The sequence below is a fragment of the Rhinolophus hipposideros genome (assembly GCF_964194185.1).
Source record: "Rhinolophus hipposideros genome assembly, chromosome: 20".
Taxonomy (NCBI): domain Eukaryota; kingdom Metazoa; phylum Chordata; class Mammalia; order Chiroptera; family Rhinolophidae; genus Rhinolophus; species Rhinolophus hipposideros.
In genome coordinates, this window is record NC_138066.1 from 15,064,378 (window position 1) to 15,135,598 (window position 71,221).

At 49.2% G+C, this 71,221-nt stretch overlaps 2 protein-coding genes across 2 annotated transcripts in view; both read right to left on the minus strand.

The window, feature by feature from the left end:
* Positions 1–13,380: 13,380 nt before the first annotated feature.
* DOC2B (double C2 domain beta) lies at positions 13,381–48,984 on the minus strand. Its single transcript, XM_081029784.1, has 9 exons — positions 48,024–48,984; positions 38,113–38,192; positions 35,029–35,103; positions 32,877–32,986; positions 32,583–32,709; positions 29,678–29,835; positions 17,997–18,078; positions 17,098–17,194; positions 13,381–16,469 (listed from the first exon to the last, which is right to left on the minus strand). Exons 1-9 carry the CDS (start codon positions 48,406–48,408, stop codon positions 16,333–16,335), a joined length of 1,251 nt encoding a protein of 416 aa, XP_080885910.1. The 5' UTR covers positions 48,409–48,984; the 3' UTR covers positions 13,381–16,332.
* Positions 48,985–69,086: 20,102 nt separating this feature from the next.
* RPH3AL (rabphilin 3A like (without C2 domains)) overlaps positions 69,087–71,221 on the minus strand; it is a 147,571-nt gene continuing 145,436 nt past the window's right edge. The window contains exon 8 of the mRNA XM_081029478.1: positions 69,087–69,326. Coding sequence (XP_080885604.1) covers positions 69,211–69,326 — 116 coding nt within the window. The 3' untranslated portion in view covers positions 69,087–69,210. The remainder of the gene's footprint in view (positions 69,327–71,221) is intronic.

Consider the following 71,221-nt stretch of genomic DNA (forward strand, 5'->3'; position numbering starts at 1 on the left):
TCAGTAGTATGGTAAGTGTATATTTAGCTATTTAAGAAACTTAAACTGCTTTACAAAGTTGATTGTACCACTCTATATTTCCACCCGCAGTGTCTGAAAGCTCCTGTTTTTCCACATCTTCTCCAGCACTTGGTATGGCCAGCCTTTTAAAATTTTCCATTCTAATAGGTGTATAGAGGCATCTCATTGTGATTTTAATTTGTATTTTTCTAATGACTAATGATGTTGAGTATCTTTTTATGGGCTTATTGCCATCTGTAGATCTTATTTTGTGATGAGTTTGTTCCAATATTGAGTCTTCTGATTCATGAACAAGGTATCTAATAGTTTAGGCCTCCTTTAATTTCAGCAATTGTTTGTACTGTCCATTGTACAGGTCTTTCACTTTTTTGTCAGATTTATTCCTAAGTTTTTAAAATTTATTTCTTAATCTTTGATGTTTGTGTAAGATGTCTGCTTTTTAAAATTCAATTTTTCATTGCTCATTGCTAGTATGTAAAAAGAAAAGTGATATTTGTGTATTGATCTTGTATCCTGCAACCTCGCTAAACTCTTTCATTAGTTCTAGTAGTGTTTTGTTTCATCAGATTTTTTTTCATAGAAAATCATATTGTCTGTGAATATAAAGTTTTAATTTCTTCTTTTCTTCAGTCTGTTATCTTGTCTGATTGCACTGGCTGGAACCTCCAGTACGATATTGAAGTGGTAAGAGCAGATATCCTTGTATTGTTCCTGATCTTGTGGAGGAAAGCATTCTGTCTGAACATTAAATATAATGTTGGCTGTTAAGTTTTTCATAGATGCCCTTTATCAGGTTGAGGAGTTCACTGGTGTTTTTTTTGTTTGTTTGTTTGTTTGTTTTTATTAGTTTCAGGTGCACAAGACAAAGAACATTTATCTTTTATATCCCTCATATTCTGTGAACCCCCCCTCCCACCATCCACTAACCCTCTGACATCGCACAGAGCCATTACATTTCCACTGTCTCTATTCCTAATGCTGTACTCCGCTTCTTGTAAGTACATACTTCACTGGTGTTTTTAGTTTGCTGAGAGTTTTTGTCAGGAATGGAAGTTGGGTTTGTCAAATGACTTTTCTGCATCTATTGAGATGATCCTACAGGATTTTCATTTTTAGTTAATATAACGAATTACATTGATTACCATTCGAATATTGAACCAATCCTGCATTCCTGAGATAAACTCCAGTTGTTATGTATTATCCTTTAAAATAATTTTAGATTTGATTTACTAAAATTCTGTTTAACTTTATTTATTTAGCATTTATGTTCATGAGCCCATGCCTGAAAGTTCTGAGGTCATGAAATGTTAACACCAAAAGTTTCTCTTCTGTGGCACTAAGGAGAAGATACAACAGTTGGCATTCATCATAGATCTTCAAGAAGGAATGGAAGAACTCTTGAATGGTAAATATGAAGGTAAATATAAAAGACATTTCTCTAAAAATCTTATAAGTGTTAAACGCAAAAATTAGTGGTGAACACACACTGTGATATTTAGATGATGCATTACAGAATTGTACACCTGAAACCTATGTAACTTTATTAATCATTGTCACCCCAATAAACAAAAAAAAAAAAAGCAAAAATTAAAACTGTATTGTGGGTTTAGTAAGATATGCAGGCACATCATATATATGGTAACTATAGCATAAGAGGCAGCCAGGGAGTAGTAAATAGATCTACTTGATTGTAAGTTTCTTAACTATTACTTGAAGTAAGTAATCAATATTAACTTTAAGAAAACCTTGAGAGATTAAAGATATATGTTAATACTTAGGGCAAGCAAATATATAAAAATAATGCAAAGAGGTAGAACTAAAAATCTAGATAAATAAGTAGGATTCTAAAAAATATTTAATCCAAAAGAAGGCAGGAGAGGACAAGAGCATTTGTGTTGCCAGGTCTTCCAAGAGGAGGTTGAAAGTTCTATAAAACCTAATTTTGACAGTTGGGAACTCTTATTTTTTTGATGGCTGGAAACTTTTCTCAGCAGTTCTGATATTTGGAAATGAATCCTCTGAGGAATTCACAGAATTGTTCTGCAGATTATGCCGTATGCTTTGAAACGTTAAAGTCAACATTTAAAAATATGCCAAATAATTTCATCATTAAAAAATCTCTTTGCTGACTAACATATTTCAACTGCCATCTATTGCTGATGAGACAGAATTTGCAGTTTGATTACGGACAAGTAACTGCCTGATACAAATTAATAGTCTTCAGAGGAACACAACAGAATCTAGAGTCTTATCATGTACAATAATCAGGATACAGTTCCAAACTACTCATCTGAGGAAACAGTAAAGCATGACCCATTCTCAAAAGACAGTCGGTGGAGATTGTCCCTGAGATGACCCAGATATGTAAATTAGCAAGCAAAGAGTTTTATTTTCTCCCACAATAGCATACAAGGATTTAAAACCTGTTATTATAACTATGTTAAAGGACGAAAGAAAAATATGTTTATGACAAATGAAAAGAGGAAATTTTAGAGGAGATACTGAAACCATAGTAAAGAACTAATAGGACATTTTGGAACTGAAAAATACAATATCTGAAATGAGAATTCACTGGATGGGTGTAACTAGAATAAGGAAAGTGATAGAGAATCAGTGAACTCGAAGTTAGCTCAATAGATTTCCAAACTGAAGGAGAGAGAAGAATATTCTTTAAAAAATGAGCACAGCCTCATGGGATCTGTGAGATGATATTAAAAAGTCTGGTATACTTGTAAATGTAGTTTCAGAAAGAGGGAAGAGAAAAACTGGGATGGAAAAGAATCTGTGATGGATGACTAAAAATTTCTCACATTTTGTGGAAGACAAATTTACAATTCAAGAAGCCCAGTGAAAATTAAGCAAAATATATACAAAGAAAATGAACACTTTGGCACATTATAATCAAACTGCTGAAAATCAAAGGAAAAGACATTCAAAGCAGCATAAGTGTATATTGATAAGTTATAGACAAGAAGATAAGGGTTTAAATTACTGACTTTTCATTAGAATAACAGAAGCCACAAGACAAATGGAACAGCACTATTAAAGTGCTTAAAGGAAAAAAATGTGAACACAGAATTGTATATCTAGTGGAAACATCATTCAAGAATGAAAGTGAAATGACATTTTCAGATAAAAGTAAAAATTAGTTGTGGGCAGATTTTACAGTAGGGAATGCTGAAGAAAGTTCTTCAGGCTGAGAGGAAATGATACCAGATAGAAATACATATACTTAAGAAGGAGTGAAGAATATTTAAAATGTACTATGGAAGTAAACATTTTCCTTTTAATTTCTTTAAAAGACCATATGACTGTTTAAAGCAAAGATTATGACATTATAGGGTTAATGGTATGTGGGTGTACTAATACACATGACAACTATAGAATAAGTAACTGAAACACTAGAAGGGTTCAACAGAAGCTTTGAGCAGTCAGAAGAAAGGATCAATCAACTTGAAGATCAGACAAATGATCCAGTCTGAGTTGCAGAAAGAAAAAAAAAAATGAAGAAAAATGAATAGTTCTTGAGGGACCTGTGGAAATGTCAAATGTACCAACATAGGTGTTATTGAAATCTCAGGAGAGGAAAAGGGAAAGGAGCAGAAAAATTATTTGAAGAAATAATGGCTCCATGCTTTCCAAATCTGAGGAAAGATATGAATATACATGTCCAAGAAGCTCAATGAATTCCAAGCAAGATAACCTCAGAGATGAATTTGCTGAAACCCAAAGACAATTTGAAACAGCAAGAAAGAACTGATTCATTAGTATAAGGGATCCTCCATAAGATTAACAACTGATTTCTCTTAAGAAACCATAGAGTCCAGGAGGCAGTGGCATGATGTATTTAAAGTTCTGAAAGAAAAAACTGTCAACCAAGAAATCTATCTGGCAAAACTACCCTTCAAGAATGAAGTTAAGATTCCCAGATAAAAACAGGAGTTTATTACCAGTAGACATGACCTACAAGAATAGTTAAAGGGAGATCTTCAGGCTGAAATGCAAGGACTGTAACTCAAAGCCACAGAGAAAAGGTAACTATTTTAGGTAAATGTAGAAAAGAGTGTTAATTGTACTTTAGGTGTGGTTTGTAAATTCTCTTCTATATGATTTAATAGGCAAATGCATAAAACAATAATTACAGATACACGCAAATGGGCATATAGTGTATAAAAATGTAATCTGTAACAAAAACAGTATAAAGGGGGAGGGACAGGTTTTGAGAGCAAATGTTTGTATATTATTGAAACTACATTGGTATTATTTAAAGTAGGTTGTTATAGTTTTAGATGTTAATTGTAACCCTGCAAGTAACCACTGTGAAAATAACTTTGAAATACACAGGAAAGGAAAGAAGGGTATCAAAAAGGTACACTACAAAAAACTAAATATAAAAAAGTAGTAATTGTGGAATTGAGGAGCAAAAAACATGTAAGAGAATACAGCAGAAGTAAATCCTTTATCAGTAATCACATTAAAAGAAAATGGATTAAAGCTCCTATTAAAAGGCAGAGATTAGGGATCAAATATATGGTGATGGAAGGAGAATTGACTCTGGGTGGTGAACACACAATGGGATTTATAGATGATGTAATACAGAATTGTACACCTGAAATCTATGTTAATTTACTAACAATTGTCACCCCAATAAATTTAATTTAAAAAAGGCAGAGATTAGCAGATTGGATTATAATAAAAAAAACAACCCAAACCCCAATTTATATGCTGTCTACAAAATACTCTATTTAAACGTGTATATTTTAATTTAAATTAATTGACGTACAACATTATGTTAGTTTCAGGTGTACAACATAGTGATTAGACATTTATACAACCTACAGTGATCACCCCGCTAAATCTAGTACTCATCTGATACCATACATAGGTATTTTTATAATATATATTAAAATATTATTGACTATATTCCCTATGCTGTACTTTACATCCCTGTGACTATTTTTATAACTGGTAATTTGTACATATTAATCCCTTTCACCTTTTCACCCATGCTTCCTACCCCCTTCCCATCTGGCAACCATCAAAATGTTCTCTGTATCTATGAGTTTGTTTCTGTTTTGTTTGTTTTTATTTCCACGTATAAGTGAAATCATGTGATATTTGTCTTTCTCTGTCTGACTTATTACACCTAGTGTAATACCCTCTAGGTCCATCTGTGTTGTTGCAGATGGCAAAATTTCATTTTTTTTTAATGGATGAGTAATATTCCATTGTAAATAGGTACCACATCTTCTATATCCATTCATCTATTGATGGACACTTAGGTTGCTTCCATATCTTGGCTATTGTAAATAATGCTGCGATGAACATATGGATGCATGTGTCTTATTGAATTAGTGTTTTGGATTTCTTTGAATAAATACCCAGAAATATAATTACTGGGTCCCTATTTGTCTTTTGTTACAGCCTTTGTTTTAGTCTATTTTGTCTGGTATAAGGATTGCTACTCCTGTGGGGTTTTTTTTTCCATTTCCATTTCATGAAATATTTTTTTTCTATCCCTTTACTTTCAGTCGGTGTGTTTTCTGATCTGAAGTGAGTCTCATAGGCAGCATATGTAAGGATCTTGTTTTCTTACCTATTCAGCCACCATATGTCTTTGATTGTATTTAATTTATATTTAAAAGAATTGTTGATAGATATGTAGTTATTGCCATTTTTAAAAAAATTGTATTGGGGAAGGGGAACAGGACTTTATTGGGCAACAGTGTATACTTCCAGGACTTTTTCCAAGTCAAGTTGTCTTTTCAATCTTAGTTGTGGAGGGTGCCATTCAGCTTCAAGTTGCTGTCCTTTCAGTCTTAGTTGTGGAGGGCGCAGCTCAGCTCCAGGTCCAGTTGCCGTTGCTAGTTGCAGGGGGCACAGCCCACCATCCCTTGCGGGAGACGAACCGGCAACCTTGTGGTTGAGAGGACGCGCTCCAACCAACTGAGCCATCCGGGAGCTCAGCGGCAACTCAGCTCAAGGTGCCATGTTCAATTTTAGTTGCAGGGGGCGCTCCCCACCATCCCTTGTGGGAGTCGAGGAATCGAACTGGCAACCTTGTGGTTGAGAGCCCACTGGCCCATGTGGGAATCGAATCAGGAGCCTTCGGAGGCAGGAGCATGGAGCTCTAACTGCCTGAGCCACTGGGCCGACCCATTATTGCCATTTTATTAGTCATGTTTCTGATCTTTTTTTTTCTTCTTAAAGAAGTCCCTTTAACATTTTTTGTAATATTGGTTTGGTGGTGATGAACTCCTTTACTTTTGCTTGTCTGGGATGCTCTTTATCTGTTCTTCAATTCTAAATTATAGCTTTTCAGGGTGGAGTAGTCTTGGTTGTAGGTCCTTGCTTTTCACATCACTTTGAATATTTCCTGCCAATCTTATTTGGCCTGCAAAGTCTTTGTTGAGAGATTATCTGACAGTCCTATGGTAGCTCCCTTGTAGGTAACCAATTTTTTCTTACTGCTTTTTAGATTCTCTCTGTCTTTAACCTTTGGCATTTTAATTATGATGTATCTTGGTGTGAGCCTGTTTGGGTTCATCTTGTTTAGGACTCTGTGCTTCCTGGACGTGTGTATATATTTCTTTCCAGGTTAGTGAAGTTTTCCATCATTATTTTTTCAAATAGATTTTCAATTCCTTGCTCTATGTCTTCTTCTGGTACCCCTATGATGTGAATGTTGGTATGCTTGATGATGTCCCAGAGGCCCCTTAAACTATCCTCATGTTTTTGGATTCTTTTTTCTGTTCTGACTGGGTGTTATTTGCTACCTTCTCTTCCAAATTGTTGATTCAGTCCTCTGCTTCATCTAATCTACTGTTGATTCCTTCTAATGTATTCTTCATTTCAGTTATTGTAGTCTTCATTTCTGACTGGTTCTTTTTTTTAAAAGATTTTATTGGGGAAGGGGAACAGGACTTTATCGGGGAACAGTGTGTACTTCCAGGACTTTTTTTCCAAGTCAAGTTGTTGTCCTTTCAATCTTAGTTGTGGAGGGCGCAGTTCAGCTCCAGGTCCAGTTGCTGTTGCTAGTTGCAGGGGGCACAGCCCACCATCCCTTGCGGGACTCGAAGAATTGAACTGGCAGCCTTGTGGTTGAGAGCCCACTGGCCCATGTGGGAATCGAACCGGCAGCCTTCGGAGTTAGGAGCATGGAGCTCTAACCGCCTGAGCCACTGGGCCGGCCCCCTGACTGGTTCTTTTTTTGTTTCCAGCTCTTTGTTGAAGTTCTTCCTGAGATCACTGAGCATCATTATAACCAATATTTTAACTCTGCATCTGGTAGATTTCTTGTCTATATTTTGTTTAGATCTTTTTCTGGAGTTCTGTTCTTTTATTTGGAACATATTTCTTTGTCTCCCCTTTTTGGCTGCCTCACTGTGTTTGTTTCTATGTATTAGGTAGAGCTGCTATGTCCCCTGGTCTTGGTAGAGTGGCTTTATGTAGTAGGTGTGCTGTGGGATCAAGTGATACACTCTCCCTGGTCACCTGAGCTGGGTGCTGTATGTGTGTCCCTTGTGTAGGTTGTGTGTGCCCTCCTGTTGTAGTTGAGCCTTGATTGCTGTTGGCATGTCAGTGGGAGGGATTGACCCTTAGGCTGATTGGTTGTGAGTACTGGCCCGTGACGACAGTGGAGGAGTTGTGATGCAGGGGCTGACCTGCATCAGGAATTACTTCAATGGGGCTCTGGTGCCTGCCGAGTCTGCCCTTTGGGTGTGTTGTTTCTGGAGGTGGTTGAGTGGTGCTCTGGTGTTGTCTGAGGCTGGCCACTGGGTGTATTTGTACCAGGGCCTCTTGGGAAGTGCTCTGATGTAGGCCAATATTCATAAGAGATACTCATCAGTAGTTTTCTTTTAGTTTCTTTGACTGGATTTGGTATGAGTAATACTGTCCTCATAGAATGAGTTAGAAAGTATCCCCTCCTCTTCAATTTTTTGGAAGAGTTTGAAAAGGAGTGGTGTTAATTCTTTAAATCTTTGGTAAAATTTACCAGTGGAGCAATGTGGTCCTGGGCTTTTCTTTATTGGGAAATTTTTGATTACTGATTCAATCTCCTTACTAGTTTTACAGGTCTATTCATGCATTGCTGGTCAGTATGTATAGTGCTGAAGCCGCTGCAGAAAACAGTTTGGTGGATCTGAAAAAAGTTAAACATAGACTCACTGTATATCCCAGCAGTTCCACTCCTAGTTATATACTCAAAAGAAAACAGGGACTCAGATTCTTATACAGCAATGTTCTTAAAAAGCAGCATGATTTGCAGTAATCAAAAGATGGAAACAACCCAAATGTCCATAAACAAATGGGTCAACAAATGAGATATATCCATACAGTGGAATATTATTCAGCCATAAAAAGGAACAAAGTTCTGATACATGGGACAACATGAAGGGAACTTGAAAATCCTATTCTAAGTGAAGCAAGCCAGAGATAAAAGGACAAATATTATATGATTCCAGTTATATGAGTTACCTGTAATAGGCAAATTCATAGAGACAGAAAATAAAATAGGGGGTACCGGGGCAGGGGTGAGGGGGAGTGGGGAGTTATTGTTTAATGGGTACAGAGTTTCTGTTTGGGATGATAATAAAGTTCTGGTGGTGATGGTTGCACAACATTGTGAATGTACTTAATGCTACTGAATTGTAAACTTAAAAATGGTTAAGATGATACATTTTATGTATATTTTACCACGGTGAAAATATTGAAAATGAAAAGGATTGTAGTTTACACTCAATTTTAATTCTTTTTCCCCTTCACTACCTCGCCATGTTCATAATTAAAAATGGAAATGGCTGCATGCCTTTCTAATCTTCAGATGGTTCATAATGGAATTTATTCATCTTTGTTAACCATTTAGGTCGTTTCCTGATTTTTTTAGGTTTTTGTTGTTGGCTATTCTGTTTTTTTTTTCTCCCCAGTTTTTTATTGGGGAACAGTGTGTTTCTCCAGGGCCCATTGAAGTCTTTGTCCTTCAATCTAGTTGTGGAGGGCGCAGCTCAGCTCCAAGTCCAGTCGCCATTTTCCATCTTTAGTTGCAGGGGGTGCAGCTCACTGGCCCATGTGGGAATTGAACTGGCAACCTTGTTGTTAAGAGCTTGCGCTCTAACCAACTGAGCCATCCGGCCGCCCCTATCCTTTGCTTTCTGAATGGTTGCTGCCCTTGCCTACTGCTCTTTGGCCTCTGTCCCTTCTTTCCCTTGGGTGGTACTTCTCCTTCCTCCTTTCACACGGCTCTGGGACTTTGAAAGACATATTTCTCCCTGTGTGCTTTGCCAACAGCCATGGTTTTACCATGTGACCTCATTCCTGGGCCTTGGACCCAAGGAGGTGAGTCGTAACCTGGAGAGAGCCATTTCTCTCTGGAGAAGCTAAACCAAGAGTCAGAAAATATTCCTAGGTAGCCATGGGGAGCCACGCTGAAAGCCACCCAGACTTGGGGCTGAGGCCACCATTTTGGATCATTTCTGTGCTGACGGATCAGCTGAGAAAGCGAGTGTGCTGAGGCAGGCCGGTGGAGGAGGGTGCAGAGTGAAGAACAGAACCCAGGAGGCGGTGAGAGATCTTGATTTCTCAGCTGTCTGACTCCCACAATGCAGTACATTCACACTGGCTCACACCTGGCCCCTGGGAAGCCATACAAATGCTCCCCAGTTGCACGTCTTTTCCAGATAAGAGATCTGGCCCGGCCGTAGCCAGGGGACGCACAGAAGTGAAATGGGGCTTGTGACAGATGGGAGCCCATTGGGCAAAGATGAGAGCTGCATTCAGTCAAGACTGACAGCAAGGACCCTGAGGGTGAGCCCTGGGAGGTCTTTCCTGGCTAGTTCTGGGAGCTTGGGGGCAAGGGAGACGGAACCTGCAAGGGACCTGGGCGTCTTCTACGAGGCCTGACAACATCATCTGCTTCATTCAGCTGCATAGTGTAGAAATTAGAGTATGGATTCTGGAGCCATAAGGATTGGCTTTAAACCCCAGCTCTACCCCTTACTTATACTTGAGCATGCTCCTCTGTTCCTAATTTTTCCATCTGTAAAGTGGGGATTAAAACAGTATCTCATAATTATGAGGATTAAATGAGTACAACACGTAGAGCAGTCTGCATGTCTTACTGAGAGCTCTCTATAAGTGTTATTGCTTCTAATATTGTAATTCTGGCACTTTCTGGTCCCTGTTATTTTCTTAGTCTTGAAGGACTCCCTTCCCTGCTGAAATGGCATAGGAACTAAATAGCACAGGTCTGCTCCTAAATGGTCCTTTTCTTTTTACTCCCTCTGTTCAGGGCTTGGCGGGTAGACCTATGGAGCTGCTGCCTTATTGTGGTGGAATATTTAAGGGGAGAGTGGAGTCTCTGGAGGAGGCTGCCACACCATCGCCTCTGCCGGGACTGTAGCACCCTGGGCCATTGGAGACTGTTCCAGTGTGAACTTGTGAACAAGAAGTGTCCAGGGCAGGTCTCAGGATCCACAGAGAGCAATGCAGCTCCCAGAAACCATGTATGCCCACGTCCCACCCCTCACTTGTCCCCGTGTCACACAGCCAGGACTTTACAGCCTCAGGATTGAACTCTGAGCCTTCTGTCAGTCTTACCATTAGTGCTCTACCTCCTCTTCACCCACCTTTAGACTCGTTCCATACAGTTTTCCTGGCTGGGAGACGGTCCATTTAACAGTCTCGTAAAAGAGCCTAGCACAATGCCTATTCATGCCCCAATGAATCTTAGCGATCAGGAGTAATACTACTACACTGGCTCCACTGGACAAGTCTGCATTCTTGTCCCCATTGCTGCTGGCCCTGGATGTGGGGACATGCCCCTCATGCTGTGATTTGTCCCTAGACCCCTCTTCAGCCCCTGCCTGGAGCCCTCCCCAGGGAGTGGGCACTGGAGAGATACAGCCATGCTGGGCTGCCACTTCCCCTGGTGCCCTGTGTGCAGTGGACCAGTGTGGCTGGCCTCCCTGACTCCTGCCTGCCTTTTCAGCTCTTCCCGGACCCATTCCTGCCACCCCTTTTCTTCCCTTCCTGCTCAGTTCCCCTCGGCCTTCCTTTTCTCGTTCTTCTCCTTTCTCCCCCGCCTGTTCTTACTCCCTCCCTTTCAGGATATCCCTATTCAGGATAACCTTGTGGTACCTGGAGTCCTTTCTTATCTGTACCCCAGGCGTCTTTGGAGCTAACATGAGTCTTGTGCACACTGGGCTTAGAGCCAACATATCATAATCTCATGCTCTAGACACATGATTTAGCTCCTTTCAAACAATGTCCATGGTGGCAACTTTTAAGCCATTCATTCAACAAATACTTATTAGAAGCATGCTCTATGCTCAGTCGTAGTCTGGGGTTACTGGGGTAAATAAGACAGATGTGGCCCCAACTTTCATGAAGGTTGCTGACGGGAGACAGGAATGTTCAAATACACAGATGGTTTTGTTGATAAGTGCCATGAAGAAAAGAAAGCAGGGTGATGTGGGAGAAAGTGACTGAGGGTGTCAGGGCAGGCCTCACAAAGAGGTGACCGGAGTTGAGACCCAGACGATCAGATTGCATCAGAACACCAGGCAGTGTTCTTTGTCAGAAATAACAGGATCTGACTCTGGTTAACAAGGAATGCACTGGAAGGGTATCAGGTAGTTCAGAGAACGGGCGGGAGGCCTAGAAAATTAGGCCGGTACAGAGGTGGTTGCTAAGGGAGACGGGTGGCCAGAACCTTGATCAAAGTCATGTCTCAGCAGGCTCTGGTTAGGACCCAGCCACCACTGCTCTGGATACTGGACGGAATTTGGACCTTGAACCCTGGACCCACTGGCATGCCACCACAAGAGGGACCTCTGCCCCAGACCACAGGTTTGTTCTCTACTGGGTGGCCTGTTAGAAACGAAGTCAGCTCCCATCTCACGAAGGGTGAAAGCCAGCCTTTAACTATAAAGACTTGATCTGGTCTCTTGTGTCTCCATGCCCTCATCTATTGCTCTTCCCTTGCCTCACTCTGCTCCAGCCACATGGGCCTTCTTTTCTTTTTTTTTTAAAAGATTTTATCAGGGAAGGGGAACAGGATTTTATTGGGGAACAGTGTGTACTTCCAGGACTTTTTCCAGATGAAGTTGCTGTCCTTTCAGTCTTAGTTGTGGAGGGTGCAGCTCAGCTCCAGGTCCAGTTGCCGTTGCTAGTTGCAGGGGGCGCAGCCCACCATCCCCTGCGAGAGTCGAACTGGCAACCTTGTGGTTGAGAGGATGCGCTCCAACCAACTGAGCCATCCAGGAGCTCAGCGGCAGCTCAGCTCAAGGTGTCATGTTCAATCTTAGTTGCAGGGGGCCGCAGCCAACCATCCCTTGCGGGAGTCCAAGTGAACCGGCAACTTTGTGGTTGAGAGCCCATGTGGGAATCGAACCGGCAGCCTTTGGAGTTAGGAGCATGGAGCTCCAACCACCTGAGCACCGGGTCGGCCTCCACATGGGCCTTCTTGCCATTCGTTACACCAAACCTGCCCCACCTACAGGGGCACTGGCTGTCTCCACTTGGAACACTCTTCCCCAAGTATCCTCAGAGCTCCTTCCCTCACCCCCTCCAAGTCTTAGCTAGACGTTATCTTCTCTGGAGGCCCCCCTCATCTCCCTATTTAAGCCCAACCTTCCCGGTTCACATGATTCCTTTATGCCCATCCTTTTTTTCTTGTCATCTTTTAACATATTATTATATTTACTTTTTACTGACTCTCTTGCTGATGAATCTGCCCTAGGTGCCTCGACCAGTGTCTGGTGTTAAATACTCCATAGCTGTTTGTTGAATGGGTGGTTGATAGCATGGAATGCTGATCCTCGTGTAAAAAGTCTTGGGAGGCATGAGTTGAATTCTGGTTCTATCACGTCCAACTGTGTGATTCTGCACAAATATTTTAACCTCTGTGAATCTCAGTTTCCCCATCTGTAATGGGAACCTACCTCAAATGGGTTCTTGGTGAAGAGTAAATGAGAAAATGTTCCGAGTAAGCCCCAGTTGCCATTCTCTCCTTTCCTGTCCACTCATTCCAATCTATTAAAAGGAGTCTCCCAGCCGGCCTGGTGGTTCAGGTGGTTGGAGCACCGTGCTCCTAATGCCAAGCTCGCCGGTTCGATTTCCACATGGGCCAGGGAGCTGCGCTCTCTATAGCTAAGATTGTGAACAGCCCTGGAGCTGGGCTACCGTGTGCCGCTACGCTAGCGACCAACTGCCTCAGCCAGGAGGGAGTGCAAGGCTCATAACACCAGCATGGGCCAGGGAGCTGTGTCCTACACAACTAGACTGAGAAACAACGGCTTGAACTGGAGGGTGTGGGGGAGGTGGAAGAAAGGGAAGAAAAAGAAGTCTCCCAAGCCAATATGATCGCAATGAACGTTTCCATTTACTTTGGATTATATGTCATTATAAATATTAACAAATAAGACTTAAAAAGGACAACTTTGGGTAGGTCAGACGAAAATACAAAAGTTGTGTGTGGGGCTGCAGTTAAGGTTCGATTTCTGCAGCCATCACATGGTAGCAAAACGGTATTAAGCAGTGCACGAGTCTGCATCGACGACAGCTTAGAGTCCATGCATTCATTGGGAGGTTCTCTCGGTTGAGAAGGAACAAAGGCTGGACATGCACGGGCCGGGAGGTGCAGTTCCTCGCTCTCGCCACTAGAGGTCAGGCGGTTACCGCTTCAGGGTTGGAAGACGGGCCCGTTGGGGATTGGCTAGTGGTGGTGGTGGGTGGGGCGGGGACCTGGAAGGGAGGTGGGGTGGAGGTGGATGCAGCGCATCGGACGACGCCCTAATTACTGACACCTGACTTTGAAATGACTCTTCTCAAGGAGCTTTTTCTTTTACAGAGATACAATCTGCAAGGGGTCTAGAACAGTGCCAGGGTTCTGGTGAAGGTCCTGTCGCTTCCTGGGAGCCCTCCTGCGCCCCATCCTCCGCTTGAGCTGCCTGTCAGGAAGCCCTGCCTCCCTGCCATAGTCCCTGTGGTCAGCTGGGACCATCTTTCAGGGAAGTCTACACTTGCACAGCCTGAGGCAGTAGAGGGCCCTGGACTGGGTGCCAGCAGTCCTGGGTTCTTGTCCCCACTGGGTTTCAGTTTCCCTACGTATCTAATAAGGAAGTTGTACTAGGTGACCCACAGCCCCTTCCAGCTTTCCATTCAGCATTTCCATGTCTTCACAGAGAGGCTGTGAGGCTTATCTCTGAACGAGGCCCTCGGAAAGGCAAATTTAAGAACGTACCCAGAGCTCATCCAGAAGCAAGTGTGAAGATTCATTAAGACGACGCACGTAAAACTCTTAACATACACAAAGCCAGAATTCTTAAAGATGGGAAAACCAAGGCTCCATGACCAGCGAAAGTTGCCAGGTACTGTGTGGGGGCTGGAGTCCCAAGTTCCCTGCAAACGGGGAAAGGGCTGATGGGCACTTGGTGGGATTTGAATCATCACCCCAGGCCTCAGATGGTGGTGTGCTTTATGTTTGCAGCAGAAGGTCCAAACCCTGTGCTCTTGCTGCTAGTGTGGGTATGGGTGGGCAGCAGGCAGGGGTGAGCCTTAGGCAGGCGGCTAGCAGGACCTCTCATTGTGAGCCCAGCACCTTACCTTCCCCTGAAGTGTGTTGTCCAGAGCTCTGGGTTGGGGGTGGGGCAGGGGCCATGAAGCCTGATTCACCCCCCTGTGGTAAGGCTGGAAGGCCTTGGGCAGGTCATTTTCCTTATGTGGGCTCTATTTCCCATCAGTGCAGTGATAGGTTGAACACAGAAATTCCTTGGTTATGCATTTGTTCATCCAGCATTCCTGAAGGCCCCTCGGTAGGCAGAAAAATCTGGGGTTTCAGACCTGGGCTCCAACCCTTCAACCCTTCCCTGACTCAGGGTGCTGACAAACCCACCAGGAAGGGTGTTTCCCTTTCCGCTTTCCCCGAAACAAGGCCCTGGACTGCTGCCCAGTATTCCTGAGAGGGACATCAGTGGCCACAGTAGGGTCAGGATGCAGGGGCAACCACCTGGGGTCCTCCCACCACCCAGCTCCGAACCCAGAAGAGCCCAGGAGGGAGGCAGGGGAAGGGAAGAGGAGGGCAAGGAGGACATTTGCTTCCTTTCGTACAAAACAAAGGACCCTTTCTCTCCCCCTGACTACAGCTGATTTGATGCTTAAGTGGGAAGAATGAGAGGCAGGATCCAGCCTCCAGGTTCCTCCGGAGAAGAAAGACATCCAAGGTAAGGGAACTGGGTCTGAGGACTGAACTTGACCCTGCACCAACCTCAGTTTCACCACTGTACTTCCAGTATGCCTTTCACTTCCCCCAAAGCTATGAGCCCAGACTGGCCTGGCAGCCAGGGGTGGGGAGGGAGAAGGGCTGGGGGCCATTGCCTCTGACCCCCAGATAAACCCTAGGTCCCTCACAGCACCCCTGGCCTAATCACCGTTCTCTCCCCTCCAGGCCTATGCAGACCATTCCCACTGCCAGCACTGCCCTTCCCTTTGCCTGCCTAGAAACTCCACTATCCTTTAAGGCCTTGCTAAAGCATCACCTCCTCTGGGAAGCCCTCCCTGCTCCCCCAGCAGAAAGCACTCACTGTTGGGCCAGGCTGGCCTTGGCATTCCTCAGTCCCTGTTGTAATGGTTTGTTTTCAGCTCCCTGACTAGATGGGAACTGCACTAGGGCAGGCCCTGGAGCTCAGTCATCCCCAGGGGCTTGTGAAATCACCGAGTGAAGCATTTGCCAATTGAAACATGTTCACTGGGAACTTCTGGGAACTTCACCAGACTGCTGGCTCTCAGGTCAACTTTTTTCCACCTGCCCAGTCATGCTAGAGATGAATGGATGTAGCCAGAGTCCTGTCCTGCCCACAATCTCCTCCCGCCATGTACCTCTTCCTAATGCTCCTCTCAGGAGTTCTCACTGGCCCTGCGAGGGCACCCCTGTACTCCTGTTCTCTCAGCCTGGGGCCCCCTGTGACCTTCTGCTGACTTTTAGTAGGGTCCTTGTAGGGTCCTTGTCCCTGGACAGCCCCACCCACTTCCCTGGGGTGGGTGCTAAGGCCAAGCTCCTCTCTTCCCACCTCTGGCCTCATCAGGCCCCAGGAGCTGAAAGAAGGCCCGCTCTGTCCTCGCTGTCTCTCGGAGTGGCTGGGTCCTCCATGGCCTCCAAGTGGGGGCTGCAGTGGTTCTGTGTCTGAGCAGGTGTCCTGGATTTCCCCCAACATGGGGGCCAAGGCCCTTGGTGGCAGCTGAGGAAGCCCAGGGCCAGGTCTGGGCTGGGCCAGGTGACACGTAGGGGTGGGTGTGGCAGCAGGTGGGGGCCGGTCAATCGCTGAGCACAGCCCCAGGGAGCTCATTGGTGAGCGTGTGCCAGCGCTCTATCCGCTTGTCCTTGTTCTTCAGGCAGTCAAACCAGTGCTTCAGGCGCTCGCCCTTGGCGTTGATGCCCAGAACCACACCACCTACAGGAGGGGAGTTAAGGGGGCAGGTCCTCCCATGGGCCCATCCGCAGTGCGCCAACCACCCCTTCCTAGATTCCATGCTCTAAGGCCAGAACCTCCATCTTACCCACCGGGCTCTGAAGGTGGACAGTGTTCTGACTGCCATCCCACACTCTTGGTTCCCCAGATCAGGGCCTGGGGATCCTGCTCTTCCTCTACCCAGGACCAGAGCAGTACTGGGGCAGAGTGCAGTGGCATGTGTTAGGGGACAAAGGATGGAGGCAAAAGAGCAAGAAAGGGCCAGGGCAGTTCTACTATGCACAGCCCCCAAGTCTACCAGGGCTTCTGGGCCACAAGGGCTCAGAGTTCAGCCTGAGGCACTGACCATCACCACCTCTCACTTCTGCTCCACAGACTGCTGTGTGACCCTCCAGGCCTCTTTCCCTCTCTGGGCCTGTTTCTTCCTCTGTCATATGGGGTCAGGCTGAATAATGTCTGAAGCCCCTCAGGTGTGGGAGCAGCTGGTCTATGGCCCCAGATTTCCCCAGAGGCCAGGAAGGCAAGGCCGTGGCCTGCTTTAGGGCTACTGCCATTCACTGAAATCAGAATGGGCATGTGGCCAAACGACATTCTTGTCATGTCCTCTTACCAATGAAATCGTTGGATTTCCCAATGTCGTAATCCCAAACAGTGACCTCCAGGGTCTTCTTGGCCAGGTCCCCATGCTTAATCTCGTAACAGAACTCCTGGTGGCCAGAAGGGAACAGTCAGGGCCAATGCCACATGGCCAGGAGGGCTCTGAGGTATGGTGAGGGCATGAACCAAGGGAGGGGTGGGTAAATGGGAGGGTGGTCAGTGCATGGTGGTGGACAATGGTGGTTTCTCATCCACCTTATCCACGTCTGCCTGAGAGCCTGGCTGGGGTCCTCAGGGTCCCTTTCACTCTAACCCACCTGCCCCTTCGTCACTGAAGCCTCTCTCTCAAGATCCCCCGAGAGCCTCCTTCGTGCCAAATCAATTCACATTCGGCAACCTTGGCGTGCATGACCTCTCTTGGGTCTGGCTTTGCTGACCACTCCCTTCTTTGTGGAACCTTCTCTCCCTCTGGTTTCCATGGTGCTCCAACACCTGGTACCACCCTCAATCTCTGGGAGCATCTCTTCAGTCTCCTCTGTTTGTCCTTGCGTCACTCAGGCTCTGCCCAAGGCCTCTGTGCTCCTTGCCCTGATCACGTCCCCCCCAGAGCTTCCCCCATCTCCCTCACCCCTCCCCCTCCTGCTGCTGGGTTCCCCCACTTCCAATTCCACATCCAGTGTGGCCACAATCATCACTTCCATCCATCCTCTGCTCTTTCCAGGCCAGCCTCTCCCCTCCATCTGCACAACCTGGTTCAGATTGGCCTGTGCCTCTCCCTGGCCCCCATGGCTGGGGGCTCTCCTATTAGCCCTTCCCCACCCTCTCTTCTCACCCTCCAAACTCCCACAGTGACCCGTGAAAACCCAGTCCCTCCCAGGCGCCCTGTCTTGTGGCTTCACCAGCCCCTTGTACCTCATTGAACTCTGGGTTCAGGGTCTTCTTCTTTACTGCTGTCTTATGTTTGGATTTCTTGTCCACATCTGGCTTCAGGTATCTGGAATTATAACCGATGGATAGGCAGAGGGTGGGGAGAAGCTGTGGGTACAGATGGAGCTAGCAGGGCTTGGAAGAGCTTTTTGTCCCTGGAGAGATATTCCTGGGTCCCCCCTGTTCATCCTAATCATCATATTCCCCAGCACTACTTTGTGGCAAAGGTGGGCGGTCAGCTACAGAGGGAGAAACAAGCGGTTTCTTCATTACCTGGACAGACTTCCGTTCACATGCCCTTTCCTGCAATTAACCATGGAGCCCCCTCCTTCTCTCTAGGAAAGAGGATATTCCTTGTTTCTGCAAGTCTGATTTTCACAAAGCTCACATTTTTCACCAGAAAAACATTTTTAGCAGAGTTGGTCCCTTGTTAGAGCTTTTTTTTTTTTTTTTTTTTTTTTTTATGGCAGACTTACTGAGCTATAATTCACATACTATAAACTTCATCTTCCTAAAGGGTAAAATACAGCAGTTTTTAGTATATCCCCAGAGTTACGCAGCCATTTCCACTACCTCATTGGAGCCTTGAGGAAGGACAGTGACAATAATGCTTCCCCAACAGAGAGGGAAGCCCGGCTTGGGAGCCAGCCCCTCCACAGGCATTATTAGCTCCTTAGACATTGATGCAGGACAGCTGTCTTTATTGGAGGCTCAGCGAGGTAAAGGGACTTGCCCAAGGTCACACGGCTGCTCAGCACAGGGCTGGTGTTCAGAAGGCAGAACAGGAGGCCCAGACCCTCTCCTTGGCAGAACCCCTCTCATCCTGTCCCTGCATAGATAATTGATTGACAACTGCTCTGCCCCTGCTGAGAGATCTCTAGAGGTGAGGCCCGCATCTGTCTCACCCATCACCAGCTTCCTGGGACCCAGCTCAGTGCCTGGCACTGGGTAGGTCAATACACATCTATTGAAGGAATGACTAAATTCCTAGAAGTGAAATTGCCCATCCAGAGTCACACACGTCAAGCTTCCTGCTTCGTTTTGCCAAACCGCCCTCCAGAAACGCCATACAGTTGATACACAGTGCCCTTGACAAAATTGAGTACCATCATCTTTAAAATCCTTGCTAGGGCTGGCAGCATCATGGCAGAGTGAGAAGACTCCTTTGTTTCTCTCTGTACATTTACAAGTCGGATGACTAGAACAACAAAGGATCCTCATTGGATTGAGTAGGGGAGGTGGGTCAGGGGAAGGATAGGGATGGTGGCTGCAGATGCAGTTTGGCACCCACCACGGCTCCAGCGAGCGTGGCACTGATGTAGAAGTCGCGCTGCAGCCCTCATACTACAGCCTAGAGTGTAAGAGGGGCAGAAACAGTGTTCCCCTGGGAAAAGGCCTCACCTCTCCCTATCATGGCAGACCTCCATAGGAGTGGCTGGGAAGCCTTACAGAGCACAGGGGTGCCAACAGCCATTGCTGGCAGGGGGTAAAACTGCGAGATCATGAACTTGCCTCCTTTGCCCCACCCATCCTAACAGCCCGGTAAAGATAGTAGAGAAGACCCAAACAGCACAGTGGTGCCAACCGCCACTGTTGGCAGGGCCAGAGCTGCGAAACACCAGTGTGCTCTCCCTGCCACACCCATCCCAGCAGAGCCTGGTAGAGGCAGTTGAGATGCCTCCAGAAACACAGTGGGACCAGTGACCATTAGTAAAAAGGAGGCAGTGCTGGGAACGCCCCAAACCGGTTCTCCACACCCACCACAGTGGTGATGCCGCATAACCAAGGTGAGCTGTCACAGAGGGGACACCCACCATCCCAGTGGGTATGTGGCATTTTCCTTAACTGAAGTGACACTACTCTACTGTGATCCCAGAAGCACAAATAGTGCAGGTAAAAGAAAACAAAACTTGTGCTATAACACCATCTACTGGAAAACAAAAGAAAGTACCCTACCTATCAATGTGCTGAATTGAGAGCAAAACAGTATCTAAACAAGAAATGAGTCCACTACCTCAAATGAGCAGGCAGAGAAACAACCCATCAAATACCATGAACAACCAAGGTAGCATGGCAGCACAGGAAAAAAATGAAAAGTTTCCAGAAACCACATTCAAAGTCATGGAAGACTGTGACTTAAATGGCAGAGAATTTAAGATTGCAGTTATGAAGCAGCTTAACAAGATACAAGAGAACTCAGGCCGTTCAATGAGCTCAGGAATAAAATTAATGAACAAAAGGGGTACTTTACCAAAGAGAATGAAACTATAAAAAAGAACCAAATTCTGGAGCTGAAGAACTCAATAAATGAGATGAGGAATGCATTAGACAGCACTGGAAATAGAGCAGGCAAGATGGAAAAGAGAATTAGAGAGCTCAAAGATAGAAACTTAGAAATAACCCATGAGGAGGAGAGAGAACTGAGAGTTAAAAAATAATAATAAAAGAACTCTATGAAAACTATCTGACTCCATTAGAAAGAGCAACATAAGGATAATGGGTATACCAGGAAGCGAAGAGAGGGAGAAGGGAACAGAGAGCCAACTCAAAGAAATAATTGATAAGAACTTTCCAAGCCTATGGAAAGAACTGGACTTTAGAACAGAAGAAAGTAACAGAGCATCTAATTATATCAATAAAAAAAGACCTCCAAGACACATTTTATTTAAACTGTCAAAAATTAATAACAAATAATTCTCAAGGCAGCCAGGGAAGAAAAGACTGTAACCTACAAAAGAAACCCTGTTAGATTATCATCAGATTTTTCAGTAGAAACATCATAAGACAGGAGAGAGTGGAAGGAAATATTCAAAATATCAAAACGAGAGGAACCATCAGCCAAAGATAATATATCCGGAAAAATTATCTTTTAGATATGGAGAAAGAAAGACTTTTCCTGACAAACAAAAGCTGAGAGAATTTACCATAAGACCTGAATTACAAGAAATGTTTAAAGGAGCTCTTCTATCAAAAACAAAAAGACAAAAGTATACAGAACTTTGAGTATGATGACTAACAGACGGGCAGGAAAATGCAACTCTACTTCAGAATACGATATTAAACAATTATAAAGGTTTAAGGGGGAAACGGGGGCATTAGAAATAACTATAACTTCAGTGGCCGATGGCTCAGTTGGTTAGAGAGTGAGCTCTTAATGGCAGGGTTGCTGGTTCGATTCCTGCATGGGATGGTGGGCTGCGCCCCCTGCAACTAAAGATTGAAAACGGCGACTGGACTTGGAGCTGAGCTGTGCCCTCCACAACTAGATTGAAGGACAACGACTTGGAGCTGAAGGGCCCTAGAGAAACACACTGTTCCCCAATTAAACACACACACACACACACACACACACACATACACACAACAACAAACTATAATTACTGCAATTAGGTAACCAGTGTACAACATAAAAAGATAATTTGTGACAGCAAAATCATAAAAGGGAAGGGAGAAAGAGACTGAACATGTATAGATGAATGAAGATAAGAGGCAGTAAGAATAAAAGGGCTATTGCATGTATGAGACATTGTACACAACCCTAATGGTAACTACAAAACAAAAATCCAGAGCTGAGACATGAAACATAAAAGAAAACAGAGACAAAAAAAGTCATAGAAAACTGCCAAATGCAAATAGCAGACAGAATCACAATGAAAAAGAAACAATGGAGACACAGAGAACCCAGAAAACAAAAGATAAGATGGCTGTAGTAAGTCTTCATATATCAATAATTACCCTAAATGTAAATAGACTGAACTCACCAATCAAAAGGTAAAGAGTAGCGGGATGGATTAAAAAACAAAGACCCAGCTATATGTTACCTGCAGGAGACTCATCTCAGCTCCAAAGGTAAACATAAGCTCAAAGTGAAGGGGTGGAAAATGATACTCCAAGCAAATAACATCCAGAGAAAAGTTGGGGTGTAGCAGTAGTTAAATCAGACAAAATAGATTTCAAGATAAAAAAGGTAACAAAAACCAAAAATGGACATTTTATAATGATAAAGGGGACAATTCATTAAGAAGACACACTTGTCAGTATATATTCACCCAACCTGAGAACACCAAAAAATATAAAGCAATTTCTAACAGACCTAATGGTAGAAACTGACAAAAATACAATTATAGTAAGGGACCTGAATACCTCACTTACAGGAATGAATAGATCATCCAGACAGAAAGTCAATAAGGAAATACCAGCATTAAATGACACGAGACCAAATGGACTTAACTGATATTTATAGATCTTCCCATCCTGAAACAACAAAATACTTATTCTTTTCAAGTGCTCATGGAACAATTCTCAAGGATAAACCACATGTTGGGGCACAAAACTAGTCTCAATAAACTTAAGAATGAAATAACATCAACCATATTTTCCAATCACAATACTGTGAAACTGGAAATTAACAAGGAGAAATCTGGAAAAACCATAAATGTGTGGAGATTAAACAACTTGCTACTGAACAACTATTGTATCAAAGAAGAAATAAGAGGTCAAAATACATAGAAACAAATGAAAATGAAAATAAAACATACCAAAATTTTGGGGATGCAACAAAAGTGGTACTAAGAGGGAATTTTATAGATTTATAGGTCTACCTCAAGAAACAAAAATCCTAAATAACCTACCATTACACCTTAAAAAATCAGAAAAAGAAGACTAAATGAAGCCCAAAGTCAGTAGAAGGAAGGAAATAATAAAACCAGAGCGTGAATGAAATAGAGAACAAAAAGACAATAGAAAAAAATCAATGAAACAAAGAGCTGTTTCTTTGAAAAGATAAACAAAATTGACAAACCTCTGGCTAGACTCACTAAGGAGAAAAGACAGAAGACTCAAATAGAAATGAAGAGAAGTTACAACGGACAATACAGAAATACAAAGGATTATACAAGAATACTGTGAAAGGCTATATACTACATTTGATAACCTAGAAGAAACGGACAAATTCTTAGGCTACAACCTTCCCAGATTTAATCATGAAGTAGAAAACCTAAATAGACTGATCACTAGTAAGGAAATTCAAACAGTAATAATAATAATAAAAAACCTCCTCAAAAACAAAAGTCCAGGACGAGATGGCTTCACTGATGAGTTTTACCATTCAAAGAAGATTTAATATCAATCCTTCTCAACCTCTTCCCAAAAATTGAAGAAGAATGCTTTCCAACTCATTTTATGAGGCCAACATTACCCTGATACCAAACCCAGGTAAGGGCAACACAAGAAAAGAAAATTACAGGCCAATATCATTGATGGACTTGGATGAAAAGATCCTAAACAAAATACTAGTAAACTGACTATAATACCTTAAAAGGATCATACTGAAGTAGGATTCATTCCAGCGATGCAAGGATAGTTCAACATCTGCAAATCAGTCAATTTGACATACAACATTAACAAAATAAAATATAAAAATCGTATGATCTTATCAATAGATGCAGAAAAAGCATTTAACAAGATACAACATCCACTTACGATAAAAACACTCAATAAAATGGGTATAGAGGAAAACTACCTCAACATAATAAAGGCCATTCATGTATGATGAACCCTCAACTAGCATCATCCTCAGTGGTGAAAAACTGAAAACGTTTCCTTTAAGGATGCCCACTCTTGCCACTGTTATTCAACATAGTACTGGAAGTCCTAGCCAGAGCAGTTAGGCAAGAAAAAGAAATAAAAGGCATCCAAATTGGGAATGAAGAAGTAGAACTGTCACTATTTGCAGATGACCTGATTTTATAGATGGAAAGCCCTAACAACTCTACAAAAAAACTCTTAAAAGCAATAAATATAGTAAAGTTGCAGGATATAAAATCAATATACAAAAATCTGTTGCATCCCTATATACTAATGACAAAATATTAGAAAGAGAAATGAAGAAAACCCATTTGCAATCACAGCAAAAAGAAGATAATACCTAGGAATAAACTTAACAAAGAAGGTGAAGGACCCGTACACTGAAAACCATAATACATTGAAAGAAACTAAAGACATAAAGAAATAGAAAACTATTCCATGTTCATAGATTGGAAGAATCAACATAGTTAAAATGGCCATAAAGCAATATTTAGATTTAATGCAATCCCTATCAAAAGCCTAATGGAATTTTTCACAGACATAGAACAAAAAATCCGCAAATTTGTATGGAATCACAAAAGGCCCTGAATAGTCAAAGCAATCCTGAGAAAAAAGAATAAAGCTAGAGGTATCACACTCCCTGACTTCAAACTGTACTACAAACTATACTACAAAGCTACAGTAATAAAAACAAAATGGTATTGGCAGAAAAACAGATGCACAGACCAATGGAACACAATTGAGAGCCCCAAAATAAACCCACACATATATGGGTAACTACTTTTTGACAAAGGAGCCAAAAACATTCAATGGAGAAAGGCAAGTCTCTTCATTAAATGGTGTTGGGGAAATTGGAAAGCCACATGCAAAAGAATGGAAACTAGACTGCTATCTGACACCATACACAAAAATTAACTCAAAATGGATTAAAGACTTGAATATAAGACCTGAAGCAATACAATACATAAAAGAAAACATATACACTAAACTTGTGGACTTTGATGTCAGAGTTTTTGTGAACTTGACCCCAAGGACAAGGGAAATAAAAGCAAAACTAATAGGGGCAGCCGGATGGCTTAGTTGGCTAGAGCGTGAGCTGTGAACAATCGGGTTGTCGGTTCGACTCTCATATGGGCCAGTGAGCTGTGCCCTCCACAACTAGATTGAAGACAACAAGCTGCCGCGGAGGAGCGGCCGATGGCTCAGTTGGTTGTTAGAGTGCAGGCTCTTAACAACAGGGTTGCCGGTTCAGTTCCCGCATGGGATGGTGGGCTGTGCCCCCTGCAACTAAAGATTGAAAATGGCAACTGGACTTGGAGCTGAGCTGCGCCCTCTACAACTAGATTGAAGGACAACGACTTGGAGCTGATGGGCCCTTGAAAAACACACTGTTCCCCAATATTTCCTGATAAAAAATTTTTAGAAAGCGCAAAAATAAATAAATGGGACTGTATCAAAGTAAAACGCTTCTGCACAGCGAAATCAACAAAACAAAAAGGCAACCAATGGCATGGAAGAAGATACTTTCAAAATGATACCTCTAATAAGGGGCTAATATCCAAAATACATAAAGAACTCACACAACTCAACAACAACAAAAAAATCAAACAATCCAATTAAAAAATGGCACAAGACCTGAATAGACACTTTTTCCAAGGAAGGCACACAGATACATGAAAAAATGTTCATCACTAGCTAAGGGAAATGCAAATCAAAACCACAATGAGCTACCACCTCACCGCCGTTAGAATGGCTGTTATCTGTAAGACAAAAAGCAATGTTTTGGAGAGGCTGTGGAGAAAAGGGAACGCTTGTACACTGCTGGTGGGAATGTAAATTGGTGCAGCCTCTATGGAGAGCAATATGGAGGTTCCTCAAAAAATTAAGCATAGAGTTACCATTTGAGCCAGCAATCCCTTTTCTGGGTATCTACCCCCAAAATTTGGAAACACTTATTTGTAAAGATGTATGCAACCCTATGTTATTGCAGCATTATTTGCAATAGCCAAGACATGGAAACAACCTAAGTGCCCTTTCAAAAGAGGAGAAAATCACTGTGAGTAAATTATGCCTCAATAAGCCTGATTTTTAAAACAAGTTAAGTGGTTCCCTTAAACCCCTCCACCCAGATATGGTGAATTTCTTCAGTTCCTTACAAGCTTCCATATGCTTGTTGAGCATGTTGCTGTTGATTGCTATTTTGTTTTCTGTCTTGTTCTTTGCCTATTTTGCTTTAGTGTGAGAGAAGGGACAAGGGAGCCCCACACAGTGGGGACATCCCTCACGCTGCCTTTGGAAGCCTCTAGAAGGAAAGCTGTTCTAGGATCCCCATGCCCTGAGTGCTGCACGGCCGCTGTCTACCTATTGACCCCAAACCCGGCCACCAGCCTCAGGGCCTCCAGCCACAGATGTTCCCCTAGGATCCTCCTTTGTTCTGCCTCTGGGCCAGCCTTTTGTGCGGTTTGCTCTGACTAGAGCCCCTTGCCTGCCTCACCTCACCACTCCGGTGAGCTCCCTCCCAAGTGTGACCTGGGTAGGCCAGGAGAGTACCCTGGCAGAGCCCGAGGCCTGCCCGGTGGCCTCTCTCCCTCCCTTGCTGTCAGGACCCCCTCATGGACCCCCAGCAGGGCTCATGGAGCTCCCCCAGCAATGTCACCTCTGGTCCCTTCTGTACAGTGACTACTGCTAGCCTAAGGCCCCTAGAAGAAACCAGAGGGCCAGAGAAGGAAGGAGTAGCCCAGGGTGGCACAGCAAGTTGCTTGAGTTTCCTCAGCTCCTCTAGGTGTGACATAGAGGTAGTAATAGACATAACTGTGTAGGGTTATGGGGGTCGGAGGGGGGCGCTGAAGAAGCCCAGCACAGCCCTTGACAGAGCAATTGCTCAGTACCTGTTAATGATTATTACCATCACGGTCACCTCTGGTTTCTTTCCTTTATACTCTGAAGAGCTGGGTTTGGGGTCAACTTTCAGCCTGGGGAAACTGAGGCACATGTCACCTGGGGTGAGGTTTATAAAAAGAAAGGTGCTGACAAAAGGTCTTGGCTCATCTAGTTTTAACCCTCAGCACCTACCATCTGACACTTTCCTTGATGGCTCTCTTCTTGGGGGTCACACAGCTCAGAATCTAACCTGTGCTTTTATTTCTCCTGCTTTTAGTAAGAGGCCCACGGTCCAGGAAGGGGCTTCTCAGAGATAAGGAACCATCAGGAGCCCTTGGCAGCAGCCCTGATGTCTCACCCAGGGAGTTTTAACCAAACGTGAGGTTTCCAGGTCGATGTGGGGGCCCCCCAGTGGAGTGCCATGTGGCTCTGATACAGGGAGCCACCCACATATCCGTTTGTCTTTGAGAGACACGCTGACCTGGCCTGTGGCTGGGTGGTGGGGCATGGTGGCCATGTCCTGCCAGGGCCACCTCTGCCTGACCGTGGGAGATGGCTGGACCATGTGTTGGACCAGCGGAGACCCTGCTTTCTGGGTGACTCAGCACAGGGCCCTGGAGTTCCTGTCAACCTGGCAGGTAGCCGCTGAGCCTGATTTAAACATTTCACAACATTTTGGCTTCAGACTATATTTCCTGCTGTAAGAGAACTCTAGTATCACAGGCACAGGTAGAGGCACCTTGTTCCCCTCTCCATTCTCTTCCCCCTCCGCCCTCCCCAGAGACCACTACAGTGAGAAGCTCTGCAGGGTTTAAGAAATGTCCAGAAATAGCATCACCCTGTGTGCAGCATTTTGCAGTTTGCTTTGGGCTTAGCATGTTTTGGATAGCTGTCCATGTTAATTTGTTTAGTCCTAATTTATTAATTTTAACTGAATAGTATACCATTTGATGCAGATGCCACATTTTACTAATCTATCCCTCTGCTGATGAATGCGTGGCTATTTTCAGTTTATCGCTATGACAAGCAATGCTGCAATGAACAGCTTTCCACCCAGGCACGGGTTTCTAGGATACAAACCTGGAAGGAAAACAATGCAGCGATGGGGCGCACAATTTCCTACTTACTAGATACTGCCAACTTCCCCTCCAGTGGTTATTAAGAATCTCCTGATTGTTTTCTGAACTGTAACAGCACTTCCCCTCACAGTGGTCTCTAACTCATTGAAAATCATTGTTTTGTTAATGGTTGGCATTGGGGCCCAATTCATTGTTTTTTATGTGGAAAATGAGTAGTCCCTGCGCCAATTGTGGGGAACTGCCTTCTCCCAAGGATGCTGGTCACCTTTCCATTACACAGGGGCACTGCTCCTGGGGCCTGGTGGCATTGGATTTAAAAAAAAAAAAAACACAGCTTTACAAGATGTAATTCACGTGCTGTACAACGGACCCTTTGAAAGTACATAATTCAAGGGGTTTTAGTATTTCACGGAGTTGTACAACCATCACCATGATCAATTTATAATTTTTTTTAAGCAGCGCACAGCTCACAGTGGCCCATGTGGGGATTGAACTGGCAACCTTGGTGTTATTAGCGGCACGCTCTGACCAACTGAGCTAACCGGCCATCCTAATTTATAACATTTTTATCACCCCAGAAAGGAATCTGGTACTCATTAGCAGTCACTCCCCATTCCCCCACTTTGCCCCCCCAAACTTCCCCCAGCCCCTGGCAAGTACTAATCTTTTTCTATTTCTATGGTTTTGCTTATTATGGACATTTCATATAAATGGAATCATATAAGGTATGGCTTCTTTCACTTAGCATAATATTTTCAAGGTTCATATTCATACATGTAGCATGAATCAGCGTTTCACTTTTTATAATACTTCATTGTGTAGATAGACTATATTTTGTTTATCTGTTCATCTGTTGATGGGAATTTAGGATGTTTCTCCCTTTTGTTTATTGTGAATATTGCTACTACCATGTTTCCCCCAAAATAAGACCGGGTCTTATATTAATTGTTGCTCCAAAGACGCATTAGGGTTTATGTTCAGCGGATGTCATCCTGAAAAATCGTGCTAGGGCTTATTTTCCGGTTAGGTCTCACTTTCGGGGAAACTCGGTATGAACATTCATGTACAAGTTTTTGTGTGGGCGTCTGTTTGCAGTTCTCTTGGGTTATACACCTAGGAGTGGAATTGCTAGGTTATGTGGTATCTCCATGCTTAACCTTTTGAGTAACCGCCAAACCGTTTTCCATAGTGTCTGCATCATTCTTGTTATCTAATTCTACAAGTGACAGAAATATGATAGTGGTCAGTGGGAATGGTGGCCCTAGAGTTGTGCCATGTGGCAGCACTGGCTTCCCTATGGTGTCAAGACTTCTCCATGGCCTCTGTCACCTGGGCCTCCCTGTCTCTCAGACCAGGCCCATTCCTGCTTCTGTATCTTAACTCCTCTGTCCTCTGAACAGCAACACTTCCTTTCTGCTAAGCCAAATTCCTCCCCAAGTCCCACCCTTCAAGAGAGTCTCACTGAATGCAGACTAATACCCATCTTTTGTTTGTGGAAGGCCCAAAGCAGTGATGGTGGTCACTGAGACAGCTGTTTCATCCCTATCCAGAGGGCCACCAGCTCCTGCCGGCCCCTCAGAGCTAGGATCACAGCCTATCCTGGCAGGGGTTCACGGCTTGGGGCCGAGGTTGCCTTGCATGGTCCCTGAGTTAGTGTCTCCCCCCAGTTCCACTATGAGGCCCTGCTGGCAGGGCTGGGGGACCCTTGTCTGCACCTGTGGCATCAGCACAGGGTTGGGCACGTAGAGAGCACTAAATCTTGGGGGAGTTCTTTCACTGGATCTCTCAGCCTCTTGGCACGGGCCTTTCGCCTCCTGCCTCCTCCTGCGATGTGCTCGTGGCCCTTCCTGGGCCCTGTGAATGGGGTGTCAGGAGATATCCACTCTCTATCTGTGAGGCCTGGGAAGCCACTCTACTTCTATGGGCCTCAGCTTCCTCATCTGTGAAATGGGGCTGGCCAGGCTTAACCCACGGAGTTGCCAAAGGAGCAGAGAAGGTAATGTGGCCCGTGGGCACAGGCCTCTCTCAGTGCTTGCCACGTGAACTACTAATCTCGTCACACGGAACTCCCGTCCCCTGAGGTGAGGGGGAAGGAGGTGGCTGGCCTGGCCACATACTCACGTTTTCACATAGGGGTCCGAGTAGCCATTGGCGTCCATGGCAGCCAGGTGTGCACACCGCACGATGCCGACCAGCAGGCCCTGCTTCTGTGAGCTGTACTTGAGGGAGATGAGTATGCGGCCCCGCTCCTCCAGGGACTTGTCTTCCGTCTTGTCTACCTGTGGGCGGGTGGTTACTAGGCTGACTTCACCTGCTCCCGTCACCCCCACCCCCCAGCCATGAGTCACCAAGGCTGTCCATGGAGCCCATGGATGGTGAGGAGTCACCCTGGCCCCAACTCCCGCTAAAGGCACTTCCTGGAGCCTCTTGGGATATAGAGGGCAGCCGCCTTGGGGGAAACATGGAAGACAGAACTTTGACACCCCCCAAACCCAAGGGGAGCTGGGAGGCAGATGGGGGCTGCCCAGATCTCTCCTGTGCCCACCTCTGGGATCAGACCTCAACTTTTGGCCTCCCTGTTTGGCTTCCCTACCCCAGCCAGCCTGACATTTCTCTTCCTCACCCTCTTGAGATCACCCATTTCCATATTCTGGATGCTGCTCATGCGGACCCCTCTCCTTTACCCTCTGTCTACCCAGACACACCCAGCTGGAGTCCCATGACCCAAGGCCTCTTCCACGTTTCTCTCACACAAAGTCACCATGTCCCTTTGCCCATGACTACCCTCGACCTATCACTAAAGTGATACCCCACATGGCCCCCGGTAGGCAGGGGCCACACCTGTACCTCCCTGGAGATGGCACTCCTGCGAAGTGAAAGAAGGACCATCTCCCTCAATCCCCCTGCCCAGAGCAGACATGGCTAATTGATCTCAGCATCCACCCTGAGCTCAAATGCATCCTCAGCACCTTTCTCAACACAGGGCTCAGGCAGCCATCACCAATGTACCAAACTAGGTGTGTGAAAGTTAAGTGTCTGCCACTCTGGCCTAGCGCCTCACTAAACCGTGGCTCTTGTGCTACTTCGTGTGTTATGTGAAAATTAAACAATATAAACGAGCAGGGATATTTTCAACTGTTTTTTAGGGGGTATAGTGTACTTTGGGTTGTTTCATATACAGACCATTAAACTGGGCATCATTCAGTATTTACTGAGAACGAGTAAGTTCTCAGACTACGTCAAGTCTAAAATGTACCATCAAAATATGACTTTACTGCCAGAGCCATCAGTCCCAAATTATACTCCTGTGATCACCCTGTGTCCCTGAAACCAGAACAATGAGCTCCTAGAAAATTCATGCAAAACTAAGTGACACCCCGATCGTGCCGTGCACAGACATGTACTCCCTCACCCGTCCACGTGCACGAACACCACACGTGTACACATGCACTTCACACAGGCATACTCGTTCACACGCAGACACACGTCTACTCACACGTGCGATGCTCTCATACACAATTCACACTCACACACACACACACACACACACACACACACACGCAGGCTCACCCCCCCACACAGTTGCTTATTTATGCCAGGGATCAAAACTCAGGAACACAACTATAGTAGGAGTGGATGTTGCCTTTTATAAGTGACATAGATCATTTGGAAAAACTGGGTTACCTGTGGTTAGTGACTAATAATAAAAGAAAAGGGCTCATATCCATCACACAAATGTCTGTGAGTGGGAGAGAACATGACAAAGGAATACAATTTGATCAAGTTATGCAAGAAGACAGAGCTGGGATTCTGGCAGGGAGCTCTAGCCTCAGGCTGACTTGTTCCCAGGGCTTGACCAAGGCCAGGCTGCTCGGCGCTTTTGTCCCAGGGCCCAGGCCCCACCAGGGGGTGGACACATGGGGGAACCTCTGTCCTCTTGAGCTTTCCCCTTGCCCAGGCCTCTTGGGGAAAAACGTCCTGGGAAGGGGATTGTGCCCTGGACACTAGGCTGCCAGAGGGTCAAGGTTTCTCAGGACCCCGGGGCCTCCTGGTCAAACCCTCCCCGCCCTTCTGAACAGGGTGAAGGTGAGGCCTCTTTAACTGGATAAAGAACTGAGAGACAAATAGACTGAGATTCTGGGAGGACACAGCTGCTGCAGAGGGCCAGGGGCAAAATCGGTTTTGACATCATTTTCAAACAATTGCAATTTCTAGGAAAGAATTATTTTCTGTCTCCTCTGGGTATCTCACAAACACCTCCTGCCTAACATGTTCCAGTTGAGCTCCTGCGTCCCCAGCTGCTCCCTCCACATCACAGCTAATGACCCTTTATCCTAAGTGCTTGCCCCCCACCCCCGATGCAGGTCTGCCAGCACACTCATCCGGGACTCAGCACTTTCTCCGCTCTGCTGCTGTTCAGGCCCAGGCCTGGGTCAGGCTCCTCTCCTCACTGCTCTCCCCGCCTGCCCCCTCCTCTCTCTCCCATTCTGAGCCCAGAGAGACTGTTAAAATATAATCAGGTGCCCTAGGCCCTGCCTAGCATACTCCCGTGGCCCACCTCAGGGTGAAGGCCTGAGTCCTTCCCAGCTCCCTCATCTCCCAACTTCTCTTCTCAACTCCTAGGACCCCCTCCCCTCTTTCTCTCCACCGCTTCAGTGGGCTGCTTGCCTGTGCTTCCAATAGGCTGGGCACTTTGCACACAGGGCTTTGCACCTGCTGTTCCCTCTGCCTGGAATATTCCTGCTTGCCTGGCGAGCCCTTCCCTGAGCACACGTCTAAACCATCCACCCCTCTCATGCTTTCTTGTTTGGCCTTGATGACTATCTAGCATGTGATCCGTTTGGGTGACTTATCCCATTTTTGGGTCTGTCTCCTACCCAAGCTCCATGTGGGCAGGGATTTTTGTCTGTCTCCTAGCACCTGCCACTGTGCCAGGCACATAGTAGGTGCTTCATAAATGCTGCTGGCCCTGAGCTCACAACAGGGAGGGCCCCCGACGGCCTGTAGAGCCCCATGGCCCACTCACCGGCAGCTGCTTCTCCAGGCAGATGCTGAATGTCTTGGTGTGGTTGGGTTTCAGTTTCTTCAGGGGCACCCTCGTCTCCCCAATGAACTCGTTGTGGCGGAATTTGTCCTCATCACACACGGAGATCCTGGAGGGCAAGGCCAGTTCTTCAGACATACCGGGGTGCTTTCACTTTGCTTCCAAAGAGGAGTTGCAAAACAGTGGGTGGGGAGTGGGTAGGCAGGGCCAGCCCTAGGGTAAGGCTCGGGTGGGGCTGGGCAGGAGGGAGCCTGTGGCGCCGGGGCCCTCACCCACCGCAGGGTCTTTCGAATCATGTCTTCATCTGTGATCCCGTAGTAAGTGAGGGTCTCATTCCACGTGGGGTTCAGAGTATTTCGGAGAGTTTTTGTTCTGAGCTTATTTGCCTGGAGAGCGTAAAAAACAATCTTATGAGCATCAAGGAGTGCAGTGGGCGGGATAATGGCCCCCAAGATGGCCACGCCCTCATTGCCCTGAACCTATGAATATGTTCTCTTCCTTGGCGAAGGGGAATTAAGGTTGTTAATCAGCTGACTTTAAAATAGAGAGATTATCTGGGTGATCTGAGTGGGCCCTATGTAATCACAGGGTCCTTAAAAGCATAAAAGGGAGACAAGAGAGTCAGAGAGAGACGTGAGGAGGGAAGACGGGCAACGAGATGCAAGACTGCTGGCTCTGAAGACAGGGGAAGGGGCGGCCTCTAGAAGCTGGAAAGGGATGGGACATGGCTTCTCCCTTAGAGCCTCCAGATGGGGCCACAGCCCAGTGACACATGGTTTTTAGCCCAGTGGGACCTATGTCCAACTTCTAACCTGCAGAATTGGAAGATAAGAAATTCGTGCTGTCTGGCCCCCTTCAGCCTCTGAGCCCTGTACCGAGTCCCTTAGATGTCCACCACACTCGGCCTAGGCTGAGGTCACATGGGCCTGGGTTCAAACCCCAGCTCCACCACTTATATAAGCTCTGTGAAGCTCAGCAGGTTATTTACCCTCTGTGACTGTCAGGTTCCCCACTGTAAGAATGGTATAAATAATACCTCTTTTTTAGCATTGCTTCTGGGAAACTTCTTTATTGGGAGACTTCTTTTGCAAACGCTGCCCTGTGTGGGGAATCCTATGGAGGGTACTGCTGGCTCTAGGTCCCAGGAGTCTAGGACTCTGGTCACTGAGCTCCCACGTTGAGCACATTCCCCTCAGCCCTGGGAGTCCCACCTGTAGCGTGAGGTGTAGAGGCCTGGAGTGGGGAGCCCACTGCCCAGGTGGTGGGCACTGCTGTGTCCCTGGAGCCCTGCCTTCCCAGAGAGGGAGTGATGGCCCCTCTGGACGGCTCTCCTGGCGGGTGGTGAGCCTTGGCCCTGTACGCTGGTCCAGGGGGTGTGGCCTCAGAGTCAGCTCAGGCCCCAGCAGCCTGTGACTACTCAGCTGGGGGCAGGACTGGCTAGTGGGTCTGCAAGAGTCCCACCAGGGGTCAGTGTGGCCCTCTTCCCAGGAGGGCACTCCCAAGACTGATTCTTCCTCCCTCTCAGGCCACTAGAGGGCCAGGAAGGAGTTCTCCAACTCTTGGCTTTGGAGAAAGAAGCCAGGACAAGGCCACCACTGAACTCTGCTGCTCATGCTCCCATGTCCCATGTTCCCCTGCCTCCCCTCTGGTCTCCACTTGGAAGCAAAGCTGCCGGTCTCCCGACGAGTCCCCCCGGCATGGGGTCTGCACAATCTGCCCCTTGAGACATCAGTGGGGTCCAGGGCAAGACCCAACTGAAAATCTGATGTGACCTTCCCTCCCATGAAATCAAAAAGAAAACAATACTGAATTGTAAGACACGTGTAAGGAAGTCTAACCAAGTTTTGATCTTTCAGTGCCGAGGGTCACCTTGATGCTTTTGTTTCATAGCAAATTTTTGCTAAAAAAATGTTTTTACTCTTTCCTAGATGCACCACGTGCTTGGTCTGCCTGTTGGGTCATCTGGCATGGGAACAAGAGTTCTGTGGTCAAAAAAATTGAGCAGATGTTGCCCCCTCTATCATGTGGAGTATCACAGAGCAGCCCACCAACACATTGAAGGCTCTGATAAGTCCTGCAGCAAAGAAACCTGTTTAACAATGTTTCCCAATGTTATTTGAACACAGAAACTTTTTTTTTTTGCACATAATATTAACCTCCAGCTAAGACTGCTTCTTATAAAACGCTGCCCTGGAAATTCTCTGGAAGGTTTCCTCTACTCAGCAGGCAAGTAGTGCTGACTTGAGTTTCCTGGGAGGCCGGGAGGGTATGGGGCTGACCGGGTACTCTGGGTAGAGGTGCATGGCTGAGGTTCCCATTAGCCTATTGGGCTCCGAGAGGGTGTAAGAGCTATGGGCCTCCCCGGGTGCCCCAAGCCCCACCTGGGGCCCTGTCTCAGCAGGCAGAGCTGATAGGCAGACCCCCTCACCTTACTGGCTCCTGGCAACAGGTGTAGCTTGACATAGGGGTCCGCCAGCCCATTGTGGTCCATCGGCTTCAGGCCCTGAGCAGAGAATAACAAAGGGTGTGAACTGGGGTTGGGAGCTTAGAGGAGTCAGGGCCTCCAGGCGCCTGGGGCAGCAGGCATCCCTTGTCTTCTGGGCTGCCTGGCTGGGTCCACTCATAACCCTCTTCACAGAAGCCCCGTGGCCCCACACTCCAAGAATGGGAGGGTGAGGATGGCTCAGCGCTGGTGCCATCTCCTCTCCTCCAAATGCCTTGGCCCAGGGCAGGTGTGATGGGCGTCCTTATCCGAGAAGCCTTCCTCTTTCTATTCTCCTTATCATGGAGGCCAGGTGACTCACCTCTCTCTGCAGGAGGCCCTCATCATCCTGCTTTGGTCAGGCCCTTCCTTCTTCCTGATTCCTCTCCCCTTCTCTCCAAACACGGGACTTCCCTCACTGACCCTAAATCCACATGACCGCCTGTCTATTCATCCAAACACTTTCCTCTGTGGCTGTGGAAAAATGTTCTACAACCTGCAGACCAGGCTCAATTTCTCTCTGGATTTGCCACAGCTCCCAGGTTGGCTGTGTCCGTGGAGGACACCCAGCTGGCCAGCCACGGAGGGTTCCTCCACAAGATGGCATCCCTCACTCATTCTGAACAATTGGTCAAGTGTGCACCGCCAGGGAAGCAGTGGAACTGTAAACAGACAGGGCTTAGCCGACCTCATGCCTGCTGTTATTTCTGAAAATTGTACGTTTTTCTTCTGGGATGGTGCACAGTGATGTAGGCAGGCAGCTTTGTCATGTGTTGGCAGAGCTGGCAACTCCATGACATCATTCAGAGATGACTTACGAGTCGACTGCTCATGACCATGCCCACCTCCAAGGGTTGCTGAGGCTCTTCTCCCACCCAATCCCCCACCTTGGTTTAAAGGCCCTCCCAGGTGGAGGCTTCCAACTACCCGCTGTTCTGCGTCTGGGAAGGGGCACACAGGTTTCAGAGCCAGGCTGGCCTGGGTTCAGATGTCAGCTCCTGCACTTATAGTCGGGGAAGAGGACTTCCTTTGCTGCCTGAGCCTCAGCTTTGTCATCTGTAAAAGGGGTTAATAGTTCCCTCTTCCCAGGGTTGGAGTGAGATTATCCGTCCTCCAGGATAATGCTGACAAAAGGCCTGGACAGTTGGGGGTTTGCTCCCCTTCCCCTACATGCTAGCGCCTTGGGAAGATGCCAGAGAAGTGGTTGAGGGCCAGAGTGGGCTGTCTGAGCTCTGCCCTGCCCGTAGGCCGGCTCTGGGACGAGGCCCAGTTTGGAGGCCCTGTATGCACCACAGCAATGAGACGGCCCTTCCGAACGCAAGTCCCTCATCCTGGCCTCTCATCTGCTCCCACAAAGCGCTGAGGACTGGTAGTCTGCAGTTTTCTTAGTTCCTCTGTGAATGTGAGTGCCTGCGTGTCCATGTGCGTGTAGGTAGGGGTGGGCACCTGCCACTGCCCTCCAGGATCCATTAGGTACAGAGCACTTCGTCATTTAATGCTCTGATTAACCCTATGTTCAGATGAGTAAACTGAGGCTGCTCTGCTAACGCAGGCGGAGATTGGCCAAGCTAGGGTCCAGCAGCGGGGTCATCTGGCCTCCTCCTAAAGTCCTCTGAGGGGCTCTGCTCGTCAGCCCTGCCTCAGTCTCCTCACTGCCTGGACCTCCTCCCCACACCCCAGCCCAGACCCCCAGCTGCTCCCATGCCTGTGCCACCTCCTCTTCTGCAGAACTGGATCTAAGTAGAGAACAACCTAGAGAATCAGGGAGTTGTCATGGCTTGGGGTCCTCTCACCCCCCCACCTCCAATGCTCTGAGTGACTCCTAAATGAACACACACATGTGTTCGCACACAGATGACCACAGAGACCTGTGCACGCACACACATGTACATACCCCAGTATACTCTTACAGCCCCTCTGGGGCCCAGGTAGGGCAACTGGGGTACACAGTACAGGAGGGCTCGGTGTGGAATCGGGAGAAGGGATGGCTCTGGCCAGAGTGCCCTGGCAGCCAGTGCCCAGTCCCAGTGCCCAAGCCTGGACAACCTGTATAAAGCTGGGTGGAGGGAGAGGGGAAGGGATCTAACTGTTTGGCATTTGCAGCCTGCCCTCACCTTGGCGTAGCTGGGGGTGGGGTCACAAGATTCTCAGCTCTGTACCTAGGGGTAGGTGTGAAGCCCCTGCTACGCGAGGCGGGGCATGCCCTGCATCACCACCCGAGCAGCTCCCAGAGGAAAGGGCAGGGGATGGAGGGTATGGGCTTCTAGGTGCCCAACTAGGGCCCTGGGCCCAACCTGGATGTTATTCACCCCTGCCATGGCAGTCCAGGTATGGTGGCCCAAGTTGGGTGGGGCAGCAGCAGATGGCCTGTCCCTCTGCATGGGCAGAGCCATGGGTAGGGTAGGGGAAGGGACAGGAAAGCTCACAGGTTGGGGGGCTGGAGAGGAGTCTGGGCCCAGGGAGGTCTGCTGGAAGCTCGTGGCTCTGAGCTGGGCCCAGGCACTTCCACAACTCTACTGGGAGATTCTATCAGGCTGCATTGCCGCCCTTACATTCCGAGAGAACATCAACTTTGGCACCTTCCTGCCAGAGGGAGTGATGTGTGGGGAGATGAAGGGAACAACATGGCTGAGAACACAGAGCTGACGTGTGCCAGCCTGAGGGCTCAGGCCGAGTCCAAGAGACTAATCCCCTGCCTAGAGTGGTCTCAGTGTCCAGAGTGGAACAGTGGTGCCTGCCCACCCTTCAGCCCTTCCCCAGCTCTGCGAGCCCTCTGTCCTCTGAAAGCTCCATGCAGGCCTTTATCCTCTCATTCTCCTTCCCTTCCTTTGTTCTGCTCCTTCCCCAAATGCCTCTCTCTGCAGACGTTTTAGGGCAGCTGAGATGACTGAGGCAAGAATCCTCTCCCTGCTCTGCACCCACACAGCACAGACACCGCCAAGGACAGGAAACAGGGTGAGGACTGGCCTTCCGACCTCAGCGCCTGCTGCAGGACCCTGGGCCTGGGGCAGTGGGAGCCCGGGGGCCTACCTTGGCCTTGCTGATGGTGCAGTGGAGGGCATTGTTCTCTTGGTCATACAGGAGGCTGAAGTCCAGCGTGCCCAGGGCGGCTGTGGACAAAGGACGGCTCAGGTCACTCATCAGCTGCATGGTGAAGTGTCACCCACCCCTGCGAGGTCATATGAGGACCCAGTGCCCATGGTGACTGCCACCAACTGGGCACCTACTACTCGTCAATCCCCCCATCCAGTCTCCCAGCCCCACCAACCCTGGGAAGGGAGCAATATTCTCCTCACTTTCCAGACGAAGAGCTGAGGCTCAGAGAGGCTGGGTCAGTTACCCCCAGTCACATTGAGTGGAGGCCCAAGAGTCAAACCCAGGTGGTCAGCCCCACAACCCAGGCCCCTAACCCCTGTGCTGTGGTGCCCGGCCCAGGGCTGGTCCAGAATGGTGCCCATGTGTACTGGGCACTCAGCTAAAGGAGTTCCTGTTCTCCTGCCCTCCTTGTGCAATTGCCAGTCTGGGCTCTAGCCTCAGTCAGTCACCCATTAAATGTCACAAAGATTATGTGAGAAGGCAGTGGAGACAGAGCTTTGCAAGGCTGCAGGCCGTGGCTGGGCTGACTAGCTGATCCACTCACCTACCTCCCAGCAGTACTCAGGGTAGCTTTCTGGTCCATTGGGGGCCTGGGAAGGCTTCAAGAAGCCAGCTGGCTCCTTATGGTGCTACTCCCAAGCCTCTTAAAGGCAGTGGGCTATTCCCAAGGGCTGGGCAGAGCGTGCAGCAATAATTGGGTGCAGCTGCCACCCTGGGGGCAATCACATATGGCAGCTGTGGCCTCCCTTGTTGACGTGGCTCCTGGCATGAAGGCAGGAGTTGTAGTGGGGGCAGAGCTCAGGGAAAGTCTCCGGACAGCAAGGTGAACATTCACAGGATGTCTTTACTTCTAAAGACAGGCTGCTGGGCTGGTGAACTGGCATCGCCTTCATTCCTTACCACGTGTTTACAATATGCCAGACTCGAGGGATGAAGGTAAGGCAGGGTTCCTGCCCCAAGGAGAGCACGGTTTAATGAGAGGAACAGATGAAAAGAATTTGCCGCAACAGTGTGGTGGGGCGGGAGCAATGGGAGATGCCTATTCTTTTTCATTTTTTAAAGTGGTGAAAGAGTAGTTTATTAGGAGAGATAGTACACCTCAAAGAAATAGAAGCGAACCTGAGCAGTAGAGAATGGCTCAAGGGCCCAAGGTGACATTATTAGGAGCAAAAAAGTACACTCCAAAGAGTTTGGAGCGGGCCGAGCAAAAGAGGCTCAAAGGACAAAAAGGCCCACAGGGCCAAGGGCCTGGGCCCAAAAAGGGCCTGACTGGAGAGGACTTGGGGTTTTTATCTTTGTCTCCCAAATGGGCTCTTCTTTTCCGGGTGTGAGACCACTTGTCTGACACCTGCGATTGACAAGAGGCTATTACCTCATCTTGTTAGACTGCATAGTTGTGAGTGGCCGGTTTGACCTAGTTGGGTATCTTGTACCCATTTGTTTACAATGAAAAGGGGAAGTTTTGGACTGAGAGGGGAGGTCTTTTGGGCGGTAATGCAGAGATGCCTGGTCTTGATGTGAATTGGGGCCATCAGGGAAGCCTTCCTGGAGGTGATGCTTTACCTTAACCATGAAGGATGAGTAGGAGTTGGCCAGTGCACAATGGGGCTGAGGAAGGGGCATGCCAACCAGAGGGTGGGGGGCTGAGTGGCTGATGCTGTGGGAGGGCGGGGCTCTACTCTTCTGGCCAGGGGCACCCAACATGGGTCTAGATCAAACTATGGCCAAGTCGGGCCACACCTATCCATTTGCATCTGAACCACAGAAGCTTTTGCACTCTAACAATGGCAGAGCTGAGTCGATGCCACAGGGAACATGCAGCCTACAGATCCCTGGGCTCATACAAGGGCCCAGACCTGGCAAAGTTTTGGGGCTGCTGAGAATTGGGCAAATGAAGGCCTGTGTGTGTGGAGCTGACCTTTATTCTGAGGTGTTGGTGCTGAGTCAGGGGTGTCTTGCTCCCCAGCTCCTAACACAAGGTAAGGCACACAGGTCCTTGCCTGGAGGCACAACTGGGGAGTGAGAGACCGGCTGTGGGGACAGAGCCCCAGAGAGCAGTTTCCAGGCTCTCAGCCTCACGTGGAAATGTGCTGGCTCGGGTAGTAAATGGCCATCAACTGTGATTGGATGGCCAGCAGCTGTGGCTAGTTGCTTGTCAGCTGTAACCAGTGAGCCATTGGCCACTAATATAACTGCCGTGGCTACGCTAGCAGAAAATGGGGGCTAGCAAGAGGATGGTGGCTGAGCCTGCAAGCGGAGCAGTGAGGATTGCGGATCGTGTGACTACTGCTTCCTGTGTCTCCAACCCAGCCGCCAGCGAGAATATAGTGATATGACTCCCCTATCTATGGCTCCGTGGGTGTTCCTTTTTGGCCTTACCATGTCCTGCGTTCTTATGTGGGGAGCGGGACCAGAGACCCTGCGTGACTCCCCGCATGACACATGGCGTTGTGAGCAGGGTATGGTGCCGGCCAAAGCTCTCCAAAGGGTGGTGGAGCAGTTTGTACCTATGAACACTCAGTCTCAGAAAGACCAGGAGGAGCAGCTGCTGGAGAGCTGGACCCCCGTGGAGGGGTGGGAAGACGTGAGCGGTTCCCCAACCAGCAGAGGCTGGAGAAAGAGAAGGTTATTGTGGCTGGGAAGTGCTTGCTGAGGCAGCCCGGATGCAGGACTTGTAGTCCCAGGAGGAAACACTTGTTGAGTCCTCTGTGGGAGCTAAGGGTGAGGTCAAGGTCATCCCTCACCCCCAGGACAGCCCTGGTGAATGACTATGGACTATGGGGAATTGCCTTCTATCCCTGATTTAATGGACCGCTTGACTGTTTGCTTGGAACTTACCACCATGTAGTGGAACTGGCGGATGTTTGCTTTTGTGTCTCGACCGGCCGCCATCGAGAATATGTGAGAAAGACTGGTTGTGCCCAGAAAGACTGGTGGTGCCCTGAGAGGCCCTGGCTGTGCCTGGGGAGACTGGTGGTATCTTAAGAAGCCCGGAAGTCTGGTTGTGCCCAGAAGTACTAGTAGTGCCCTGAGAAACCCTGGCTGTGCCCAGAGAACCTGGCTGTGTTCAGGATATTGCATTCACCTCCAGGCTCCTCGCACAGGGCCCCTCGCGGAAAACGCTTGTCACATGGATTGTGAGGCGAGACCCTGTAGGGGTGGAGTGTGGGGACAGAGCCCCAGAGAACAGTTTCCAGGCTCTCGGCCTCACATACAAAGGTGCTGGCTCGAGTAGTAAATGGCCATCAACTGTGATTGGATGGCCATCAGTTGTGGCTAGTTGGCCGTCAACTGTAACCAGTGAGCCATTGGCCACTAATATAACTGCTGTGGCTACGCTAGCAGAGAAAATGGGGGCTAGCAAGAGGATGGTGGCTGAGCCTCTAAGCGGAGCAGTGAGGGTGTGGACAGTGTGAATCCAGCCTCCAGTGAGACTATAGTGCTCTCAGCGAGAATATAGTGGTATGACTCCCCTATCTATGGCTCCGTGGGTGTTCCTTTTTGGCCTCACCATGTCCTGCGTTCTAATGTGGGGAGAGGGACCAGAGACCCCGCCTGACACCCTCCCTGACACCGGCCCTCTGACATCTGATCCCAGGTTCAAATCCTAGCTCTGCACGTCCTTGCTGTGTGACCGCAGGCAGCTTATCTAGCCTCTCTGTGCCTCAGTTGCCTTATCTGCAATATGGAGATGAAATAGTAACCACCTCACAGCATCGTGCTTTAACACAGCACCTGGGATATAGAAAGTGCTCAATAGATAATTATAGAAGGAGCAGATCCATTTAGGTGACTTTTCTAGGTAATTGTACTGGCCCCTCTGAGACGCTTTCTGGAATGAACTTGTTCCAAACTGGATCACTCCTCTCCTAGGCTTTGTGAGTAAAACATATAAGTGGTCACTTACACTTTTCTGAATAACCTGAGTCATTGCTGTGATGACGATTACTGCTCTGTCACAATCAAAGCCCAGACACAGAAGAGGGTGTGAGAATTCCTCCACCAAGTGACCCCAGGTGACGACTATTTTTGAGGTTTTCCTCATTTTTCTGCCTCCTGCTTTGCCATCAGCTTGCAACTCCTGTTAAAATACTTGCTTCAGCTGGGGGGAGCGCAAGGCTCATCATACCAGCGGGGCCAGGGAGCTGTGTCCTACACAACTAGACTGAGAAACAACGGCTTGAACCGGAGTGGGCGTGGGGGAGGTGGAAGAAGGGGAGAAATAAAAAACAAAATTTGCATCTGGTAGCAACAAACAACTCTCCCTCCTATTCAACAGTTGTTTCTTCCATGAAACCAGGTGGGAATACTTGTTAGAATTGTGTCCAAACTACCATGTTTCCCCCAAAATAAGACCTAACTGGAAAATAAGCCCTAGCATGATTTTTCAGGATGACATCCCCTGAACATAAGCCCTAATGCATCTTTTGGAGCAAGAATTAATATAAGACCTGGTCTTATTTTTGGGGAAACACAGTACGAGTCAATAGGCCTTGAGTGGAACTGAAGGGACTTTTTCCTGAGTGGTCTATGTGTGCCTTGGGGCTAACTGTATCTGGCCTTTTGCTGCCTGTATCCTAGGTAACTCCCATCTCTGCAGGTGGGCAGGGGAAGGTGATGTGAGGTATACATCACCACGCTTCTAACTAACACAGCCATGGGCCCAATATTCTCCGGGTCCATGCTTTTGTAATAATATTCTCCAAACCTGTTACTTTACATAACAGTCAATCAGCCTGCTGCTAGTTCAAGCCCACCTGTGGTTTGTTCCCCCAGACATGAGCCTCCTGAAGGCAGAAACCATGCCTCAGCTACGCCTGGGGCACCAGCAAAGAACAGATGTTAAAGCCACATGGCTGTCCATTCAAACCAGCTCGCTGTCCAGCTGCTCTGTGGTGTGAGGCCCATGTGTTAAATGCACACTCCACGATCTCTGCCTGTTTCCCCGTCCCAAAGAAGGACCAGCCAGTGAGATGAAGGGGCCACCTGCTCTCCACTGGTAAACAGGCGGGAGGAGACAGGAGCCCCTTTCACTGGCTCTCCAGACATCCCAGTTTAAGGAGGACCTCATACTGCTCAGTGGAACTGACACGTGTTATCACTTCCCAGGAAGGAACACCTCGTGCCACCCCAGGATGAGATTGATCAATTTCATTGAAATCCAAGGGAAGTTTTGTAAGAAATAAAAGTTTATAAATAGAAGTTCAGTCATCATTTTTTGAGACTTGCCAGTGGTGGTGCTCTCTTAGGGGGCTTATAGTCCAAAGTCTTCATTTCCCATTTGGAGAAATGAGGCACAGAGAGGGGAGGTAACCTGGTCAGGGTGGCACAGCAGAGCTGGACACAGAATCTAGGCCTCTGCACTTCCATCCTGATAGTTTCTGCTTTAAAGCCTAGTGGCTTACCCCCCACCCCCCCTTTTTTTTGTCTGCCACTTAGTTTAGCTGAAATCTCAGGAGGACGCAATGGAGGAAAAAGAGAGAAAAGCAGAGTTGCTCTTGGGGACCAGAAAGGGCTTGGCTGTGCCCTGGCGGGGCCTCTGAATTGGAAATGCACCCTGGACACGAGGTGCTTGCGGGTGACGAGGGCCCTTAGGGCAGGTGAGGTGCTTGTTTGTGTAAACTACAGGGCCCTGCCCTTGAGCCACTCAGATCACATGTCCTGGCTAAAGTTTACATCCTTGGAAAAATAATGAGGGTTGGTCACTAATGGGCCTTTGAGAGTTGTCACCCGGTTGTTGATAATTATAGAGCTTTAATGGGGCTAATTCAGAGAAAATCAAGCTCAAGCCCCCGTTGGTTCCTCTAAGGCTGATGGAGACTGACGGCATCATTTTGACCTTGGTTTGCACCTGGACTTTCCTCACCCATGTACACCCTTGAGAATAGGAAATCTGCCCTGGGTTTTTTTTTTTTTTGTTTTTTTTTTTAAAGAAAAATGACAAGTCTATCAAATCATTTTTAAAAACTATGGCAAGAACCACATAAAATGATCAAGGCTGAGTTGAAAGCATTTCATAGTTGGAGAAACTGAGGCACTGAGCTGGGCGCTGCATAGGATTCAAAGAGGATTAAGCCATACATCCCTGCTTCTCAGGAGCGCAGAGGCAGAGAGTTAGGATTTTTATAAATCTATTCATTCCCCTGCTTTATATTGTTCAAAGGTTCTCCACTGCCTCCTGCACACAGTTCAACCTCCTTGGTATGACATTCAGGGCCCTCTGTGATACGACCACTTGGGCCTCATCGTTGGTCTCTTCCCTTGCTTCAGCCACTTGACTGTATTATTGTGCCTCCGCTGGGCTGTTTCCTACACCTCTCTACCTGTGCACGTGGTAGTCCTTCTGCCAGGAGCACCTCCCTTCATACTTCCACTTTACCAGCCTTCTTCCTTCCTCCCCAAAACCTCCAAGCAGAGTCCTCTCTATGGGTGAACTCTGTGCAAACCAGCGCTTCCTGTTGGGCTCCTGCCTCCCTGTCATCACTCCTGGGCTTTTTGTGTGTGTTGATTTCTGTGAACTCTCTGACGTCAGAGTCTATGTCTCAGGCATTCTTGAATCTCCATGCCCAGCACAGAGCCTGATACAAAGTTGGTGTCGTAATGTTGAGTGCATAAAAATATGGTCCGGGCAGAACATGACTGGGCTCAAGGGAAAGGGAATCACTGTCCGTGGGACCCAGGAAACAGCCCCAGCTGAGGGCCTTTGGGGCGGGCCTAACAGTGATTCCTCCATTCCATCCTTGCTGCAGGTCTCCAGGACGTCAGTGCTACCCCAGCCCAGGCTGAATCCTGCAGGGCAGGTGTAAGCGTGAGCATGTGATGCCATTCTGGCCAATGACGCAGGACAGGTCTCCTGGGAACTCTGCTGGAAAGGTTCCCTCACTCTTAAACTGAGACATGGGAGAGGAAAGTGATCTTTATCAAAGTTAGGATCTTATTGTTATACGTGACACCTAGACCTGCCAGCAGCCACCTTGGACCGTGAGGGAGGTCATCCTAGGAGGAAAAGAGCATGGCCAAGTGGAAAGACAAACAGAACCCCCACCACTGATGTTGCTGATGAATTGAATAAATCGACCCCCATGCCACCGGCCTCAACAATCCTCAGTGTTTAAGGCACTTTGAATTTTCCGTTACTTGCAACCCAAAGCATTTCAGTCATTACAGCTTTGAAAAATGGATTGGGATTCCACAGGTGGAGAGTGAGTGGGCAGGGGAGTGGTACATGCAGAGGGTGGGCCATAGGGCCTGTCCGGAGGGCACGAGCCAGGCCGCACAGTGGACCACTGGGAGGAAAGACACGAGTGGGGGGCACTTCTAACTTCGGCAGTCACTGTGTTTCTCCCCATCATTACTCCTCTATTAGATCAGTCTGGAACATGTCGATTTTGTGTTTATGCCTTGAGGTGACTTAATAAGGATGAGCTTTAACGAGAAGGAAGAAAAGCCTGAATAAATAAACAGCACTTCACTCTCGGCTGTGGACAACAGAGCAACCGCCCTCATTTCTTTTTGTTAGAAGAGAGATAATCCAATAATTAGGGCAGCAAATAGTATAACCCTGGCTAAAGCCGTAATGAACCATCTGGCTTGAATCATTTAGGCTTATTTTAGGGTTCTGGTTTTGTCAGAGCCCAGAAGGGGGCGTGGCCTGGGGTAGGGGATGGAGAACAGTTCTGCCCCAGAACCTGGTCCCCCTACGGGCAGGAGCCAAGATTTCTGTGCTCCTATGCCTGGGATGTTTGCTCAGCCACAGATGGGATCCAAGCCCAGGGTGGGCTGCCTCTTGAAGGGGGTGAGGGGGCCCAAGCTGGCCCTGGCTCAGCCACACTCTCTCGTTAGCTCTTTTCACCAGAGTGCCCTGGTGACAGAGGTGTGGCCAGCCCACAGTTCAGGCTGGCAAGGCTGTGTCTAGGACTGCCTTGTACTGCTGACTCCAAGTGAGTCTGTCCCCTGCTAGGACATGTGAGCTCTCTGGGTCCAGGGCCCCCGCTCTGTTCCCTCTCTACTGCTAGGACAGTGCTCCATCAACTGCTGAGTTGATGTACTTGGAGGTGTGGCAGCTGACCTGAGTTTTGGACTTTCTGGACCCCTCCTTGCTGTGGGCTCAGGGATCGCCAAAAGAAACAACCAAGTTTCTCACTTCTGTGCTGTCACTTGGAGGAACGTGGAGAACTGCCTGAAACTCAGGCAGAGCCCTGCCCTGCCCCCTCACTCCCTTGCTGGAGCAGGGTAGGTGCTGGAAATGGGTACGAGTTCCTCACCCTTTCTTCTGGAGGAGGCTTTGGATTTAGGGGTGACTTGGGTCCCAGGTAGGGCCTGCCCGGAGGTACAGCAAGTGAGGGGGTGCACTTTGCCCAGGGTGCCAGGAACTGGGGGTAGGGAAGATCCAGGGAACAGCCCCGAGGCCAGTAAACTCTCCAGACCCAATTTCCCCAAGCAAGTGGAGGGAGAGGATTGCTCCCCACCTCCATGCCAGGGGGGAGGGACTCAATATGCCAGCCTCTGGCCACCGGGCTGTGGGTCAGGCCCAGAGAAAGTGCACAGCAGGCATTTTCCCCACACAGGCGGGGCTCTGACCCACCTCGCCTGATGGGCCTCCTTCGGCTCATTCCTCCTGGGCTTCGAGGCGCTGAGAAGTCTGACCCCTCCTCCTTTCCCTCCACCCCAGCAGTGCCAATAACAGCCACCGTCAGCTTCCAGAGGTACATTTTATGCTGGGGGGGTACTCCAGACCCCCGCCCGAGGTCCTTGTGAGCACCCAAGCCAGGCGCAGCCACCCTCGCGCGACGCGGGTATGAGGCCGGGCAGGCCTTGGCGTCGCCGGTGAGTGACCCCTGCTCCAAAAGGTCCACATCCCAGGCAGGGCTGGCGTTTGAGTCTGATTTTCCAGGTCTGGGAGTGACGCGGCTGGGGCCACAACTGCGCAGGGGACGGTGAGAGCAGCTCTCTCCTCTCCCCACCCCCATCCCGTGCAAACCCATTCCGCAGCGCGTAAGGACCTCTTCAGCCTCGGTTTCCCCTCCAGTCCCAGGTAGGGCAGGGCAGGCACCCTCAGAGGCCGGAAAGGCACCAGGAGCGCCCATCGGCGGGGCCTCGGCCCTGGGCGACTCCGGCTCTCGCCTACTCACGCCCCGGGGCTCGGGCTCAGCCCCGGGAGAAGGAGGCGCGGGCTGGGGGCGCTTCCTGGCGGAGGAAGCAGGCGTAACAGGTGGGCGAAGGTCGGCAGCGCCGGAGAGCGCAGTGGCGGGGTACGCAGACGTGGGAGGAGGAACCGCCAAGGGTTTTTCAAAGGACAATCGGCCCCACAGTCCTCTGGTCTCCGGCCCGCGCGCCAGCGAAGCCGCAGCGCTCTGCGGGCAGCCGGGCCCATCCAGCAGGGCCGCCCGGCCCCCGGCCCCGCCCGTCAGACCCTGGGCCGCGGAGCGGGCCCGCAGCGGCTCCCGGGCAGGGCGACACCCGGCGGCCGACAGCAACTGGTGTCTCCCCAGGGCAGCGCCGCCCCGCCCGGGAACAGAAGCCGCCGCCCGCGCTGGAGCTCCCGGCGGCGGGCCGAGAGGGGGCGCGGCGCGGGTTCCGGGAAGCCGGACCTGGGAAATGGGACGCCCTCGGAGGGCGCCCCCACACTTCCCACGTCTCTGGTCGGGGTCGCGTGGAGGTGTCGGGGCTGGGTCTGCAGGGCACGCGCAGAGCGCACAGACCCGCGAGGGGGCCGCGACCCAGCGGGGGTGTCTTCCCAGGGTCGACGAGAGACCGCCGAGGGCGCGAGGGGCCGGCGAGGCCAGGGAGCGCGCGAGAAGCCGAGCCAGGGGAGGGGGCGCGACGTCGGCGAGTTGGAAACTTACTGCAGTCGTCGGACTCGTAGCCGTCGGCGTCCGGCTCCTCTTCGGGGGGCTTGGCGGGCGGCCGCGCCGGGCTGGGGCCGGGGCTGGGGCCGGGGCTGGGGCCCGGGCTCGCACCGTAGGCTCCGAAGAGCTGGTCGACATCCTCGTCGGCGTCGCGGGCGCCGTCGGAGGGGCTGCGGCGGCCCGCGCTGGCCGCGGCCGGGGGCGCGGGGGCGTCCGTGGGCGCAGCCGCGCGGGGCCCCGCGGCCGGGGGTAGGCCCCGCGGGAAGCGAGGAAAGTAGTCGGAGATCTGCTTGATGGGCCGGATGGGGCCCGGGCACACGTCGATGGCCATATGCTCCTGGATGCTTATGGTCGCCTTCTCCCCGCGTCGCCGGAGGGTCATGCAGGCAGCGCTGCCCCGCTCGGGCGCGGCCCGGCCTGGCCCGGCGCGGCCCCGGCCCGGGGGCGTCTCAGCAGGCCGGGGAGCAGCGGGGGCTGCGGGCAGCGCCAGCGGCGCCCCCCCGGACGTCCCTGACGCGGCTGCTACCTGCTCGGCAGCGGCTGGCGCGAGTGAGTGCCAGGGGCGGGCAGGCAGGGGGCGGGCCCAGCCCGCGTCACCCGGTAGCAACCAAGCCGTGTGCGGGTGCGGGCTGCGCGGGCGGCGCGGAGCCGAGCGAGCTGAGCGGCGCCGCACTCACTCGCACTAACACCCGCGCGCACTCGGGCCTGGGACCCCGCACGCGCACACACGGGCGGGCAGGGCCACCCGGGCGCCCTCCACGCTTGCAGGACGTGCCGGGAGTTGAGAAGGGACCCGCAGGACGCTCACTCCTCACTTTCCTGCGGGTGCCAGCTCTTTCTGGGTTCTGTTTACTCTCACAGGACACACGCATGTGTGCAAGGACACTCCGACACACACAAACGTGTGTAGACACTTGGCAGAAGTGGCCTCTAGCTCATACCTGCAGGACACAGACACAAACATATGTATCCACACAGAGTCGGTTGAGGTTGCCCTGGCAGGACGTCCCCGCACAGGACACACACACACAGGCTTAGCGGGGGTCCGGGGACTCAGGGCACAGGCTTCCATGCCCCTAAACATGCCTCCCAGGCACCCAAACACACCATGGAAGTGATCAGGGGATTCCGCCCAGACACACGCCCACACTCACACATCGCCACACTCCTAGGACTGCTTCTCACACTAGCAGGAAAGCTACATCCTGAGCTAGCCAAGGTCATTGCTGAGCACAGTCTGTTCACACTTCCTCAGGTCACATACACATATACACCCCGTAAACTCAACTTCGCCCCTCACTTGGCCAGTGAGTAGCTTGAAGGGACCCATGGGGACAGGGTGGGTGAGACTCTCCATCACAAGCTGTGGTCGGGAGGGGGGTGAGGGCAGGCAGGGCCTGGGCAGAGGAAACCTTCCCAAAGAGTGATGGATGAGGCACAGGTGGAAAGGCAGGGCGTGGTCTGCCCACTCTCTCAGGCCTCCCACGTGGTCAGATAAGGAAGCAAATCCCAGACAGCCCAGCCCCAGCTGCTGTCCCGCTTTCCGGGAACAGAGCTCTGTCGGGAATTGCTGCTGCTTATACAGGTGTGTCTCTGGAAAGCCCTGGGCATGGACGTAATCCTGTTTACTGTCTGGTTTCTACTGACAGATCAGAAATGCTTATCTTCTTGGCTGGGTCCCTGCCGTAAGTCTGAATGATGGACTCCAACCCTGTGCCCTTCCCTCCACCATAACCCCTCTGGAAGGGTAGGGAGCAGAGACAAGGGAGAGGAGGTCTTGCCCTCATCACTTCCAGCTGCATCATTCTGGCACATCATTTATCTCTATGAACCTCAGTTTCCTCATCTGTGAAATGGGGCTAATTCAAACCTCACAGCCTTATCGTGAGGACCCATCAATCGTAAAGCATGACAGATAAAAGGTGCTCAGCAGGGTAGGCTTTCTCTTCTCACTTCCCGTGAGAGATGAGAGTCACTGTGAGAAATGATGGAGATGCCTAGACCCCCAACAATCATGTTTCACGTTAAGTTCTGCACTGGGTGGTGATGGTCACTACCCATCATTGAAAACTATGGTATACTGTGTCAAGAATGTTCAAATCTATAATCTCATTGATTCCTTATACTACCCCATGATGTAGGCAGGGTTTACTGTTCCCATTTTGCAGAGAAGAAACTAAAGCTCAGTGACTTGCCAAGGGCGACTGCTGGCTGGTAGCAGAGCTGGCATTAGAACTGACTTTTTAAAAAACTTTTTATGGGGAATAGCGTATTTCTCCAAGGCCCGTCAGCGCCAAGTCTTTGTCCATCAATTTAGTTGTGGAGGGCACAGCTCAGCTCCAAGTCCAGTCGCCATTTTCAATCTTTGGTTGCAGAGGGCGCAGCCCACCATCCCATGCAGGAATTGAACCAGCAACCCTCTGTTGTTGACAGCTCAGGCTCTAACCAATGGAGCTATCTGGCCACTCCTCTGGAAGCTCAGCAGCATCTCATTGCCTTCAGTCTAGTTGTGGACGGTGCAGCTCACTGGCCCATGTGGGAATCAAACCGGCAACGCTGTTGGTCAGAGCTCACGCTCTAACCAACTGAGCCATCTGGCCACCGCAGAACTGACTTTTTGAGGCTTCCACTCTCCCCTCCCTGGATTCCCCCTCCTCATCCCTACAGAGGTCCAGGGGTCAGAGCAGAGGTGGAAACATAAGCAAAACCTTGTTCCCTAAACCTTCTCCTGGGGCTTCTTGGATGGGGATGGCCCAAACTGAGGAGGAAGAGGGGAAGAAGAGCCCTCAGGGGTTACAGTAGGAATGAACCCACCTGGGGACTCCCTAAGGACAATCTGGGATCCTGGTGGGAGAAAAAAATCAGCCTTCCAAGAGTCAAGGGCCAAGGGAAGGACAGGAGAGCCTGAAAGCCTAACACAGTGGGTTTCTCATTTCCAGGAATGCTTACGGAGATTAATCCTTTAATAGGCACAGAATGACTTCTGTGCCAGAGGTGGCTGCATCACTAAGTGATTATGTAATGATACAGGGTATTAAACACAGACATTGAACCATCATTTCATAATTCTTTCACTTGAAGAGCAAGGGAATGTTGTCATTCTACAGATGGGGAAACTGAGGCTTCAGGAGGTCAAGTGACTGGGAATGATTCCTGGATATCCTGATCCCTGACCCTGTGCCCTTTTGATATCAAAGTGTTCACTGGGAGTGAGGACAGAGGGGGGCTGACAGCTCCCTTCTGACCTCTGGAACTTCTGTGGGTCTGACTTTTTAGAAGATCAGCTCACAGCTCTTGGCTCTGCAGGTGCTGGCTCTTGGGAGGGTCTAGAAGATATGGGGTAGAGGGCAGAGATTCCAAAGCACAGAAATGGGGGACCCTAGGATGCACACTGGAGAAACACAGGGCATATATGGGGCCAAACTCTGGCAGGTGGTGGAGTCGAAAGCCACTCTAAGGGGCCGGCCCAGTGGCTCAGGTGGTTGGAGCTCCATGCTCCTAACGCTGAAGACTGCCGGTTCGATTCCCACATGGGCCAGTGGGCTCTCAACCACAAGGTTGCTGGTTCGATTCCTTGAGTCCCACAAGGGATGGTGGGCAGTGCCCCCTGCAATTAAGATTGAACAGGCACCTTGAGCTGAGCTTCTGTTGAGCTCCCGGATGGCTCCGTTGGTTGGAGTGCGTCCTCTCAACCTCAAGGTTGCTGGTTCAACTCCCGCAAGGGATGGTGGGCTGTGCCCCCTGCAACTAGCAACGGCAACTGGACCTGGAGCTACAACCAATCCACAACCAAGATTGCAAGGACAACAACTTGACTTGGAAAAAGGCCTGGAAGTACACACTGTTCCCCAATAAAATCCTGTTCCCTTCCCCAATAAAATCTTTAAAAAAAAAAAAAAAAGAAAGCCACTGTGCGGTGTGAGTTCTTCCAGCTGAGATGGGGTAGGGACCCTGGGGGGCTAGAATTGGTGTTATCTAGGCAGTTGTGCAGTTTCTAGAAAGAGTATGGGCTGTGGAGTCAGGCAGAATTGGATTCAAAAGCCAGTGTCTGCCTCCTTCTAATTGTCTGACTTGGGCGAGTCTCTTAACTTAGACCCTCAGCCTCAGCTGTGGAATGGGGGAGGCCAGCAACAAGCTCATGAGAACTGAAGGTGGGGACAGACCGTGCATAGCGCAGTGCCTGGCATGCAACAGGCACTCAGTGAATTGTAATTCTCTTGCTCCTGCCTTCCTGGTGCAAACCATCATCATATGCTCTGTGCTGCCTCAGTTTCTCTACCAGTGAAGTGCAGTTGGCTGCCCTCTTTGTCTACCGCAAGGACCAGGCGAGAACACTGGGGGAAGTGCAATGGAAAGTGAATGTACTTGCCAAGGTGGGGACACCAGCCGGTATGTGTGGGGCTCTTTAAGCAGCTGGACGTGTCCAGACCCCATTCAGTCATGTCACCTCTAGTCTCCATGCTGGGTGGGCAGCTCAGCAGCTGGACCAGCTCTTGGCAAAGTTCAATGGGTAGAATCTGCCCTTACAGCCCCAGGAACCCTATGCCCTCATTCCCCCCCGACCCCCACATGCTTTTCCCACAGGCTTCTGAGCTCCCACCTGCACTAACACACAAAGGCCCCCGTCCAATGAGGTAGAAGTGGGTTCTGGAAGGATGGTCCTGGTATCTGTACCTCCGGGATGCCTATTAATCATGCAGATCCCAGCCCCTGCCTCACACCCACTGACTAAGAGTGAAGAGTCTGGGTGCATCTAATCAAGCACCCCTGGGTTATTTTTATGCACAATTATTTTTACGAGACTCGCCGGGTTAGAAGGTGCTAATGGTTTAATACAGTGATTCCCACCTGCTTGGCTGCCTCCACAATGTTCAATGTGCAACACCTGGGGGTGTACATCAGAATCTTTAGAGCACTTTGGCGAAGTCCCAATGGGGGAGTCTGATACATCCCGCTTTGCGCATTGTGACCTGCTTCCTGGCTGAGAATCACCAGTTAAAGCCTCTCCTTCCACTGGGCCACAGGCATTTTACAGGAAATGACTTTTACCCTGCACTTGGCTGGATGTCCTCAGTTGGCACCTCTGGCTGGTGTCCATGTGCTCTGGGAGGAAAGGCTCTCCCTGACCCCACCCTAACGTGTACCCCTATTTTCTACCCTTTCCTGATTACAGGCGGAGCTCTTGGCATGCTATGCTGATAGAACTTTCTCTACATTAATAGCAATTTTTAACCCAAAGGTGGGCAGCTGAGGGAGGACTTCCAAGCAGTTGCTGGTTGATGGAGAAGGGGTCCCTCTCCATTCACCTATTTATGAATCCACATTTTAACAAATATCGAGCACCTACCCTGTGACAGGCCCAGTGCCGCTTTCTGTAGGGGGTCCGGTGATGAATGAGGCCCCGTTTTCCTTTAGATTCTGGATGACAAAGGGTAAATCAGGACAGGACATGGAAGCCATCCTCTCTGGCTGATGGCTGCCTCTTCCTTGGCCCAGAACATGGCCTTGGCACGGAAAGTATGGTGGAGCGCCGACATAAGCAAGTCAATGTAAAAGTTTGCAATATAGCTTGTGGCAGCTGAGAGGCAAACTTGATATATTAAGCAATATTAAAAATGCAGCTCTTTCTGGTAATTTATTATGCACACTCTCATAAACACATTACACTCGTCACAGTACATTTACTAGCACTAGTGCTACCAGTGGGAAAAAGTTAACACTTACCTAATGATGCTATTTTACAGATGGCAAATTCTCCAAGAGGGGCTGTGATGGGCTAAATGACTCTAAGAGAAGTTTGTCTCCTTTCCTCCCCAGAACACCTGTCCAGTGGTTTGCAGACCACAGGTCAATGAGCTCCTCACCTCACCCATTCCTCTCACTTTCCACGTGAGGAAACTGAGGTCTATAGACCTGGCTCAAGGTCACATGAAGGACACCTGGAACTCACATGCAGGGGCTGAGTGGAAGGACTACAGCTCTCTCTCCTGCCACACAGGCCATGGTCTGGGCTGCTGGATTGGAACGAGGTCAAGATGAGAGGCTCACCTGCCAGGAGGGGCTTAGCCCAGGATCAGGGTGCCTCTGGCTGGAGATCAGATGCCAGGGAGGGATAATGCTGAATCCTTAGAAGCTCCAGAAATAACCTGGTAGAGGACGGGGGTAGCCCGAGGCTTAGGTGACAGCACAGATGAGGCAGTGCCCATACTTCCTGCTCCATGAGACCCAGGGACCCCTGCAGCTTGGGGTCTTGTCCTAGTGTCTTCTGGACTGGGATGGACATCTCAGCCTAATGAACAGGTTAGAATGGGCAGGCGCTCTAGCTGCCAATTTTGAAACCCAGGGCCAACAGCCAAAAATGGTCCCTCAAATAGCTTTTAATTACTGATCCAATTCAGAGGGTATTAAGAATGCAAATGGTGGCTTCCAATTTCAACTCTTTTTAAAAAATAAATTTATTGGGGAATATTGGGGAACAGTGTGTTTCTCCAGGGCCCATCAGCTCGAAGCCATTGTCCTTCAATCTAGTTGTGGAGGGCACAGCTCAGCTCCAAGTCCAGTCACCATTTTCAGTCTTTGGTTGTAGGGGGCTTAGCCCACCATCCTATGTGGGAATTGAACCAGCAACCTTGTTGTTGAGAGCTGGTACTCTAACCAGCTGAGCCATCAGTTCGCCTCTCTGGAAGCTCAGCAGCAGCTCATTGCCTTCAATCTACTTGTGGAGGGCGCAGCTCACTGGCCCATGTGGGAATCGAACCGGCAACCCTGTGTTCAGAGCTCATGCTCTAACCAACTGAGCCATTCGGCAGCCCCCAATTTCAACTCTTTTCACTTTCTAAATTTACAAAATATTTCAGTCATACAAAAAAGGCCGAGGGTAAAATGTAAAGACTGCCCAACCCACCAGCCAGCTTAAAAAGAAAACATTATAGGTTCTTCAAAAAGCTAAACACAGAATTAGCTTGTTACCCAGCAATTCCACTCCCATGAATATACCCAAAATAATTGAAAGCAGGGACTCAGATACTAGTACACCCATGTTCATTGCAGCACTATTCACGACAACCCAAAGGGAAACAACCCAAGTGTCCATCAAGATGACTGAAGAAACAAATGTGGCAGATCCATACCATGGAATATTATTCAGCTCTAAAAAGGAATGAAGTTCTGATCTATGCTACAATCTAGATGAACCTCGAAAACATGTTAAGTGAAATAAGACAGACACAAAAGCACAAATATTGAATGATTTCACTTATATGAAATATCCAGAATAGGCAAATTTATAGACACTGAAAATAGATTAGAGGTTACCAGGGGTTGGGGGGAGGAGAAAATGGGGAGTTAGTGCTTAACAGGTACACAGTTTCTATTTGAGGTGATGAAGAAAAAGTTTTGGAAATAGTGGTTATAGTTGCACAATATTGTAAATATGATTCATGCCATTGAATTGTACACTTAAAAATGATTAAAATGGCAAATTTTGTATTTTATATATTTCACCACAATTAAAAAAAATTACAAATGCATTTGAAATCCCACATTCTTCTTCCATTCCTTACTCTCCCCAGAGGCAAGCACTAGCTTGCATTTAATAACTATCACTCCATGCATTCATTTTTACATTTACTACATATGTATGCATTTACAAATGATACATGGTACTGTTTGGCATGTTTTAAAACTTCATATAAATGGTAACATTACTCATTCAACTGATTTTTTTCACTTGTCACTGTTTGTGAGATTCATTCCTACTGGTGCATGTAACTATAGTTTGTTTTCATTACTGTATAATGCTCTACTCTGAATACACCACAGTTTATTTCTTCTTTCTCCTGTTGTACATTTAGGTTGATTCTCACGTGTTGCTATTATAAACCTGTTGCAATGGGTATTCTTGTCTCCTGGCCCACATATGGGAGTGTTTCTTTCTAGCTTCCTGGACAGAGAATTGCTGGATTGAAGGACATGTGTGTTTTCAGCTTGACCAGATCGTGTCAAACTGCTCTTCGAAGTGGTTCTGACCATTTCCATTCCTCCTCGGCCGTGTATGAGAGTTTCAGTTCCTCTGTGTCGTCATCCACACTTGGTATCGCCAGACTTTGAATTTTTGCTGGTCTGGTAGGTGTGAAACGGCATCTCGTTGTGTTTAATTTGTTCTTCTTGCTAACTAGGTGCTGTTGCATTTTTTTTCTACTAAGGGCATGCATGCACTGTCAATAGATACATGAAGCAAATTGAAAATTGAAAAGTTTCTAGCAATAAGGGATAGGTTACATACAGTATGATTCACCTGTACAGTGGAATATTATTTAGCCATTAAAAAGGACAAGGCAGCTCTGTGTGTTATGGAAGACATGTTGATATTCTGATGCACTAAAGACCGTTTCATCTCAGACATACTGTTAAATAAAAAAGCAAGAGGCATAAGACATTGTGTTCTCTTTGTATATAAATAAAAGGATATATACATATGTATACATGTATATATTTACATGTGCATATATATACACATATTTATATGCATAAGATACCTCTGAAAGAATAAACAGAAAAGAATAAATGAAAAAAGAGTTCATCTGGGAAGGAAACTGAGCAACAGGGAAACTTTTCTACTCTGTTCATTTTTACCACAAACATGTATTACACAAGAAAAAGAACTAAGCTAGGGATAGGCAAATTCATAAAGACAGGAAATAGAATAGAGGTTACCAGAGGCTTGGGGTGGGGTTATTATTTAATGAGTACAGAGTTTCCCTTTGGGATGATGTTCTGGAAATGGGTAGCAGTGATGGTTGCACAGCGTTGTGAATGTACTTAACCCACTGAATCATACACTTAAAAATGGTTAAAATGGTACATTTTATGTTATGTATATTTTACCACAATAAAAAAGTAGGAAAAAACATAAGCCCCACAATGAAAAAATTTTTTAATTGCATTATTAAAAAAATAATAATTCAAAGAGAGTAGAACTTAAAGTTCTCATTATAAGGCAAAAGTTTTTCGTAACTGTGTGGTGATAACGTTAACTGGACATATTGTGGTGATCATTTCACAATATATACTAGTCTAGAATCATTATGTTGTACACCTGAAGCTAATATATGTCAGTTATACTTCAATAAACAAATTATAAATATTTAAAACGTCACTGTCTGAATCTCTGGCCTGAGATAATTCCTAATCCTGGCTCCACGGTGAGGTTGGTGGGAGCTGGGAGGCAGGACCTGGGTCTACCATGCAGGACTCCCCATGGGAGGGGTGCTCTGATTTCCACAAGGCAGAGTCCTCAACTTGGCTGAGCACTGCCTAATTCCCTACAAAGACTTTCATCCCCATCGAGCTGGTGGCCTGGGGGTCCCATGCAGCTCTGAGCTGCCCAAGCTTCCTTTCCTGCTGCCTCGCTCCCCGCCCTCTCCCTGTGCCTTGGAGATCCCTGCTTCTCTGTAAGCAAGGCCTCTGGTGACTTGGGCCTCTCCCACCATTTCACACAATCTGGCCCACTTCCGTCCCTTGGCAGTGGAGTCCCCTCACATACTGTTGAGGCTCCTACTGACATGCTGTGCCCCAGCCCCCACAGACACACCCACCACACCATCCCGATATTTTGGTGGCTACTGGTGCCTTTTCCAGTCAACACAATGGCCCCACCCCTGGACCCCTCAGCCACCAACCACCTCCCGATGGTTTCATTTCCACCGCCATCTCCCACGGCTACCCCTGGGCCGCGCCATGCCCTGTGGCCATGTTATTTCTTAAATGACATCTGCATCTCAGGCAAGGTGGGGGGATCAGACACCAGAGAGGGGGCGCCTAGTCCATGGGACAAAACATCCTTCACACTCACCTGCTGCTGCTCCCTACTTCTCACCTGCCATGGCATGCGTCTTCACCTGCCTCAAACCCTCTGAGGAACCATTTGAAAACCTTTGATCCCCAGCGAAAGCCCAAAGCACAGCCAAGCAGGCCCCCAAACTGGCATTCCCTAAGCTTTGTCACTTATGAACCAGTTTCTCAGCTGGGACCTGCATTATTTATTTGTTTCTCTTTAAAAATCAACTTGTAGGGCCGGCACGGTGGTAGCTCAGGAGGTTGGAGCTCCGTGCTCCTAACTCTGAAGGCTGCTGGTTCGATTCCCACATGGGCCAGTGGGCTCTCAACCACAAGGTTGCCAGTTCAATTCCTCGACTCCTGCAAGGGATGGTGGGCTATGCCCCCTGCAACTAGAAATGGCAACTGGACCTGGAGCTGAGCTGCGCCCTCCACAACTAAGACAGAAAGGACAGCAACTTGAAGCTATAATGGCACCCTCCACAACTAAGATTGAAAGGACAACAATTTGACTTGGAAAAAAAAAAAATTCCTGGAAGTACACACTGTTCCCCAGTAAAGTCCTGTTCCCCTTCCCCCAATAAAATCTTAAAAAAAAAACACAAAAAACAACTCACTTAAAAAATGCTTTAAATATTCAGGTTCGCTTTGTCCTAACAATAATATCTATGGTGAGATTGATGTGTTGGTTATATTTCTCTACTGCATGTTTGAAAAAAACATAATTATTACAATAAAATATTTTTCTTTAAGTAAATGAGGTTCAGTCAATTGCCAATGGTCTCATAAGTAGAAAGAGGCAGAGCCAACACTTGAGCCCAGGTAGTTTGGCTCCAGAATCCACATCCTTGACCGTCACCAGCCCTGATATGTTCAGCCCTGTCACGCCTGGGCTGTGACAGTTACTGTTCCCCCAACTCCCATTGACAGACCACGTTTGCCACGCATAGTTAAGTTGAAGATGACAGAGCACAACTCTTTGCAGGTGTGTGAGGGAGAGGGGTAATCGAGCCTGGCTGCGGTTTGCGTAACCTCGTCCATGGCATCTGTCAGCTCTGGGCCAGTCGTCCCTGCCATAGGACAGGGCCCACACTCCTGCAGGCCCAGGCCTTCACCTCCCCTCCAGGCCTCCTCAGAGAGCCCAGGGTCAGGATAGCAGTGGCAGCCCCCCTCCCCGGCACCACCGCAGGGTCCCTGAGCTCCCAGCTCTACGTCCTCAGTGGCCCAGACAGAGCCAAGGCCTCGGTCCTGAAACCCGGAAGGCTCAGAAAGAGCCCAGAAAGCGGGTGGAGGAAGGACGAAGGTTTCCACACAGAGGGAACAGCATATGCTAAAGCCCAGTGTGAGAGAATGTGGTGTGTTTGCAGAACTGCTTGTGGTTGAGCTGGCTGGAGCTCGAGTGGAAAGGGGGCACCCTCCAGGGGTGGAGGGTGGAGGTCTGATGCCCCTGCTGAGTGGCACACTCCTTGGGGTGCTGTCCCCCCCATCCCTATGGGGGCAGGCTCCTCCTGCCTTCTGGTCAAGTGTGTGGAGGGCTTCACTGTGCCTGCATTTCGAGTCAAGGACTTCGGGACAATGAAGGGTCCTCACAGCTCAGGTAGTTCCTCTCCCACTGTGCAGCCCGGTGCCCAAACATGCCCATTAGCTCGGCCCCATGCTCTGCCTACTGCCCTCACCTGCCCTGCCCACCTGGTACTCCTGTGCTGCCCTTGATGCCCTGCTCAGGCATTGTTCCTTTCTGAAGCCAACTCAGGCATTCTTTCCACAATGCCCCTCGTGGCTGCGTCTGTCTGTGCTCTGTTAGAGGGCTTACCACACTTCTGTCTGTCTCCCTAGCAGTGTAAATTTCTGGAGGACCTGGAGGGGATTGCTCCATTCATGGCCCTAGAGCTATGGGGTCAATCTCGAAGAGCCTCCGAAGCCCCTGGGAGATTCCCAGAATGCATCCTTGGGGAGCCCAGGCTGCAGGCCCAGAGTAGGGCCCGTGAATCCACCATGCTCTCAGGGTTCTGAAAGACAAGCACAGCATGTCTTTGTTAATATGGAAACCTAGGCCCAGAGAGGTGAGCTGACCAGTCCAAGGCCCATACTAACTTTGAGGCAGAGCCAGGAGCCCAGGCCGTGGGTGCAGGGAAGGTGATTCTACCATCTCCGGCCATCTGGGAGTCTTTGGGAACAGCCTCTGGCTCAGGGCTTGAAGTCGGCCCCAGTTAGGCCAGTGGGGTTTTCCTGGGATTGCTCCCTGGGCCCTGCCTGGATCCTGGTGGCCTTGGTGGTGACTGCACCACGACCCCCTCCCACAGGGTCTTGGCAGACGATACTTAGTCCTGAAGAAGAATGCATTTCCTTTCCTTCATCTTACCCTCTCCAGCCCAGGCCCAATGATGTAAGCCTGGGCCTGCCTCCGGGCCTTTTTACTGGCTAGCTCCTTCTCCAAAATATCCTTGCATCAAATCATCTCATGGGGGCTCATTCTCACCTTTTCAGCTCAGCTCAAAGCCATTTCCTAGAGAGCAGCTGTGTTTAGGTTAATGGTACCAAAGCAGCTGTGTTCAGGTCCTGTTTAATGTTTATGTCTATGAGCTCTATGGGGGTAGAGACCTAGCACAGTGCCTGGCCCATAGCTGGCAGGCACTCAATTCGCAGTGGTTGAAGGGAGGAATCTGAGCACATAGGCAGCCCAGGCCAGCCAGGCCCAGCCGTAGAGGTGGGGGAGACCTTGGTGTTCCAGGCAGGGCAGCTGGGAGGACGGAGGGAGGGAAAGCCAGTGGAGGCCCCGCAGCCAGCCGCTCTTCACTGCCTTTGGAGGCTCCCACTCCAGGCGGGTGGGTGGCCTTGGAGACAGCAGCCTTTAGAGGGAGGAGGGAGGGAGAAAGGAGGGTCATCTATCAGCCGGAGACGTGGAGAGCCTGGCAAATCAGGTCTGCTGTCTGAAACTCCATTGCCAAGTGTCTGCCTGGTGCTCCAGGTGTCTGGGAGCCTGGGGGGCAGGCTGAGGGGCTGCTTCAGCTCAGGGGCCCCCATGGGGACTGGGGACAGCCAAGGCAACTCCAGGGCCACTCTGGTTGAGGAGGGAGGACCGAGGCGATCCTGCTGCCTTTTTTTATCCCAAGCATTTCAGTGTGTTATCCCAGAGGCAGCCAATTACTCTCTACAACCCTCATCCCATCGTGCAAGGAGGTCACCATTTTGTTTTCATTATTTTAAATTTCAATATGCAAGAATATAGAGATGAACATAAACCCCAAAACATACCCATCAAAATGAACATTTTCATCTTTTTTTAGAGGTATTTTAACCTAAAAAAATGTGACTTATAACATAGAAAATTGCATAGAACGCAGAGGCACAGTGTAATGAAGAGTTATAAAGCAAACACCAGAAAAATCACCACCATAGCCTCACAGAAGTCATGAAGTAGGACGTTACCAACCCCCAACCCTGCACCGCCTGCGATGTACCTCTCTCACTCTCACTCTTCCCTTGCCCCTGCATATTCTGATTTTTATGACACCATTGCCTCAGTTTCCTGGTCTTTTAAAAATGCAAATATAATAAAACATCACAGATGAAAATTTCCCTTCCTGAGTCCCCTATTCACCCCAGGGGCAAGCATAATTATGAAACTAAGGTCTATCATTCCAGGCTCTGTTTGATATTTTTACTATGCATATTGGTATCAGAGAAGAACTGTTTTATAGAGTATACAACTTCTCATAAATGGCATCAATACTGTACGTAATAATCTGCAACTTGCTTTTCACTTAACTCTAAATGCGTTATAAAGAAAAGCTTTACTGAGGTATAATTTATACACCATAAAATTCAACCATTTAAAGTGTATGATTTAATGATTTTTTCAGTCAATCCATTTTATAGAGTTGTGCAACTATAAGCACAATCTAATTTTAGAACATTTCCATCCTTCCTACTTAAAACATCTAAATGCTTTTTTGTTTTCTCTCTTTTCCTCTAAATGCTTTTTGATACACATTTTAATAATTGCCCCTTATAAAGCTCTTACTTTGTGCCAAGCACTGTTCCGAGAGCATTCCATACATGACTCATTTAACCCACGTCTGTAAGGAGAGTTCTCTTAGAGACAGGGACTTGGGCACAGAGAGGGTTAGAAACCTCCCAAGGTCACAATGCTAGAAACCGACAGAATAGGCTACAAACCCAGCCATGGACCCCAGGGTGTACAACCGAACAGCCCCACAGCTGCTCTGAATCCACGCATTATTCCTGCTCTATGGTACGTCAGGCAAACACTTTTATCCCCCAGATGAGAAACTGAGGCTCAGAGAGGCCACGTGACTTGCTCCTTGTCCCTGGGATGGGAAATAGCAGAACTGAGATTTGGATCCCGGTATGATCGACTCCCAGGCCCGCTGGCTCTTTCTAGTCCCCTCTGCTGCTTTCCTTTTGCATTACAGAAATAGGAAAAAGGGAAAGAAAGGAGGAGGACGGGTGGAAAGGGACAGAGCAATGTCAGGCCAACTTTTCAATCCTTTTCTGTTCATGCATGGATGCACAAACACATTGCTAGACCTGCACACGTGCATTCACCGGGCACACACATCTGCACGTACCTGTACAGGTACACACCACACAGGTGCACACATTCACACGCACACGCACAGTAACACATGCATAGCTGTGTGTGCATAGCTGTACACGCACTCAATTGAAACTCACCAGAGTCAGTATACAGAGGTCCTTTGTGGCTCAGATTGAAGAGCTTGTGAGTGTGTGTGTGTGTGTATGTGTGTTTGTGTGTGTGTTGGGAAGTCAGGGGCTCAGCTTGTGCGGTCCCCTGGTGGCCCCTCAGTCAGGGCCCAGGCCTGGGAAATGCCCTGGCAGGGGCAGGGCTCTTCCTTGCTGTGAGAGCTTGGTCTCAGTACCCACAGCCTCTCTTCTGCTCGGGTGCCTACTGAGGGCCTTTGCTAAATAAAGTTTCGGCGCCAGGGAAACAGAGCTGGGCATGATCTCCAGGGACTTCACTGAGTTGCTGGGGCTCCAAGGCCAGCCCATCCCTGCATTGCCAGCCGGGGGTTGAATCCATCATATCTCCGCTCACTGATCTGGATGTTTCCTGTCCCCAATGGTCATTCCTGTACCTGCAGTCATGTGAACTCACGTATGTAAACCTCTGAGCGGCTGTCAAAGCTTCATCGAAAAAGCAACAGCAAGCAAGGAGTGAGCACGCACTGTATGCCAGACACATGCCCTCACCACAGGTCCATGAGGCGTGGATGGCAACCACTGCCATTTTAAAGGTGGGGAAACTGAGGCACCGGGACCTTCTGCAGGATCCGATAGCTAATAAGAGGTAGGTTCCAGATTCAAACCCAGGCTGTGTGTCTGGCGACCTAGTGAGGAAAATACCCATCTCTGGCCCATACACCAGCACAGCAGCAGCCCTGAGCCTGCAACCCAGGAGTCTGGCATCCAGCCCCAAGCCTTCGTCCTTCCCGGTGGTGGTTGGCAAAAGCTGGTAAACAGACAGGTTGGTGATGAATTTGTACCCAGCCGTGGCAAAATCGGAAAAGCAGAGGACAACGCTGAATGTTTTTCACAAAGAGAAATTCCCTTCATTTAAAAAAGATGACCTTTTCCTTGCTTCTTTTTCCTTTCTTTTCTGAAATGACGGTGATATTATATAATGGTTATGATTTTTCTATTCTTCCGGCAAGATAAAAACGTGAATAACTGCATACCAGCCCCCACAGCTGGGGGAGACTTATGGACCCCCTAAAGTCCAGGCTTCTTTAGGGTCCCCACCAGCTGGCCCAGCTCAGCCTGGAACTGGGACTTCTTCTTTTGTAGCTGTCCTTCCCAGTTTCATATTTGTATTTCCAAAACAATGTAGTTGAGGAAATCCTAGCCAGGATGTTAGAAATCTTTTTGTCACCAGCTCAAATGTTGGATTGAATTAACAAGGAGGAAGAGAACACTTTTTTTCTCTTCAGCAGTCAAACTTCAAGACAACTCAACCAGGGAATTCAGCCAGTTCTTGGGAAGTGAAGGAATCAAAGGCCTTTGAACAGTATGAAAATGTCTTTAGAACAGAGTTCCAGCCTGAGCTTGGGCCTCGCTGCAAATTAAGAACAGTGATTTGGTAAAGTTTATCTCCTTCCACCAGCAAACACAGTCTCCCCAGGGGCAGTGGGCAGCAGATGGGAAAGGAGGCTGAGAGCACTGTCTGAGGCTGGTTTGTTCACAAAAGCATTTAGGGGAGCAGGCAGCAGCTCCAACACCCCAGGGCTATTTAGTATGAATGCAGAGAGGTCTCCTCATTCCCAGAGCACCCTGAGTTGTCCCGCCAAGTTTACAAAGCACTTACATGTTGATCTGGAAAAAAGGGGAGCTCCTACCACATCTCAGAAAGATTTTAATAAAACTGGCTAAAAGCCTAGCATAAAACCCAAACAAAATCCAAGCAATCAAGGGAAAGGACACATTTCACGGATCTGGAAGTTTCAGAGAGTGGAGAGCAGCACAGGATGAGTGCCTTGTCTGGGTGGGACGCCTCTGCTTGGGCTCCTCACCACCACCCCAGGTACACAGGCAGGAGCTTACCTCTGGGAGCTGCCCCTTGGGATGGGACTGTAACCCAGATGGTCCCAGGGTTATGTGTCCAATGGCACTTCCCACTGTCCCCAGAGCCTGGTAGCTATTCTATGCCCCCTCTGATCACAGGGAGTGGGCACAACCAGAGAGGGTGGATGAGTCAGGGAATTTACTGTTGTAATCATGAAAGAGGCACTGTGTGGAGCATAAGCCATACATCATTTCATGTAATCATCACTATTGTTATCTCTAGGACATTGAGTCTCAGAGAGGTTAAGTTACCTGCTTAAGGTCACACAGCCAGCTGGTGCCAGAGCTGGGAAGGGAACACAACTTTATCTGACTGCAGAGCCTGGACTTTCTGCCCTTGACTCCCCAGCTTCTTTAGCCAGCTGGTGGCAGGTTCTGCTGCCTGGGCATTCCAGGGAGGATACGTGTGCTCTGGGCCAACTCTGTGTCTGGCCTGGGATTGACCTCACACTCTTTCTCACTGCACACCCCTGCCCTCCCACCCCCAACCCAGCCAGCCGTAAGAAGAATGCTTTCACTTCTCTTTCCCCTGATACCAGCTCTGACACCTCCAATTTCTACGGTGATCACAGTGTTTTCTGAGTCAAGCAAGGTATAAGGAAAATTGCTCTTTCCCTGGAATAATTTATCATCTTGTTACTTCCATTAGCTGACTCTGTTTGAGCCTATTCTGTGATGAGCTGTTGAATTCCCAGGTTGGAAATCCCTGGGCTGGGGGGGGGGGCGGCGGGTGGGTGGGAATGCTGCGGATGAGGGAGGTGCTTCTAGCAGATGGGGAGGAGGGGGTGGGCATGGAACACAGCAGGTAGGTGGCTGAGGATAAAAACAAGGGCAGAAAGCCGGGACATTTTTGCTTTTCTGACTCCAGAGATGGGTGTGTGGTGGAGTTCCACAGGGCTCTGCTGGATTGATGGGTGGGGGTGGCAGAGGCCTGGTGGGACCCACAGCCAGGGGTCCCAAGGAAGGCAGAGCCATTGGCAGGAATGAAGGGAGTTCCAGGAAACTAGAGGACTCCTAGGCCCTGGATTGGGGCACAGAGAAAAACTGCTTGAGGATGCTGATTTCCATTTTGGACAAATTGAGCATCCTCAGGAGACCATGGGGATGAGCATACAGCTTAAGAGTAGGGGCCTTGGGTTCAAATCCTCACTGTGCCAGTTACTAGTTGTGTTATCTTGCGCAAGTTGCTAAACCTCTCCCTGCCTCAGTTTTCTCATCTGCAAAGTGGGGAGAATAATGTCTACCTCCCAGTGCTGTGAGGACTAACTGAGGTGAAGTGTGTGAAGAGCCTCGTCCAGCATCCAACCGCGGCACATGTGACTCAGATGTCAGCTGTTTCAGGTGATCAACTCCTCTCTGTATGCCTGGAAACTTTCCTGGTGTGGACACTGAAAGTCCTGCTTCCTGGGAGACCCCTTAGTTGTGGGGAAACTGGGATGGTTTGTCACCCTGGCTGCAGTCTCCATGCTCCTCCATCTAGGAGAGGAGACTTCAAAGTCCTCCTCGGGAGGTGTCCTGGGGGAGGCCAAAGCCTTTGCTGAGGTTTCTGCGAAATCCTGGAGCGGCTGCATCACCTCTGGCTCTGAGGTCTTGCTTTGGTAGAGTTAACTCCATGTTGGGGGATGGGTCTAAGTTTCCAGATACAAGATTTGGAACCACAGAGATTCAGATGTGACATTGAGCCCCTTCTTTCCCCAGATCCCCCTCCACAAGGCATCTGTGTGTGCAGGTGACATCGGGGACAGTTAGGGGGGTGAGGAGTGGCTTATATCACTGCAGTGCAAACAGTACCACATGGCACGTGACACACCGGTCCTTGAGCAACCCCTGCGTGGGCTGTGGCCATGTGGGGCACCATCGGGGCTTCATTCAGGGATTCCTTGCCTCACTGGATCTCCCTGGCCTCACCCTCTGACCTCTCTTCCTTCCTCTAAATTCCTGTTCGTTTCTAATTCGTCTTTCGTGGCCCTGGCCCGGGTTGAACGGTGTTCTCAGGATCATTCCCAGTCAGCTTTAAAAAGTGTTTTCCTAAACAAAGACAGTTCTCTTCCCAAGAGGAATTGTAGGGCCAACCCTTCAGGTAATAGCTGGTAGGTTTCACATGGACCTATGCTGAATGGTCTGTTTAGACCTGAAAGGCCCTAAGAGATGGGAAAGGTCCCATTTGGGATCGGTCCAGGTTGGGCAGACCACCCATTTCTCTGGCTGTGCTGGGGTTGAGTGACGGCCTCCTTCCCAGCTTACCCCTTTGAGAGGCCTGCTGCTCCCGGCCTGGTCTCACCTCACAGCCTAGGGGAGAGATGTTACAACGGCACAGAGCTTCAGGGCCAAGAGACCCCAAGGACAGCTGGTTCAACCTTGTCACAGGGAAACTGAGGTTCGTGTGGCAAGGCAACTTGCCCAGGCTCACACACTGAGGCAGAGTTGAGGAGAACAAGGAGAGAGGTGCCATCCCGTATCTGAATGATTTATTTAAAAATACTTCTGTGTGAATGAATTTAAATTCTGATCTGCATACATATTTAGGGCTGGCTAATTAACATGTGAAATAAACCAGTTAATCCTCATCTGCAAAACCTCTTCAGGGTTGCTTTATTAGCACAAGCAATGATGCAGTGGTTTTGATGGGTAGAATTTGTGAGCTTTAGGTTGGGGGGTGGGGGCAGGAGATGCCGGGCAAACTCTCGTGAGGGGGTTGCTGAGGCAGGCTGGGGCCCTTGGAGCTAAGATTCCGACCTGAATTCTCACACCTTTCACAGGAGGCTGAGCAGGGCTGGGTAGACTCTGGCACCCGGGAAGTGGGTGGGCAGGCAGAGGGCAGGCTGGATTTGTTTCTCTCTCCCCACAAGCAGCAGTTGCTTTGGGGACTGTAGGCCTGGCCTCGTGCCCAGGCAGGGTACTGAGGCCCAAAACACTGGGCCCTCAGCAACCAGGGCTTGCTGCAACATCCAGTCTTCCGGGGGGTGGGGGAGGTTGGGGGGCGCTATCAGCTGCTTTGAATAGAGTGAGTTCCAGGCAGGGGACCCCATAGCTTGTGGGAAGTGTGGGCAACAGATCTGCTGGCTTTTCCCTAGGGATGGAGAGCAGATGGCCCCACCCAACCATCCATCCATTCATCCTCCCGTAGGGCAGCAGTTCATCCTTTTGTCCATCCTCTCAGATGTCTTTCAGTACCCTGGTCCGCACATGATATCCATCTACCTATCTCTCCATCCCTTCCTCCCTCTCACCCCCCCTCCTTCTAATTCTTCATCCATCCACCCCTCATTCCCCAACTCATCCATCTACCCATCTATCCATCTATCCATCCAGAAATAGTTCTTTTTTCTTTTTTTAAAAAAAAGATTTTATTGGGGAAGGGGAACAGGACTTTATTGGGAAACAGTGTGTACTTCCAGGCCTTTTTTCCAAGTCAAGTTGTTGTCCTTTCAGTCTTAGTTGTGGAGGGCGCAGCTCAGCTCCAGGTCCAGTTGCCACTGTTAGTTGCAGGGGGCGGAGCCCACCATCCCTTGTGGGACTCGAGGAATCGAACTGGCAACCTTGTGGTTGAGAGGATGCGCTCCAACAAACTGAGCCATCCGGGAGCTCAGCGGCAGCTCAGCTCAAGGTGTCATGTTCAATTTTAGTTGCAGGGGGCAGAGCCCACTATCCCTTGTGGGACTCAAGGAATTGAACCGGCAACCTTGTGGTTGAGAGCCCACTGGCCCATGTGGGAATCGAACCGGCAGCCTTCGGCGTTAGGAGCACAGAGCTCCAACCATCTGAGCCACCGGGCCGGCCCCCCAGCAATAGTTCTTGACAGTTAACCAGGGATACAAAGATGAGTAAGACATGGCTCCTGCCTTTAAGAAGCCAGTGGGTAAGGTGTACTCAAGGGAACCCAGCTCTGCCATACCTCAACTAGAGCCAGGCAGTGGGTGCAGGGGACTGATCTGAGCAGGCTTTTGCATTGGGGACAGGGATGGTGCCATCCAGCTTTAGGTTCCCTTTTCCCCATTAAAGAGCCTGGTAGAAAAGTGGTGTGGACAGCAGTGGGGAAGGAGGGAGGGAGAGGCTTCACTTGTCAGCTGCTCAGCAGGTACAGTCAGACTTAAAATGTCCCCCAAGAGCATCTGCTGAGAGGCAGGGGGTGAGCACGCTGAATTATTTCTCCAGTAATTGGCACTGAAGGAGCTGCAGACATCCTGGGGTCTGCATCAAAGAGCTCCAAGCCACCGCTTGTCTCAGTGAAGACTCAGGGGCAGCTTGTCTGGGCTCCGGGTTTTCCAGCTCCCCCTTCTTCCTCTTCAGGGTACTGATGGGATGACCATGCTCTCCTGGGCTTTCTGCACAAAGCAGCCTGGGGGGTGGGGCTGGGCGTGTGCAGGTCAGAGCCCTGCCTGTGTGTAGCCCTTGTGCCAGCTGCTGGGGAAGGGCAGGGATGCGGCAACTGGAGCCCTTCCCTGCAGGGGACAGACGTGGCAGAAGCTCTGCCACTGTTCTGGGTACAGAGCCTGGTGGGGTCCTTCTCCTCAAACGGTCTGGGCAAGGCCAGTGCCAGGTTTTCCTTTGGTCTCATCCCTTTCCTGTGCCGAAGAGCCTTTTCTAGCACTTGGATGAACAATTTGAACTGACTGGTCACATACATTTTGTGAACAGTTGAATCTTTCTGCGTGTGCACTAGAGTGTGGGGGTCCATCTCCCCTTCCAGTGCATTTCTGGCTGGTACCTGGGCGCTTCTCCCGTAGCTGGGCCTACCACCTTGTTACCTTATGCTGGAGGCTTCTTCTCCTTTCCCAGAGGCAAAGTGTAGGAGGGGCGCAGCCAGGGGTGGAGGATGAAGACAGGTGGGGTTTCCAGGTGGTCTTGGCCTCCTTCCTGCTGTGAATGTAGAGAGAGAGAGAGAGAAAGGGGAGCTTCTATGTTGGCAGTGCGGATGGGGATGGGTCCCAAACTACCACCTGGGATTTTCCCCACACCCCAAGGAGTCCTGCGGAACACAATTGGAAAACTCTATTTCGTTTAGTTCTTCCATCTCATAGATGGGGAGTGACACATGCAGAGAGCTGACTGCAGGGCCAGGATGAGGACCTGTGTCCCCCGATGCCCAGTCAGGGGCTCTGGCCTCCAGGCAGGCTTCCCATCAGCAGAGCGTTTGAGGACTCTCTTCATCAGACCTTGAGGGTGGATCCAGCTATACTTACAGCGTCTGCACCCAGAAGGAACAGCCAGGCCAGCCAGAACCAGTTACGTTGCACCATGTTCAGCAGCAGCTCCCAAAACCCGGGCTCCAAAGACCCTGAGAGGCCATCTGAGTAATGGAAGCTCCTGGAAAGCCTCTAAGCCACATCCACTCCTGCACTTGCCTCTATGTGGCCTGAAAAGACAGCTGCTTCACTGCACCTACCCCGGTGTCCCGATGAAGGAAAATTCACGAGAGCATCTGGTCTTGTCAGCCGCGCTGGGCCACAGGCATCAAACAGTGTCCAACTTGGGGGCAAAATCTCTGTGCAGCGATTGAGCTTTAATCTCATTTGTTACGTTAGCAGTAGGAAAATGTTCCATTGGGACAAGGGCTGACGTTACCCTATTCATCTAGAAGTTTCCAACTGTGCCGCCAACAAAGCCTGGCTGCCCTTCTTCTGTGTGCTCCTGGCTCCCTCCACCCTCAGAATCCTGACTCATTGTCACCAGCTTCCAGCTTCCTCTCACTCTGCACTGAGCAGTCGTTGTCATCTGACTGCCCTGCATTCAAATACGGGCTCTCTTGACTTCTCTGGGCCTCAGTTTCCTTCTCTGTAAAATGGGAACAACAGGAGTGTCTGCCTCATAGGTGGATGAGGATCCCTAAAGCTTGTAGAGGGTGATTTGCTCCACAAAAGGTAGCCACGATGGTGATTACACAGCAAAATGCTGCATCTCTCCCTGGCCAGCTCAGTGGCATTGAGGGCTCTGTTTGTTGTCAGCAAACAAAGGGGTGTGAGGAGGCGGGCAGCGAAGGAGGGTGCTGCTTCAAGTCCTTGAGGGGACTTTCTGCGAGCAGCAGCGTCCCTCTCCATGGCCGGCTGCATCCTACACTTGAGAACACTCTGTGACAGACAGTTCACTGGGGAGGCAGCAACAGAGATTGCCGACTTCAGGAGACCTTGATGTGCAATGCCAGAGAGTGGGCATTTTCTCCTCTGGAAAAAACGCCAGCCCCCACCTTTGCGGGAGGAAATGGCTCTCATCTGCTGGACCTGTGGGAGCTCTTTGCTCCAGGACTACAGGACAGGTGGGGGCAGTGCGTCTGTCCAGGGGTGACTCACAGCAGCAGGACTCTGTCAGAGGGTGGTCCCCTTGGCCTGTGGGGGCTGCGTTTCCTTTGCCAGCCTGGATCTCATCACCTGCCCATCACTCCTCTGCCTAGGGATGGCAGCCCAAGGAAATGCAGGTAGACTGCTTCCGCTAGATCAGTGCTTCTCCGAGTTTGGTCTCCCAACTGGGAACATCCACTTTCACTGGGAGCTTAAAAATGTACATCCTCCACCCCACTTCAGAATTCTGAGCCAGAAGCTCTGGGGTGGAGCCCAGTGACCTGTGTTTTAACACTGGGGGGAAGGCAGAGGCCACGTCTGTTTGGTCCACTACTGAACTTCAGCTTCTAACACTGCACTTGGCACCCGGCAGCTGCCCCATAAATACTGAATGGATTGAGCACCATTGTTCCCCAAAGGGAAGAGTGAGAACACTACCTCCATGCAGCCACAGCACCCATGTCCTTACGTCATGTAACA

What these genes read in the sequence shown, in the direction of transcription:
- DOC2B (XM_081029784.1), bottom strand. Translation starts at nt 48,408, where the DNA reads ATGACCCTCCGGCGACGCGGGGAGAAGGCGACCATAAGCATCCAGGAG. An exon ending in TCGGACCCCTATGTGAAAAC is followed by an intron (nt 18,079 to 29,677) that starts GTGAGTATGTGG and finishes TTATAATTCCAG; the next exon opens with ATACCTGAAGCCAGATGTGG. An exon ending in TGAACCCAGAGTTCAATGAG is followed by an intron (nt 17,195 to 17,996) that starts GTACAAGGGGCT and finishes TCTGGCCACCAG; the next exon opens with GAGTTCTGTTACGAGATTAA.